The sequence below is a fragment of the Rana temporaria genome, chromosome 1 (assembly GCF_905171775.1).
Source record: "Rana temporaria chromosome 1, aRanTem1.1, whole genome shotgun sequence".
NCBI classification, from domain to species: Eukaryota; Metazoa; Chordata; class Amphibia; order Anura; family Ranidae; genus Rana; species Rana temporaria.
In genome coordinates this window covers 471,438,232-471,501,839 of record NC_053489.1, presented here as the reverse complement: position 1 = coordinate 471,501,839, position 63,608 = coordinate 471,438,232, and the positions used below count along the sequence as shown (strand labels likewise).

Here is a 63,608-nt window from a genome sequence, read left to right as displayed (position 1 = left end):
TTTTAAAAAAATGCAATATTTTTTACTTTTTGCTGTAATAAATATCCCCCAAAAACATATATTAAAAAAAATTTTCCTCAGTTTAGGCCGATACGTGTTCTTCTACCTATTTTTGGTAAAAAAAATCGCAATAAGCATTTATCGATTGGTTTGCGCAAAATTTATAGCGTTTACAAAATAGGGGATATTTTTATTGCATTTTTATTATTTTATTTTTTTTTACCACTAATGGCGGCGATCAGCAATTTTTTTCGTGACTGCAACATTATGGCGGACACTTCGGACAATTTTGACACATTTTTGGGACCATTGTCATTTTCACAGCAAAAAATGCATTTAAATTGCATTCTTTATTGTGAAAATGACAGTTGCAGTTTGGGAGTTAACCACAGGGGGCGCTGAACGTGTTAGGCTTCACCTAGTGTGTGTTTACAACAGTAGGGGGGTGTGGCTGTAGGTCTGACATCATCGATTGTGTCTCCCCTATAAAGGGGATGACACGAATGATGCGCCGCCACAGTGAAGCACGGGGAAGCCATGTTTACATACGGCTCTCCCCGTTCTTCAGCTCCGGGGAGCGATCGCGACGGAGCGGCTATAAACGAATAGCCGCGCCGTCGTCCCGGATCGCTCCCCGAGGGAATCCGCCCGCCGCACGCAGCGGGGGGGACCCGATCGGACCCCCGACCTGCGGAAAGGCAAGGACGTATATATACGTCCTTCTGCCTGTCCGTGCCATTGTGCGGACGAAAATAGTCGTGCGGCGGGCGTTAAGGGGTTAAAGATGGATATCACGGTAACGGCAGCAGCTACTGCCACCCACAACCGAGATATCCATCTTTTCAGAGGCCGATCCTGTAAATGATAATGGTGGTCTCTGCGGCGGATTCGCCGCAAGATCACCTTCGCTATCCCGCCGCTCTCCTGTGCCCTCCGCCGCTTACTGGAACCGTCTGTATCGGCGGAGGCGATCGGGATCTGTCAGTGGCTGGGTATGGATAAGAGTGAGGGCAAGATGGCCCCCAAACATTCTACATTTTTTCTCTAACACCCTACAGAATAAAATGGCGGTCATTGCAATACTTTTTGTCACACAGTATTTGCGCAGCGGTCTTACAAGCCCCACCTGTCTCCATACCATAGCAGGGCGGAAGCGACATCAAAACGTCACTTACGCCCATACGGGACATTTTTTGTTGTAATTTTTTCAAATTACAATTTTTTTTTTTATTGCATTTAAAGCGGGGGTTCGCCCTGTTAAAAAAAAAAAAAAAAGTTTTTTTTTATTAGACAATTAAATTCGGCATCGTAGCGCGAGCTACGGTATGCCGGTCTTAGATTTTTTATGCCCGTACTCACCGTGCTATCGTTGATTGAAGAATCCGGGGAATGGGCGTTCCTATGGTGAGAGAAGGTGATTGACGGCCGGCCCTGGCACGTCACGCTTCTCCGGAAATAGCCGAAATAGGCTTGGCTATTCACGGCGCCTGCGCATAGCCTGTGCGCAGGCGCTGTGAATAGCCGAGACCTACTCCGGCTGTCTTCGGGGAGCGTGACGTGCCAGAGCCGGCCGTCAATCATCCTCCCTCTCCATAGGCACGCCCATTCCCCGCGGGAGTCGGAATCTTCAATCAACAATAGCACAGTGAGTACGGGGATTAAAAATTTAAGACCGGCATACCGTAGCTCGCGCTACGATGCCGAAAGTAATGGAATAATGGGGTGAAGGAGGGTGAACTACCGCTTTAAGTCCAAATATGAGATCTGAGATCTTTTTGACCCCAGATCTCATATTTAAAAGGACTTGTCATGCTTTTTTCTATTACAAGGGATGTTTACATTCCTTGTAATAGGAATAAAAATTACCAAATGTATTTATTTATTTTAAAAACTGTTTTAAAATCAATAAAATAAAGTAAAATAAATAAGAATTTTTTTTTTTTTTTTAAAGTGCCCCGTTCCGACGAGCTCACGTGCAGAAGCGAACACATACATGAGCAGCGCCTGCATATGAAAATGCTGTTCAAACCACACATGTGAGGTATCACCGCGATCGTCAAAGCGAGAGCAATAATTCTAGCCCTGGACCTCCTCTGTAACTCAAAACATGCAACCTGTAGAATTTTTTAAACGTCGCCTATGGAGATTTTTAAGGGTAAAAGTTTGACGCCATTCCACGAGCGGGTGATTTTTGAAGTGTGACATGTTGGGTATCAATTTACTCGGCGTAACATTATCTTTCACAATATAAAAAAAATTGGCTAACTTTACTGTTGTCTTATTTTTTAATTAAAAAAAGTGATTTTTTTCAAAAAAAAGTGCGCTTGTAAAACCGCTGCGCAAATACGGTGTGACAAAAAGTATTGCAATGACCGCCATTTTATTCTGTAGGGTGTTAGAAAAAAAATGTATAATGTTTGGGAGTTCTAAGTAATTTTCTTGCAAAAAAACATGTTTTTAACTTGTAAACAAAGGGGTAGATCCACGTACATCGGCGTAAATATAGACCGGCGTAGAGCATCTCATTTCCGTTACGCCGGCTCAACTTAGAGAGGCAAGTACCGTATTCTCATAGTATTTGCGCCCGACGATGTGCCGGCGCAACGTAAATTCCGAGGCGTAAGCCGGCCTAATTGAAAGTGGGAAGGAAGTGGGCGTTTTCCATTGAAATGAGCCATGACCCTATGCAAATGAAGGGCCGGACGGACGGCGCATGCGCAATGACGCTGACTATGTTCAGCGCCTCTCTGCGCATGCTCACAACTCGGCCCGGCGTAATCAGCGAGATCCGAACTAGGCCCGGCGTAATTAGTGAGATACGCCCAGGCCATAAATACGCCCAAACATGCGCCTGTCCAGTGCAAAAGTACATCCTCTTGTTTCCCCCCCTAAAGCAAGGTGCTTTGGTTCTGTTGTTTGTTGGTGTTTGTTGGTTTTTGTCGGCGTGTTTTTTGGAGAGATGTCTGCAGCTCCCAAGAAGAGGAAGCTGAATTACTCCCCCCAGGAGAGAGCTATTATTGTCAGGGCCATGACCCTGGATGATAGGTACCTCCATGGGCCTGAGAGTGTGAATACCACCGCGGCCAGGAGGAGAGAGATCCTGCAACTGATAGCAGACGATGTTAATGCATTGGGGAGTGAGACCAGGACCCCCAATGAGATCTTGAAAAAGATCAATGATCTCAGGCGCGTCGTCCGAGGTAAGCTGGCTAAGATTGCCACTCATGCCAGGGGCACTGGAGGGGGACCAGCAACTACTGTCAGGCTCAATGCTGAGGAGCGGGTGGTTGCCCAGTGCCTCCACAGGCATCAAGTGGAGGGAGTGGCCCCAGCTCTCCTCAGGAGGAGGTTGAGGAGGAGGAGGTGCTGAGTGCCACTGAGGTCCTTCTCCATTTGGAGGAGTCTACCCCTAGGGCTGGGACCAGTCAGGCCTCCATCAGGGGTAGCCCCTCCCGCTCCTCCCCCAACAGGGCTTCCCCCCAAGGGTCTCCTCTTCTCCCAGGCCCCAAGCCACATCAGGAGCCCCTCGTGATGTCTGCATCATGGGGGCGGACAGACATGCCCGACACCCATGTCACTCACCAACCAGCCAGCTGTCCCTGTACACGTTCTGTTCAAATTCTGTTGGGATGGGGCTTTGACGGTATATGTAGCTGTCATGGCTGGACCCTGGGTGTTTGGCACGGACGTGCCATATGAGACATTGGGCATCGGCTATCACCAGTACGTTGATGGAATGCCAATGCTTCCAATTACGGTATAGGTGCTCTGTGTCATGGGGGGGCCATAGTGCCACATGTGTGCAATCAATGGCCCCCACGGTGCTTGGGAATTCTGCAATTCTGTAGAAATCACGCATTGCCTTCACCCGCAGGTCCTCCTGTGTGGGTCTGATGATTTGGTTGGCCATGCGTCTGAGGATTGCGGGGACAACCTGGTGCACACATCTGCTAATGGAGGATTGTGCCATCCCAGCCACGACTCCACTTTTACGCTGAAACGAGCCACTAGCAAGGAAATGGAGTGTTGCCAGTACCGTGACCAGTGGCTGCACTGCATGTGAGCGTTGTGTCTGGCTGGTGATGTCATCTTTCAGGGTTGTGGTTAATTCCAGGATGGCAGTAGGGGTGAATCTGAAGATGCGATACACCTCCGAATCACCCATGCCAAAGACGTTTATGCGCGGTCGGTATATCCTCTCCCGTGCCCTCCTCCTTCTACGCGCATCTAAAGCCAGTAGTATGGCTATGACCATGGATGCCCCTGGCATGTTGGCATACAGATTGTTGTCCTGCAAGTGTGGCTGCTCAGCTCGTCCCTAACGGTGCTGCTGAAGCTGACCTGCACACATCTGGTGCAAAGTTAAATCTGCTTTTATGAGGGGTAACTTTAGACCGGACGTACAGCTTACGCGCATAGCGCGTAGCCTGTGCCGGACAAACGTACTTTCATGGATCGCCGTATCTCCCTCATTTGCATATTTGTATAGCAAAACAATGGTGCGTCCAGCGTATTTTTGCGCCCACGATGCGCCGGTGTAGAAAAATTACGTCGGTCGGAAAGATCTATTTTTCAGGCGTATCTCGTTTTGGTGATACGGCGCATTGATACGACGGCGCATATTTACACTTACGCCGCGCATCTCGAGATACGCCGGCGTAAGTGCTTTGTGGACCTGCCCAAAGAGTCTGAAAAACAGGCTCGGTCCTTAAGTGTTTAAGGAATGAAATTTAAAACTGCCTCAATGTTGATAAGCTTATTGTGCCAGTTTGGACATTTTTGGTGTTTTTATTTTCTTTTAACTGTGGAAGTTAATAAGAGGTACTAATATAACCTTGTATTTATTGACCTAGGAGCGGGCTTCCAGATTCCACTTACACCCACCTCCTTTTTAGGGGACACAGAGGTGGGGGAAAGGCCCTTGTCCTGTAACAATCGAACAAGGGTACTTTTCAAAATGAGGTGGGGGGTAGGTTGGGGTGTTTATATTGTAGCAGGTCCCTGTGGGCAGCACTTGATCCCTCCTTGTATTTTTTTCCTGCTGCTGTGCAGGTTAGTTTGTAGATATGAATGACTGTGTATTTATAAGCTCTTCTATTCTATTCCTGCTAGCTTTTTGTGGTAACATTTTCTTCCTGTCCTGAGACATAGACCTGTCACTGCCACCTTGCACCAGTCTTTACCAAAAAGAAAAAGGATATCTTTCGGGTGAGGTTTTTTCTTTTCAGGTACAATGGAAAGCTGACTAATGGGCTCTTTGTCATTTAGCCCCACCAGATCACAATGCCAACATTCATTCAGAGAAAGAAAAGACCCCTCCAGACCATATAAGGTCAGGTCTTTATCAAGACCTAGACAGCATCAAGGCTCTTCCTTCAGATATTACTATCATTATTATTCTTACACTAGATCTGATGTTTGTTGGGCCTGTGGCACTTAAGCCTCCAAAACCTGCTTGATCAAGCAGACAGGGATAAGTATGATAGCAGCCAACAGGTAGTTACACTCATTAAGTAAATTGCTCAGGACACTTTGAGGGGGCTTGCTTCCAATCATTCTGTATAAGGACCATCTACTCACACAGTTTTCCTTCTAAGAGAATGGCAACCGGTCTCAGAGCCTCCTCAGGCCAGGCAACCCTCTTCAGAAAGTGAATAAGGATGATCTGTATGAAGATTTTGACTTCTCTCTTGTTCTTCCCTATTGTATTGTCTATTAAACATGCCGTAATCATGTAGAGAACCCTAAAAAGCAGTGGAAACATTACACCCACCCCAAAACAAAAAAAAAATCCTAATAATTACTGACCATTCTGGAAGAATCAAGTCATCTCTATTCAATATGTCAAAATGTTATCCCTGAATGCTGGGTTCACACATATGTGAATTGGATGCGGGTTTGCCTGCATTCAATTCACATGACAGATGAGTGTGGCTGGCTCTCAATGGAGCCGGTTCACACAGCTCTGGGTAGGTCGTGGTCCCGTTCAGGTGCGAATTCAGGCAAAAATTTGGACCCGAATCACACCTGAATCTGTGAACAGGGATGCACCAGACCCCATTCTGTGAATCGCGGCCACAGCATATGTGAACCCAGCCTTAAGGAAGAGGATGTCCAACAACTGGAGTCATCCCCTTTAGTCAATACAGATCTCATGAGGCACAAGCTTATAATTAGAGAAAACTGTGTACTGCAAAGATATACTTCATTGATTTAGGCATTAAGTAGGCATAACTTTCAGCAGGTGTGGCCAACACATTTTCCTTAGCTCTTGCCCCTCTATCTAAGGCAGTGGTAGTCTGGATGGAGAATATTGATTCGGCTCCAAAGAATAATTCCAACAAGCCAGAGATCCTTTGTGCTGTACGAGAGCTAAATATCCCTTTGTTTCCTACAAAAAGCTTCTGTTGACATAATCTGTTCTGTTTATAAGATTATGCTTTGGTCAATGACTGCAAAGCATGCTTTGTGGGTAAGGCCATGGCTGGCATATCCCATCTCTGAATAGGCTTCCAGTGCTTCAATAGACCAGATATAGGTGGGGGCAGTGGCCACTTGTTTGTATTTTGGTGTAAAATCCCTTTCATAGGAATCTTCACTTTTTGAAAAAAAGCTGGACAGGACAGTGACATAGACAAAGCCATGGGCAAATAATCTGACTTCCTGCCTCAGGACAGACATTCAATAAGACAAAGACGACCCCAGATTGACAGACTCATGTTTGGGGCTCTATGCATTCAGGGATGTAGTGTAGTTGCAACACAGAATGTCTTAACTTCCCCAAGCCACCCTTGTCTCCTTCCACCATCCCCCTTTTTGAGAATATGGAACCAGGTATCATGATATGTAATGCCCTGTACACACGATCGGTTCATCCGATGAAAAAGGTCTGATGGATTTTTTCATCAAATAATCAGATGAAGCTGACTTTCATCAGTCTTGCCTACACACCATCAGTTAAAAAAACGATCGTGTCAGAACGCGGTGACGTAAAACACAACGACGTTCTGAGAAAAATTAAGTTCAATGCTTCCGAGCATGCGTCGACTTGATTCTGAGCATGCGTTGATTTTTAACCGATGGAATTTCCCACAGACGATCGTTTTTTTCTATCGGTTTTTTAACCATCAAATAATTTTAAAACAGGTACTAAGTTTTTTCGCTGATGGGGAAAAAAACGATGGGGCCCACACACGATTGGTTCGTCTGATGAAAACGGTCCATCAGATCGTGTGTACGCGGCATAAGTGATTATAAGTAACCTTTATAGAAATGTTTTAATCATAAAAATAAATGAGGTCAAATGTACAAAACATAAGAAATATGCAGCACTTCCTGAATTAATCTCTATGTTATAGTCATATGCTTTATCTCTTCTTCTGTCGTTGCTGTTTATAGCAGTAGCTGCATGACAACCACAAAATAGCCATGATTCAACACAACTTAATCAATATGATGCAACTTAAAGTTAGGAGGGATGCCTATCAAGAATGCTTTTTAGCATGCCACCTGCCCAACACATGGAGGTGTGGCCAAAAAACTAAGTGTTGCTTTAAGATGTATGCCTTGTAGTGTGGGGGTAAATAAAGCCCAGCAATGGTCTTATTGGCAATGATAGTAACCACCCAGCATTGGTGTCATTGGTAGCAATAATAACCCCCAGCAGTGGTGTAAATGGCCACAATAATCCTGCTTTGATTGGTGGACAGTGGTAGTAATCTTAACCCTCCAGCATTGGTGGTCAATGGCAAGCTGTAAAAATAACTTCCCACGTACACCATAAACTTTCACCTCTTATGCCGCGTACACACGATCGGTTCGTCTCATGAAAACCGTCTGATGGACCGGTTTCATCAGACGAACCCATCGTGTGTGGGCCCCATCGGTTTTTTATCCATCGGTGAAAAAACTATGAACTTGTTTTAAAATTATTTGATGGTTAAAAAACCGATATAAAAAAACGATCGTCTGTGGGCACGTCCATCGGTTAAAAATCCATGCATGCTCAGAATCCAGTCGACGCAAGCTTGGAAGCATTGAACTTCATTTTTCTCAGCACGTCGTGGTGTTTTACGTCTCCACGTTCTGACATTATGTTTTTTTTAACTGATGGTGTGTAGGTACGACTGATGAAAGTCAGCTTCATTGGATATCTGATGAAAAAATCCATCAGACCATTTTCATCGGATGAACCGATCGTGTGTACAGGGCATAAGCAGAATAAGAGTAACAACACTTTTAAACATTTTCTGGTCCCACCCATCTCCAGTTCTTTATCTTAAGGCCATGTAACAAGTCACCCCCTCGGGACACCCTCTAAGCACCCCCCAGGTTAAGCCACTGGAAGACAAAACAGGACCAGGAGGTGCATTGCAGCACAAAAAGCCCTAATTATACTGACACGTGAACACCAGTGATTTATAGGGTTCTTCACCCTCCTGGAATATTTGAGCCATAAGACTGTGATTAATCCATTTCACAGACAGCCACCATGTTCCATGGGTTAGCATAGAAGTGTCAGTTCCCCAGACCTTACAGCTCAATTCACATGCTGTATCCTTGCTGTTTGTGTAGATGTAATAATTCATTGATGCCCTTTACCTACAGCATACCAGGAATAGTTTGTACTACATGTTCCCATAATGACTGGCTAACAAGTACCCCTGAAGTGTCTCCTAATCAGCAGCTGCCTTCTCAAGCTTTATGTTTTCCTACAGTAGTGTTTGGATAAGCATTAGAACAAATATAATTTAAGATATGTATTGTGCATGGTGAGCAATGTAAGAGTACTCCAGTTTTTGAAAATATTGCTTGGAAATATTACACAAAGGCCACATTTTCTATTATCACACAACACTACAATTTTTTCTTATCTATTTAAGCAGCTTTTTCTTTACTTCATAATTTTAATATGTTGATAAATGTGACTCAAGCATGTGTACCAGCATTAAAGTAAATAAGCTTAGCACTTCCAACATCTAAATTCAAGACACCATTTAATCTTGTGTTTAATCCATCACAGCCCAGCCCATAACCATGCCTGTACATCAGTAATACACTGCAAATTGTATGCCAACCCCATCCATGCAATGCTTCATAGCTATCAGAAAAAAAAGAGATATTTGTGAAGTGATAAACACTGCTTCAAATGTTTATTGCCATGTTTACAATGTGATTAGATAGTGAAGATGAAGATACAGACAACTGATTTGAAAGAGCTTTTGTAAGAATCAATATTGATCTATGATTCTAGTAGCCAAGGTTAGTGAAAGTTGATAAAGTCTTAAAGCAAGGGAGGCACTAGGCATATGGCCCACTTGACAGACTGTTTACCCCTAAAAGACCCATTAACATTGGTGCAATACAGTAAGGCATAGTTAAACGTGCGCCCTAAAACAAGCTACAGTGTGTATACATTGGTGCATTGTCTTTGCCAAACAGCAGTGGACAATGCACCCACATTGCAGTGCATATACCAGGGGATAGGTCCACAAAGATCTGCACCCGCGCAGCGTATGTGAGATACGCTACACCACCGTAACTTAATCGGGTTTGGTTTGAATCCAGAAAGAATTTGCGCCGTAAGTTACGGCGGCGTAGTCTATCTCTCGCGGCGTACGTAAGGGCGCGAAATTCAAATGCGGCGAGTAGGGGGCGTGTTTCATTTAAATGAAGCGCGTCCCCGCGCCGAACGAACTGCGCATGCCCCGTCCGTCAAAACTCCCAGGGTGCATTGCTCCAAATGACATCGCAAGGACGACAGTGTTTTCAACTAGAACGTAAATGGCGTCCAGCCCCAATCACGGACGACTTATGCAAACGACGTACAATATTTAAAATTATACGCGGGAACGTCGCCCATACTTAACATTGAGTACGCCACCAAATAGCAGCTTTAAAGGGGTTGTAAAGGAAAACATTTTTTTTTTCATAATAAGCATCCTTTACCTGCAGACATTCCTCTTTTCACTTCCTCATTGTTTGTTTTTGCTCAGAAGTTGCTCTATTTCTTCTCTGTTCTGTTCACTTCCTGCTTGTCTGATTGTTACTCACCACCGTGATGGGAGGCTTTACTGCGGTGGTGAGTAATGTGCTCAGCCCCTCCTGGGAACTACATCTGTGCGGCAGGACGCTCTCTACGCGTTAGAGACTTCAAGGAGGTGTGAATTACTGGGCGTGGCGCAATTCATACTGGGAAATGTAGTTCTTACATGAACAAACGATGCAAACCAGGAAGTGAATGAGAGAACAGAAACTAGAACGCCGGAGGTGATATAGATGAAAGAATTTAATAGGTATTTACTCGTTTTTTAACAGAATCATTACACTATTCTGTCTGTCTACCTTGCAGACATTAATTTTAGGCAAAAAATTTTTTTCCTTTAGTGACCCTTTAACTATATGCCGGAAAAAGCCGAATAAAAAAGACGTAACAAAATGCGACGGCCGCTCGTACGTTCGTGGATCGTCGAAAATAGCTAATTTGCATACTCAACGCGGAATACAATGGAAACGCTACCCAGCGGCCGCCGGAAAATTGCATCTTAGATCCGACGGCGTACAAAGGCGTACGCCTGTTGGATCTAACACAGATGCCGTCGTATCTGTTTGGTGGATACCAACCAAAAGATACAACGCGCAAAATTTGAAATTACGCAGTGTATCAACAGATACGCCGGCGTAATGTCTTTGAGGATCTGCCCCTATGTGTGTGCTTTAGATAACAGGCTTTGCTCACCACAGCCCTGGATAATTTGAATGAGTTCAGGGCACTTTTAAAGTGGTTGTAACCCTAAAAAAATATATATTATCCTGATCCTTTGCATGATAGACAGCACAGTGCTTGCGCTGTGTTATTTACATGGTGGAAAACAGCGGTGCTGTAAATAAGGTATTTTCCGCAAACAATTTACACAAAGACACACACTGCACATTATATAATCATGTAACACAGCGGACTACAGGATTTCTAATAATGACTTTACAACCACTTTAAGCTTAAGTTTAGTAAAAAAAAAAAAAATACGAAGGGACTGTACTTACAACCAATGTGAAGTATCCTCTGTGCTGCTGGCTGTGGTTTTAGACTGGGTTCACATTGATGCGGCCACAGGTCACAGCTGGGGGTCTAGTGGATCCCTGTTCACTGATTTAGGTGTGAATCGGATCCACATTTTTCCTGGAATTCGCACCTGAAACGGAGCCAAAGACGCACAGGACCCTTTTCCAACACGGACCGCAGACACCCCGGAGCTGTGTGAACCAGCTCCATAGAGAGCCGGTTACACTCTCCTGTCATGTGAATTGGATGCGGAGAAACCTGCATCCAATTCGCACCAGTGTGAACCCAGCCTTAGTTGAAATCCTCTGATTTCTCCTCCTCATCCCCATAGCTGTATTCTTCCGGGGCTGCAGGGATTAATATGAGATGAGGGTCCTGTCATTATGCACTTGTCAAGAGTACCTAATATTCCTGGCCTTTTCACCCACCTCCTTCATTCATAGAAGTTGCACTATAGCTATGAATTAAAAATGAATGTGTGTCTGAATGGATACACGGAACTCTGACTTGGTGCCCCCATAGCCAGCTGCTGGTCTATGGGCACACGTCAGGAGGGAGGGGCCAGAAGCTGTGAAGAGGGACCAGAGAAGAGGAGGATCAGGGCTGCTCTGTGCAAAACCACTGCAACAAAACAGGCAAGTATAACTTGTTTGTTATTTTTATTTTTTTAAACAATACGAGACTTTACCATCACTTTAATGTTTCCTTTAGTAGTTGCTGTATTCAGATAAATTAAACAAGAGTCACATTTTTTTACTATGAGTTAGGTCCCTTACACACGGGGCAGTGGAGGTGCGGTGGCGGTATAGCGGCGCTATACCGTCAGAATTGCCACGTGATTCGGCCGATAGCGGTGCGGTATTAACCCCCGCTAGCGGCCGATAAAGGGTTAATACCGCCCGCAATCTGCCTCTGCAGAGGCGCATTGTGGGTGGTATTACCACGGTTTCCCATTGTTTCCCATTGTTCACCGCTCCAAAAATCCCACTTGCAGGAGATTTTTTCCTCTCCTGCCAGCGCATCGCCTCAGTGTGAAAGCCCTCGGGGATGTGGGGATACTCCGAACTCAGGTCTTTAGGATGACGTCTTATTTGTAGAGATGTACCTCATAAGGGATGAATAGGATCAAAAGAGAGCCTCATTGCGCAGTGCCGTATAAAAACATGACGCGTCATGGCGGTACCTCCGCTCCAATTGAAACTACCAGGGAATCGTGCACCAGGACGCTGCTACAGGGGCTATTTTGTTCAGGGCCAATTACCCTTCTAATCAATCGCACAATGAGGCTCTTTCTCTTTTGATCCTATTCATCCCTTATGAGGTACATCTCTACCAATAAGATGTCATCCTAAAGACCTGAGTTCGGGGTATCCCCACATGCTTACTAGACCACACTAGCGATAGTTGGTCCATACTTTGCGTGCACATCTATGTGGGGCACCCAGTCTGAGCACCAGTCCACAGGAGATATCCATTGAGCACGAGCACCATATGGGATTATTACATGTTACCAGTCAATGTTATAAATATATATTTGTTTGCCAGTTTGCTCAATACCTTAGTGGATGATTTCTAGCACATTTTTCTTTCTTCTTAATCTCCCTAAAGTCAGGGGAATTTCCCTTTTAGGCAGTTACCATTAGAATATTTGTCCTCAATGGAAGATTCCCTCTCACCTCTTTTTCTCATGACAACTTTAAAATTTAAGATTTCTGCTTATTTTCTGCCTTAGGCCGCGTACACACGGTCGGTCCAAACCGATGAGAATGGTCCGACGGACCGTTTTCATCGGTTCACCGCTGAAGTGGCCTGATGGTCTGATGTGTGTACACACCATCAGTTCGAAATCTGATCGGGTCAGAACGCGGTGACGTAAAACACACGACGTGCTGAAAAAACAAAGTTCAATGCTTCTGAGCATGCGCGGGTTTTGAACCGATGCTTTTGTGTACTAACCATCGGTTTGGACCGATCGGTCAGCGGTCCATCGGTTCGATTTTGAAGCATGTTTTAAAATTTTGGACCGAAGGAAAACAGACCGATGGGCTATACACACGGTCGGTTTGGACCGATGAAACTGAACCTCGGTCCATTCTCGTCGGTTTTGTCCGACCGTGTGTACGCGGCCCCAGTGACAATGGTCACCAGGACAAGTACAGTGGTAAATCTCCCCAGCAGAGACACAAGGAGCATTAAAAAGTTGACAGAGTGTCTAATAACCATTCCTAACGCAATACAAAACTAAAACAAATTAAAAAAGGGGTGCCTTTCCATACATTTTAAGTATAACTAAGTTGATGTGAGTTCCTGTGAAATACTAGTAATATTAATGAAATTACTGACCACTTCTGAAAGCAACAAAGATCAAGCTAGAAAGATTTCCATCTTTATTACGAACTTTGAGAGAGATTTATTTCACATGATCAGAAGAGTGTTGAGATTGTAGTGGTGAAACTGCTAGAGCCTTGTACATCCTTGACGCCATGTTTCACTTTTTACCTCTTGTTGCTTACACATCGTTGTGAAGATATTTTACATCGAAAAAGAGCTGGGAACATCCTGTATGGATTATTATTAAAGAGTCCATATCAACAGAACTTTTCATATTGATTATGTGTTATGCTGTTAAAGGATTTTGGGAGACACTCATTGCAAACTGGTTATTAAGATTTACTTCTTGATGTGTCTTGCATCTCACCATGAAAAGTATTGCACGCCTGAACCTGTATTAAAATGTAAAAAGATCACTTATGTAGAAATACACTATATATACGCACAACAAGAGCAAACAAAATATTCTGTTATGTTGCAGATCAACATATGGGTCGAGTAGCTTTTATCAGCTTAACCAATGACTGCTTGCAATAAAGGACAAACAGTTCAGACTTTTCCTGGGCACAGGCTATAAAAGCAATGGCTAGTATTAATACAAACATTTAAAAATATATATTTTTAAGAGAATTTATAAAAAAAAAATAGCTTTGAGCAAAGCCTATAAAATAAATAGTGATGTGAAATTATTAAAGAAATTGCAATACTTACTTTTTATTTGCAATGACGTATATACATGGATTGTAGAAAGTGGAGGATTTAGCAAACAGTGGAGCTATGATAGCCATTGCTGGTGTAATTTGTTTAGGATCCCCAAAAGATGACCATAAGCACACAATAGAATAGGGAGACCAGGCCACCAGAAACATGACAATCATTACTACTGACATCTGCAAGACAGACAAATGGGGAAAACTGTTCTCTTTAAAGGCCAATTGCAATAAAAACATAGTGAGTTATGCCACGTACACACCATCACTTTATGTGATGAAAAAAAACAACGTTTTTAAAAACGTCAATTAAAATGACCGTGTGTGGGGGAAAACGTTGTTTTATGTCTTGTAAAAAACGACAAAAAATGCTTCAATTTTTTGTGTCGTTTTTTAAAACGTTGTTTTTTGTGTCACAAAAATTGACCGTGTGTAGCTAAAATGACGTTTAAAACAACGTTTTTATACCCGCGCATGCTCAGAAGCTAGTTATGAAGCGAGCTTCAATGGAAAAGAGTGGTGAACGTAACCTCGCTTTGCTAGAGCATTTTGAAAAAACGATGGTGTGTAGGCAACGTCGTTTTTGAAAATGAAGTTTCAAAAACGTCGTTTTTTTATTTCACAAAAAATGTCGTTTTTTTTTCATCACATAAAGTGATGGTGTGTACGCGGCATTACAGTTCTCTGTTGATACTAACCCACACGCTAACATCCTAAGCAAATAATCCTTATGCAAGCCAAAATTCTCCCCAAGCAAATCCCCCTTCCTAGCACAAATCCCCCCCCCCTCCCATTTCCCCAGGGGCGAAAATCCTCTCCTCAAGGACAAACACCCCCCCCCCCCCCCCACCCAATCATCCTTACTAGCAGAAACCCTGCCTAAAAAAAAACATTTCCCTTCGTAGCTCCCTACCTAAAATACCCCCACCCAGCACTCATTCTTCACCCCCAACCCCCATTTAGCACTAATGTTCTTCTCTATCCATCCTCCTAGCACAGTCTTATCCCCAATGGAGACAAGAGAAACACTGGCAGGTGAGTGGATCCAGGTGAGGAATAAATGGACTTTCGTTACTCCGGTGTGCAGCCATTTCTTTCTTCAGTCTTATCCTCAGCATGAATGTTTGTTACTTTGAACACCCACCCACCACATTGTCCCCAGTTCAGTTACCCCCCTCATACACACAGACCTCAGATGCAGCAGGATATCCTTCCTCCCAGGCTCCTCCTCATCTTGACACATACGAGTTTAGAAGGAGCCTTAGGTAAGCTTTTTCCAGGCAGCAGGGGAGGTGAGATGCTGCTGCGGCAGGAGTATGGGATCATGGCTAGGGGACACTATTGACCAAAAGAATGGGATTTTACAGAGTTTACTTACCTGTCTCCTACCCACATTCTTTGCTGGGAGGAGATGGGGCAGGGTAAGCAAACCCTGCACAGTCCCGATCTGATAGTGCCACTGTAGGAGCGCTGCAGTGGAAGGAGAAGGAGGTGGAGGAGAGAGAGAGCATAGCCCACACCTCCTCCCATCTCTCTCCTCCTCTCCAGATTCAGCTTGTCACTTCCTGAACATGAGTAGTGATACAGCTGTCACTACTCCTGTTAGCCACTATAAAGACATGCAGACAGGTTAATTGGCTCCTCTTTCAATTGACCCTAGTTTGTATGCATGTTAAATTATAAGCTGAATAAACAATTACATGGAAAAAATTATTCAATCCCACAATGCTGTTCCTGTAATGCAAAAAAAAAAAAATTGCAATTTCTTTTTTTCAACAAACACCTGTATGATATGTTGTATTTAATAGATTTGTATATACAAAGTATTGCACCGCACTGCCCATACACTAGCCGTTAAAGATACATTATTGCCCTGCCCATGACAGTGTCTCTGAAAAGGACATCCCGGTCCCTTTCACTTACCTAAACTCAATCGTAGCTCCTTGTTCCTCTGCAGCCAGCAAGAATACAAACCACAACTTTTCCGGGGGGCGTGTCCGACTTCCGGTATGTGAGGAGTGTTCCCTTGTGAGCTCCGGACCGCGCGGTGATCCTTACCTTATCCTGAGAAGCCCCAGGCGTGGATCTTGAAATTTGACCGGCGGGATTTGCTGCTGGGAGGTCCGGGCGCATGACGATGGTGAACAAATACGGTCCGAGGGTCGGTGGCACGCCCGCGGGCCGTCTTGCTAAACTCGCTCACGAGGCCAGCCAAGATGGCGCCCGGCCTGCAGCGGAGCGGTCTGGTTCTTCTCCGGCGGAGGCAGGTCTGTGGACTGTGGGGGACAAGGACTGTATGGTGCCGCCCGACCCGTTGGCGGATCCCCTGCCTTCTCCCTCGTCGGAATCGGGGGAGGGAGGCTCCGGTCCACAGCTGAAGGAGCCAACGCTGGCTCAGATCATGGACACTATTAAAGGCTGCCATGCGGCGCTGGCCACGCAGATAGACCGGATCAGAATAGATTTTGGCTTACTGAAGGAGGATGTCCATAAGATCAGGCACAGAGTTAACAACGCTGAACAGCGTCTTGGGGCAGTGGAAGATGATTTGAATCCACTCATGGTGCGTGTCAGAGACATGGCGGCGGACTACAAATCCCAGGAGGCCAAAATTGGAGACATGGAGGACAGACAAAGAAGAAACAACCTCCGCTTCCTAGGTTTCCCTGAAGGAGCTGAGGGTAAGCTTCCGGAGGATTTTCTTACATCGTGGCTGCGGCAAACCTTTGGAGCTGACAGCTTTTCCCATTTATTTGCTATTGAAAGGGCCCACAGGGTCCCCCTGCGGGCCCCGCAGCAGCCGGGCAGATACCCGAGACCTATGCTGGCCCGCTTCCTATACTTCAGGGATAAGGAAACTATACTTCGCAAGGCACGCACCATGCCAGATTTGATGTGCGACAATAACCGGGTCACCATTTTTCCAGATTTCTCGGCTGCAACACAGAAGCAGCGTGCGGCCTTTCAAAGCGTAAAGCTGCGCTTACGGGAGAGGAGTCTCCCCTACAGCATGCTATACCCTGCTAAGCTGAGAGTGGTGCACAACGGCAAGACCCAGTTTTTCACCTCACCTAAAGATGCCAATCACTGGCTGGAAACCCTCTGTGCTGCTTGACAGGCCCTTGCTGAGATCCTCAGGTAACTCTGTCGTTAGATCCGGAGGGGCTCCTCCGAGCTATTGTTGTGGAAATACTCCCCGTTGGAAGTAATCTACGTTGCCAACCCTTGTTGCTACCACGCCTATGGGGCCCAGATGGTTGAATTGAACTTCAGCGCGGTTCGTTGGTTGCTCTGCTGACTATCACATACCTACCCCTGCTCTTCCTGTCCGGCTGGACTGGGAGAAATATCCCCCGGGGGTGACTCTTTTTTCTTCTTGATGGTTACACTGTTTAGGGTGAAGGTCCGTGGGTTGTTCGGGGCTACGGGCAGGGTGGGGGGAGGGGGGGATGGATTTCCTTGCAGGAGAATGCAACTTCTCAGGAACGGGTTTTTGTTTTTTTCTTCTATTCTTTTTTTTTTCTGTTTTACTCACATGGTCATATTTGCTCTATGTCTGGTAATGTGATAAGCGTTCTATCTGGCATATATGTGTCACGTTCTCACATACACAAGTGTGCGGGGTGGTTACCTGTCTATTCACATATGTTTAGTACTCCTGTCTTACTGAATGTTCCCCTACCACAAAATGCTGGCCCTTAAGGTCATCTCCTGGAACGTGAGAGGTCTTAATTCTGGAATTAAACGTGCTCTGGTTTTCAAACATTTGCAAAGTCATAGGCCGAATATAGTATTCCTCCAGGAGACGCATCTGAATGGCTCTAAAACAATGGCCCTTCACAGAGCGTTTATTGACAAGGCATTTCATTCTGTGTACTCAAACTATGCAAGGGGGGTCTCGGTACTGGTATACTGTTAAGCTGGTTAAAACGGACCCATTTGGCAGATATGTCATTCTAATCCTTATTATTAATAATAGACCACACACCTTTGTGGCAATATATATACCACCCCCATTCACGGTGAAAGTATGGGAAACAATTATGTCAGCAGTACTTGGGGTGGCGGAGGGGCCCATAATGTTGGCGGGGGACTTGAATGTGGTTTTGACACCAGCACTGGACAGATATGGTATGGCCCCTATGGTCAGCTCCCCTCTGAGGGCATGTACGGAACCCTATGATTTAGTAGAGGCGTGGAGGTGGAAAAATCCCAATACTAAAGCGTATTCATGCTATTCTGCTACATGCAACACCTTGTCCAGGTTGGACATGTGTCTAGTTTCTAGAGAGCTCCTCCCAAGGATCCTGGATGTCCGATATCTCCCCCGGGCCGTTTCGGATCATTCTCCCCTGTTAATCACAATAGATATGGGGGGACCGAGGGGATTTGTGTTGTGGAGACTGAGCCCCCTGTGGCTCAAGGAGGAGATATTTGAGAGGTCCACTTTGACAGCTATCAATGCCTTTTGGAGGGAGAATAGTGGAGAAGTTCCTGTAGGTGTCACCTGGGATGCGTTCAAGGCCACGCTTAGAGGCTCTGTCTCGGGGGTCATTAAACAACTTAGGTCGGATAGGGAATTGAAGTTGAGGGAATCAGAACAGGCTGCCACGGTGGCCGAGGTGGAATATATCAGGAATCCTAATCCTGATACACACAAAACGTGGAGGGAGGGAGCTAAACAGCTTGATCTGGTTTTGGTGGAAAAGACTCAGAAAAAACTTTTGTATCAGTCCCAACGCATATTTGAATTTGGCAACAAGAATAGTAGATTACTGGCATACCTGGCTCACTCGCAGCAACCTGCTGCATCTATCCCACGCATCTATGACGGGCAGCGGAACCTTTGCACGTCACAGATGGATATTGCTGACGCCTTCTTTGGTTTCTATTCAGACCTATATTCTTCTAGAGTGGGCTATGGGGAGAAGGAGGTGCAGGATTACCTGGCCCCTGTTCAAGTTTCGGAACTGTCTGAGGAGGCAGCAAAGGAACTGGATCTCCCGATATCTGTGGAGGAAGTAGTATCCGCTATACATTCGCTTAACTCCAATAAAACACCAGGACTGGATGGCTATCCGGTCGAATGGTATGATACGTATGCTGAACAGCTGGCTCCTAAGCTGCTGGAGGTGTATGGTAAGTCCCTTGGGCTGGGAGAGCTCCCGGAGACCCTTAGAGAAGCCCTCATTGTACTGATCCCAAAGCCGCACAAGGACCATGAGCTATGTGAGTCATATAGACCTATTTCGCTGATCAATGTAGATGCCAAAATCCTTGCAAAACTCCTGGCTGCGCGTTTGAATAAGGTCATAGCTTCAGTTATACATCCTGATCAGACGGGCTTTATACCAGCTCGTTCTACTGCCACAAACCTGAGGAGGCTTTTCACTATCTTACAAACTGAAGGACCCACCCCTGATACTAGAATAGTGGTGTCATTGGACACTCATAAAGCCTTTGACTCAATCGAATGGCCATATCTGCTTGCGGTCCTTGGGCGGTTTGGATTTGGTCCCAAATTTATAGCGTGGGTGAAACTATTATATACTGCACCAATGGCTCGTTTGCGAGTGAATAACATTGTTACGGAGCCATTTAAAATAGCCAGAGGTACTAGACAGGGGTGCCCATTGTCGCCCCTGCTCTTTGCCCTGGCTATAGAGCCCCTGGCGGCTCTTTTGAGGTCGGACGTAGGGATCAAGGGCTGTCATATTAATGATAGGGAGGAGAAAGCCTCACTTTATGCAGACGATATGCTTTTGTACTTGGCTGACGCCGGGAACTCCCTGACGGCTGCCTTGGACAAGATATCTGGATTCGGGATGTACTCCGGATTCAGAGTAAACTGGAGTAAATCTGTGGTTTTCCCATTTTCTTCAGGCTTTGCACCTCTGCTGCCCCTGGGGGCACCGTTACAGGTGGTTCCCCGATTTCGCTACTTAGGAATTGAGATTCAGTTGCCACTGAATACATACACGAAAAATAACCTGCTCCCGATGGTGGAGCGCCTTAAAGAGAGCCTGCGGTGCTGGATCACGCTGCCTCTGAACCTTCTGGGTAGAGTGAATATATATAAAATGATCTATCTCCCTAGGTTTCTATACGTACTTTGGCATGCACCGATTTACTTACCTAAGAAATTGTTTACGGATATCAATACACTGCTCCTTCCCTTTTTGTGGGGAGCTAAACCGGCGCGGGTGTCCTTGGACACTCTGTTCTTACCAATTCGAGCGGGTGGTTTGGCGTTGCCAAATTTGCAGTGTTATTATCTTGCGGCTCAGCTGTCACATGTGCATTGGTGGGTACTCAGGCTACTCAGGCAGCGCAGATGCATTCATATGAGGCTCTGATCAATGTTCTATATCGTAATGGCCCATACCCGGATCGGGGGGCGGGAATACTGAAATTGTCCCATAAAATATTTCATATGTGTAACGCCAGGATGGGGGGTACCAGCTTATCTGAATCTCCAAATGCCCCATTGTGGCACAACCCTCAACTGAAGGAAATATATAAAATTCCAGATGGTGATTGTTGGGCCACATACGGGATCAAATATGCACATCAGCTTTATAGGGATGGAAGATTTAGATCCTTTCTGGACCTACGGTCTGAATATAAAATGCCTGCCACTTTTCACTTCCGGTACCTGCAGCTGCGTCATGCAGCGCGGGCTCAGTATGGGGGGGGGGAGGTGTTACTTCTCCCTTCTTGCACAGAGAAAATGATTGCTGAAGAGGACCACACAAAGCTTGTTTCTAGATACTATTTTTCGTTGTTGACGACGTCCTCAGCCAGAATGGAGAGGGTGGCGTCGCAATGGAAGTCTGACGTTCCATCCATGTCAGATGAGGCCTGGGCTGCGGCCCTGGACTCACTGCTGCCATCAATGCTGTCAGCAAAAGACAAACTAATACAATTCAATTACTTGCACAGGATCTATTATACTCCGCAGCGTTTGCACAGGATGGGAAGGGCGGATACCCCGAACTGTCCCAGGTGTGGGGGGGCAGTAGGCGACTTCTTCCACATGGTGTGGCTATGCCCCCATGTGGCAGGATTCTGGAAGGCAATTCTTCGATTCATGGAGGAAGTCTTAGCCCTCCCGAATATATACTCCCCTGCCAGGTGCCTGCTGGGAGATCTGGACGAGGAGGAGCTGTCGGAGTCGAGAAGGGTGCTAGTTAGAATACTGTTCTGCTATGCAAAGAAGGCGATAGCCCTTAGATGGAGAGACCCGGTTCCTCCGTCGCTGCAATGCTGGGTGGATCTGGTGAGCCGGGCGGTGCCAATGTACAAATTGACTTACATAGCCAGGGGTTGCCCTAAAAAATTTGATAAAATTTGGACTGCGTGGCTGAAATACACCTCCGGAAATGGGGAGGCGGGTTAAGTGAATATATGTTATGATCGTCTTTATGACTGGAAACTGTTTTTACCGACATATGCTTGTGACTCTATGGTTAAACATGGTTACTACGCACATTATCGGGAGTCATGTTTTACTGAACTGATATATTTTTTACTGTGTATTGCAAAAGCCATGTGATGTAAAAAAAAAATTTCTGTCTCATTTTTTTGTTTGTGTTTATTTTTGTGAAATCTCAATAAAATTTACCCTTTAAAAAAAAAAAGAATACAAACCACTTTCAGGTATGAATAAGTATGAGACCTGCTCACCTGTGAGTGTAACAGGATCTAGCAGCTAAATGCTAGGCCCAAGCACATGACTGAGGGAAGACATCTTCACTGGGTCACTAACGCAGCCAATTTCAGTGTCAGCTGCGAGGAGTTTATGTAAGGTTAGTATATATGGGTTGGGGATGTCCTTGCCAGGGACATTGTCATTTTGCATGTGCGTTAAAAAAAAAGAGCATGAATATTAATTTAAAAAATAAATACATTTTAAAATAATGCACAGGAATAAAAAATATAAAAAGTATGCACAGGCTTTTTTTAATTGACACTCGGAGCTCTAGTGGTGAGATATCCACTCTTGGTAGTGCAATCTGCTTTATATCTCTTAATGACTGATTTAACTTTACTTCACTGAATATAATGACTTGAATATAATGATTTAATTGTACTCCCAATGATATATAATATAGTGACTTGAAAATGTTCTTGTACCTATCCCCTGACTTTTTTTTTCGTCTTCACGGTGTAGGATAGGCCACGATGCTGACTGAAGCCGGACCTTCCAGATACATGTGTATTGATAATACCATCACTTGGAACCCCTTTACTATATACAGGTCATCTCCTATTTCACTAATTATGTGACTTTCAGAAAGGGGTGGTATATGCTTGTGCAATCCGTTATTTTGTACTTTGTTGTTGTAATTATTCTACTTTAATAAATTAATTTGCAAATTTTTTTTTTTTACTTTGACATGAAAAAGTCTATTGTTGTTGGACAGTGTAATAAAAAACTAAATTGAAGGGAATGAGTACTTTTTCTAGGATCTGTATACTGTAATACTCAGTGATATAGGCATACCTTCGTGACATCGGCTTGATCAGACCAGTCTACATTTCCGCCCCCAAGGCTGTTGCTGCTGCCGTATCCCTTCATGGTGATGGACACATTATAATAGCAGTAAAACATTACCATCAGAGGTACCACAAAGTTTACTGCAATCACAGTCATTGTGTATGAAACAAATGACCTGTAAGGGAAGCAGTTCAAAAATGAGTGGAAACAATCATTCTGCACAATAACAGCTATACGTGATAATCGTCTAATACACATAAACAGACAGATAAGGGTAAATATTGTATACCGTTTAAATTCAGATAAAGTTAAAGTAAAGGAAAAGGCACAGCACAATAACAAATTTTAACATTGAGAATAGCAGCCAACTAAATACTGCATTAGCCCTGGTTTACACTGGGCTGCGGGAGTGAAGCCGTGCGAGTTCGGCTGAACTCGCACGATTTCACTCCCGCCGGCAGTCCCGATTTCGGCCGCGATTTAAGAGACATCTGTGCAGGTTTCTGCACAGATGTCTATGTAAATCGCGGCCCGAAATCGCAAAAAGTAGTACAGGAACTACTTTTTGAAATCAGTGCAGCACTGCAGATGCGGCATCGCACCGATTAGGACGGTGTCATTGCCGGCAAATGCCGCCGATTTGAGATGCGATTTCACATGTGAAATCGCATCTCAAATCAAAGGAAATTGTACCCAGTGTGAACCTGGGCTTAAGTTGCTTTTTAAAACCTCGAAAGAAAAATGACAGCTGGAATTTAATTGGGTCAAATAGTCAGTTCACTCAATGCTGTTATTTCATTCACCTGTCAGATTTTGAAACCCCTATAGTACTCTATAGGTGAGATATCAGTGTTTGAGTTCATGGATCCGCACGCCTGCCTATGCCATTATGAGGAGTTTCACTTTAACTGTTATTTTATATTATGCAGAATGGAACAGGAGATACTGTTCCCCAAAACTGAGAGATTTCACTGTTTGAGCAGAGGCCGATGTAGCCCCCAAGTTTCCACTTACAACTGAAATCTCATATTTGGATGGACCGATCCTTTTAATCTCAGAAAATCCTCAACAATAACAGCAACAATAATTAATTTCTTTATTACAGGTACTTGTATAGCGGAGTCAATTTACGCAGCGCTTTACACATTTATTTTACATTCACATCATTCCTGTCCCTCAAGGAGCTTACAATCTAAGGTCCCTAACTCACATTCACCTGCTGTATATACATACTAGGTCCAATTTAGACAGAAGCCAATAAACCTACCAGCATGTCTTTGGAGTGTGGGAGGAACCCATGTAGGCACAGGGAGAACATTAAAACTCCAGGCAGGTACTGCTGTGATTGGGATCTGAACCGAGACCCGAGACCCTAGTGCTGCTAGGCAGAAGTGCTAACCACTCTGATACTGTGCTGCCCAGTATCCTGAACAGTTACAATAGATGCATACATGTTACCAAAACTGTGGTAAAAGTCACTTGACCATTCTTAAAGTGGTAGTAAACTCTGAACTACCACTTGTACCTACAGGTAAGCCTATATTAAGCCTTACCTGTAGGTACTGTGAATAGCTCCTAAACTTGCACAGTTTAGGAGATATTCAGAGTGCATGCAGCCAATGACATCATCGACGCATGGACTCTGAAAGTCCGGCTTACAGTGCTGGATCTTCAGAGCCTGTCCCGGAAATGCCATGCTCAGGAGGGACGTCATTGTGGCTCCGGCCAATGACATAGCCGGAGCTCCCGAACCTGGAAGACAGACAGGGGGAACATGTCAGCCCTCTCAGCGGTGACTTTATAGTGCTGGAGGTCTTTGTTCCAAGGTGAGTATTTCATAATGTTTTTGTTTTTGAACATCGGAAGTTTACGACCACTTTAATGCTTAGGAAATGTAATCAATGTAATGTATTGTGTCAATGACAATCAATGTATTGTAATTATATTGTATCATTGTAATAATTGTAATGTAATCATTCTTACACATCATTCTTCCTCCAGTTAATTGTGCATGTGGCTCCAGTAGGGTCTGGAGCATAGCTTGACCATCCAACAACAGGCATGACAGACCAGAAAACTGCATTTAACCATGCAGCTATAATCATGGCTGCATAATGATAGCTCGTTATTCTTCTTCCTGCATAAAAAATATATTTATAGTTAACAATGTATTTTATAGCATTAGTAACCATTCTCTGTTCTTTCTTACACATTGTGGGCTAGATTCAGGTAGCCGGGCGCATTGTTATGGCGGCTTAGCGTATCGTATTTACGCTACTCCGCCGTAAATCAGAGAGGCAAGTGCTGTATTCACAAAGCACTTGCCTCCTAAGTTACAGCGGTGTAGCATAAATGGGGCTGGCGTAAGTGCCAGCGCCTAATTCAAATGAGTATGAGGGGGCGTGTTTTATGTAAATGGATGATGACCCGACATGATTGAAGTTTTTTACGTTTTTTAAGCATGCGCCGTCCGTGTACATATCCCAGTGTGCATTGCTCCAAAGTATGGCGCAAGGACGTATTGGTTTTGACGTGAACGTAAATTACGTCCAGCCCTATTCGGGAACGACTTACGCAAACGACGTAAAAAATTCAAAATTCGACGCGGGAACGATGTCCATACTTAACATTGCGTACGCCTCATAGAAGCAGGAGCAACGTTACACCGGAAAAGCCTTACGTAAACTACGTAAAAAAATTCCGCCGGGCGCACGTACTTTTGTGAATCTGCGTATCTAGGTCATTTGCATATTCTACGCCAAAAACTACAGAAGCGCCACCTAGCGGCCAGCGCAAATATGCACACAATTATACGCCGGCGTATTCAAGTTACGTCGGCGGAGGAAACCTATTTTTTCAACATACCTGCCTTTGAGAATCGGCATAAAGATACGACGGCGCAGATTTGAAATTACGGTGGCGTATCTGGAGATACGCCGCCGTATGTTGTTGCTGAATCTTGCCCTAAGATTATATACTGTTGCTAGACTCTGCATCACATTGTGACATTAAAAAAAAAAAGCAAATCATTTTTTGTGAATCTATTGCAAAGTTTCTTGATTGGAGATTCTGCCAGTAACAGCAATTCCTGTTTTCATTAGCAGCAGTGTTGTCAGGCTTGGCATATACACTCATTCAGTTCCCACTGGACTGCCTATCAGACCTGTGCATTCCTCCTGTGGGCCAATGACAAAACTGAAAGAAAGGCACATGGAAGGCAGTACAATGGCAAACTGTAATGCCGCGTACACACCATCACTTTATGTGATCAAAAAAAATGACGTTTTTAAAAACGTCACTTAAATTGACCGTGTGTGGGGGAAAACGTCGTTTTATGTCTTCTAAAAAACGACCAAAAAAAATTGAAGCATGCTTCAATTTTATGTGTCGTTTTTCAAAACGTCAACTTTTACTTCACAGAAATTGACCGTGTGTAGTAAAAAACGTCGTTTAAAACGACGTTTTTTCACCCGCGCATGCCCAGAAGCTACTTATGAAGCAAGCTTCAATGGAAAAAGTGGTGAGAACGTAACCTCGTTTTGCTAGAACATTGTGAGAAAAACGATGGTGTGTAGGCTACTTCGTCTTTGAAAATTGAAGTTTCAAAAACGTCATTTTTTACTTCACAGAAAATTTCGTTTTTTTTCATCACATAAAGTGATGGTGTGTACGGGGCATAAGAGTGAATATGGAGGGGAAAAAAAGCATGAAGCTTAACATTGATTTTGGGTTTACATACAAATTAAATGTTTATTTGTAAAATAACAATTCTAAATAAATAGTTTTTAATGATATAAAACAGCTTTTGTACATTTGTAAACTGAAAGTGATTGATTGTAAAGTCAGAAAGTTTTTTTATGCATTCTATGCATTGAGGTAAAAAACCTTCTGTGTGCAGCAGCCCCCCTTGGCCCCCCTAATACTAACCCGAGCCCCATTCTATTCAGCAATGTCCATGAGTGTCTGGGCCATCTGGGACCCTCCCTCCTGATTGGCGGAGACACAGCAGCAGTGCCATTGGCTCCCGCAGCTGTCAAAGTCTGTTAGCCAGTGAGGAGAGCGAGAGGGCGGGGCCGAATCACAGCTCTGTGTCTAAATGGACACACAAAACTGTAGCTCAAATTGGGTGCCCTCAGAGCAAGCTTTTGACCTATAAAATTAATTTGCAATGCAAAAAAAGTACATGATATTCTAGTGATTGGGTTTAGATCTACTTTAACCACTTCCCAACTGCTCCATAGCAGATTTATTGCTACAGGACGGCCGTTCTGTGCAGAATCTATATGTGATTCTGCACTTTTGCCTAGGGGACACACGCCGCCTCTGCTGTAATTAGTCACAGGCACAGCAGATGCCGATCAGCGAGTGCTGGCCAATGGATGTATGCCGACACACGCTGATCGGCGAGGAGAAGCACAGGACAGAGCTCTGTCCTGTCAGCGGGGATGTGATGGATTTTCTTAATCTGCAAAGCAAGGAATAAAATCCATCACATCCCTTAGTAAAAACAGCACACATACTGTATTGGCCCAAATTTATGAAAACATTTTTTACTACTTGCCGCCATCCCAGAACGGGCGCGAAGCACGATAATCACGGCCATGGCGTGTTGCTAGGACACAGCACATCCCTGATCTCTGTAAAGAGCCACGGCCTCGGCTCTTAAACCATGTGATCAGCTGTGTCCAACCACAGCCGGTCACATGTAAACACAGAGTAGCATGTAATCGGCGCTCCTCGCCTGACACTGACAGAGTGTGTGGCGAGGAGAGCCGATCAGCGGCATCTCCTCACAGAGGACATCTAGATATGTGATCAGGGCACTGATCATTGCCATACAATAAAGCCTCCACCAGTGCCAGCAATCAGTGCCCACCAGTGCCAACAATCAGTGCCCATAAGTGCCACAAGTGCCCATTAGTGATGCCAGTCAGTATCAGTGCTGCCCATCAATGCCCATCACTGCTGCTCATCAGTGCCACCCATCAATGCCCATCAGTGCTACCTCATCAGTGCCCATCAGTGCAGCCTATCAGTGCCCATCAGTGAAGGAGAAAAATTACTTATTTACAAAACTTTCTGACAGAAACTAAGAAAACTTTTTTTTTTCTAAATTTTCTGTCTTTTTTTAGGAAAAAGTAAATACCCAGAAGTGATTAAATATCACCAAAAGAAATCTCTATTTGTGTGAAGAAAATGTTAAAAAATGTCACATGGTTACAGTGTAGCATGACGATGTAATTGTCATTCAAAGTGTAACAGTGCTGAAAGCTGAAAAATGGCCTGAGCAGGAAGGGGGTGAAAGTGCCCAGTATTGAGGTGCTTAAAAAAAAAAAAAATGTAATATGACTTATAGCAGAAAGTAAGAAATATTGTGTTTTTTCAAAATTGTTGGTCTTTTTTTGTTTACAGTGCAAAACATTTAAAATACAGTAGTGATCAAATACCACCAAAAGAAAGCTCTATTTGTGGGGATAAAAAATAACATACCGTACATTTTATTTGGGTACAGCGTTGCATGACTGTGCAATTGTCAGGTAAAATAACAAATTGCCTTATCCCAAAAAATGGCCTGGTCATGAAGGGAGGTAAATCTTCAGAAGGTCAAGTGGTTAAATACTGCTTATGTTGCTTGCTGTAGTAGGAGACACAGTCTTGTCTCCGGCCTATTTACGCTACGCCGCCGCAACTTTCGTTTGAGAATACGGCACTTGCCTGTAAAAGTTGCGGAGGCGTAACGTAAATAGGATACGTTGCACCCGCACAAAGATACGCCATTCTACGTGAATCCGGCCCATTGTGTTTACTTGTACTACAAATCTGAGAACTGTTAATTAAATCGCTACTCTCATATTCAGAATTTAATCTTAATCAGTACCTATGTCAGGTCTACAGATAGTCAGGTATCGATCAATGGCAACCACAGTCAGCAGTCCAATGCTTGCCATGCCGAAAAAAATATTCAAGCCAGCATAGATCTGCAAATAAACACAAAGCATAAAATTGCCAGACAGGTTTTATATAGCATACAAAACAAAAACATTATCTAATTCTCATTTTGGTTTTAGTAAACCTACAAATGCAGGATAAATACATTATAGACTGGAAAATACTAATTTATGATAATTCCTGGAAACAAAGAATAATAAATGCCAGTCGTTAAAAGGAAAATGCTTACAAACTTGCATGCTTGCTTTAAAGCCATCTAGTGACAAAGGCCCACAAAGCATAAAATGTGGACCTAGAATTTTGCACTTATTTTTTGTCTTTTTGTTTGTGCATGTACAAGGGGTGTAGGGTATCATTTATCCTTTATTAATTTAATGATTTATTATGTTAACCTGCCTGGCGGTCTTCCCGAGTCTGACTCGGGGTTAGATTTTCCTGCTGCGAGCGGAAACCCCGAGTCAGACTCGGGCTTGCCTCGCTAGATCCACAGGCACAAGTTACTTACCTTGTCCCTGGATCCAGCGATGCCACCGCGCTGTGTGAGCGAGCAGGACCTCGCTCGATTCACACAGTGCCTCCGTGTGACGCCGATCTCCGTTCCCTGCGACGTTACGACGCACGGGGACGGAGAACGGCGCCAAATTCAAAAAAGTAAACAAACACATTACATACAGTATACTGTAATCTTATAGATTACAGTACTGTATGTAAAAAAAACACACCCCCCCTGTCCCTAGTGGTCTGTCCTGTGTCATGCATGTCATTTTATATAATAAAAACGTTTCTTTCTGCCTGCAAACTGTAGATTGTCCATAGCAACCAAAAGTGTCCCTTTATGTCAAAAATAGTTTTAGATCAGCTAAAAAACAGCGATAATAAATTATAATCACTTGCAGAATTGTACGATAGCGATTTGTGGGGAAATTCGTCATAAAAAAAAAAAAATAATGACAGCAACAATTCTGCAACTGAGCAAATTTCAGTGATTTTGATTTGATTACATTATTGAATAATTTTTATTATAATTATATTATTATTTGTTATAATTATTTATAATTATTTATTATATTATAATTTATAATTTTGTTTTTAAAAAAATGTCATACCTGGGATGCCTATTAGAATCTTGTTTGGTCAGATTTAAGTGAGTTATTTCTAAAAATTACAGACCTACAATATAAAACGCCAAATTTCCTTGCAAATAATGGTACCGCTTTTAGCATGTTTTTTCTGACAGAATCATACCGCCAGGGAGGTTAAGGAACAATAAAATATATATATATATATATATATATATATATATATATATATATATATATATATATATTTTGTTTGCCAGGTAAATAATAATGCTCTATGATTGCATAAATAATTCATGTAAACCATTTAGAACCACCTAATAACAAGATTGACTTATTACTGTATGTAGATTTTGTTACTGTGAAAAGGCGCAGGTATTGAAGTTGCATATTTGTATACAGCTGAATGGGTCAGAGTAGTGATGAGCCCTCCCTCTCTTCCAGATCACATAGGATTCATCTAAATGATTATCTTTCAGGAAATATACTGGATTTTATTGCTAGAGTACACAGAAGTTCCCTGAATTAAATAAATATTTGCAAAAAAAAAGTCTTAAAATGTATAACAATTTTATTTTTTGCTCACCATAAAACATTTTGTTGGTGTCCATTGAGGGACACATGTAGTCTTAAACATAGAATTTTACTGCTGCATCCTAGAAAAATTTAAAATGGCCACGACAAAAACTGTTAGCCAGCACAGAATAAACAAGCTCACAATCAGTATGCCTCGATTTTGGACCAAAGTAAGAACAAGAGCAGACCATAAACACAGGGATTGGACCTGTATCTCTCAATAGACTCCAAGAAAAGGATTTAATGGTGGCTAAAAAATCCTCTCTCTAGTTTATTGAAGGACACAGCGATACTTAAACCTTTAGAACAGGGATATGCAAATAGCAGACCTCTAGCTGTTGCAAAACTACAAGTCCCATCATGCTTCTGACTCTGGTGTCATGCTTGTGGCTGTCAGAGTCTTGCTATGCCTCATGGGAATTGTAGTTCTGCAACAGCTGGAGGTTCGCTAATTGCATATACCCACTTTAGAATGTCCAAAAACAGTCAATCTGGAGAGTGAGTAGCATAATACAAGTTAAGAGTAAAAAAAAAATGAAAATTGGAGACTTCTTGCAGCTCAAAGAGCACCCAAAGCTGGTATCATATGAAACTTGAACATCCACCAGGTAGAACAGAAGACCAGGTGGTAGCCTTGCAAATCTGGGAAAATCTGCTTGATGCCAAAAAAAGTCCTGCGAACAGATCTAGTAGTGCGCATTGACAGGAAATGCTAAATAAAATGTCCTAGGAGCCGAGTTGCCACAGGAACTGGGTCAATGATACCTAGGGACAGAAGACCTGAGGACACTCAATTGAGACTTGCTAAAATTTCAGTTTGTAGCCCTCGGAATGTATTTACTGAGGTGTGTAAACAGCCAAAAAGGGTTAATGAATACCCCCCACACACACACACACCACGGAAAGTGGGAGCGCATTTTCATGCAAGGCTTGTCTAATCATTTTTCAGAGAGTGCCAAGGCTTATGATCTGACAGAGAACAAAGCTAATGAGAACGTCAAGGGAGTGGACAAAAGGAACATTTCCTAACAATCAGAAAATGGGACAACTGCGCAATGTGCAGAATAGGCATCTTTCCTGGGAAAAGAGCACTTTTGCCGTCGGCAGTGTCCTAGAATAATAATATATAGAATGTATCCGAAGAAACACTGTCCTCCAAAGATCATGCAAAAGAAATGCTTTATATACAATATTTTCACAGCCCAGCACCTTAACTAAAGGTATCCATTCACCCTGCAAAATACCAGCAAGTATTTAACACAGCATCACAGTTGAAATTAAAGAAGTTTGGGGTATGTAGAAAAAAATAAACATATTGTACAGTACTGTCAGCTGATTCTGGGTCACAGGAGAGCACTAGTAAGAGCACTTCTGTGACACACAAAAGAAGTATGACCAAAAAGCTTTGCCCATACTTCTCTTTTGAAAGAATAAAAGCACAGAGGAAACATCAACCCAGCACAAGACTGCTGGGTACTCACAACAGTTACTTACAGTGACAGGGAGAGGAGAACAGCCTTAGCACTGGCCCAATAAGGAATCCCCAGACATACTGGCCTGAGCTGAGTAGTTCAAAGGAAAATGGAGGCAGTAATACCTAAAGCCACACATCCGTACCGCTCAGCAGTAGTAGCATGGCCACGCTCCAAACCCGTTTCGCTCTGCCCCCGAAGCTTAGTCATCCCCATGCCATTTTAGTTTTAGTCATCTGAAGTGCTTCAGCAGTATTTTAGTCAACTAAAATCCCCAGTACATTTTAGTAAACTATGGCCCGGATTCACAAAGCACTTACGCCGACGTATCTCGAGATACGCCACGTAAGTGTAACTATGCGCTGTCGTATCTATGCGCCGTGCCCACAATCTGAGATACGCCTAAAAATAGGCTTCCTACGACCGATGTAACTTGCCTACGCAGTCGTATCGTGGGCGCATATTTACGCTGGGCGCATTTGCCGCTCCCATTGATTTTCTATGCACAGATGCAAATGACGGAGATACGCCGATTCACGAACGTACTTGCGCCTGGCGCATAATATACGCGGTTTGCGTAAGTCGTACGTCCGGCGTAAAGTTATTCCCCAAAAAGGAGGCGCAACCCATGCAAAGGTATGGACCAGGGAACACAAGCTGTCGTATTTTACGTTGTTTACGTAGTACGTGAATAGGGCTGGGCGTTGGTTACGTTCACATCGTAGGCAGTGATTCAACGTATCTTAGCCAGTTGTTTCGACGTGATTCTGAGCATGCGCACTGGGATGCTTCCATGGGACGGCGCATGCGCTGTTCGTTTTAAGTACTTCTATGGCGCTTGGCCCATCATTTGCATGGGGTCACGCCTCATTAGCATGGCTCACGCCCACTTGCATCTATGCCGGCTTACGCCGAGGAAACCCAGCGCAGTTTGGGAGGCAAGTGCTTTGTGAATTCTGTGCTTGCCTCTCTGCGCTGCGTCGGCGTAGCGTATATTAAAGACGCTACGGCGGCATAAATATGCGCCGATGTATGTGAATCCGGGCCTATGGGTTTAGTTAATTTGTAATGCATTATTTAGGCATTTCTCTAGAATTTACAAACTCCTTATCTACTACTGGAGTAAAAATCTAATAACATGTTTGTATGGTATTAAGGTTTGAACATGAACTACAGACGCAGATTTAGACTTTGGGATATATAACCAGTGTTGATTTTGACCTCAAATTTTGATTTAGTTTTAGTCAGTCTTTTGACTAAAATGGCATTTTACTTTTAGTTGTATTTTAGTCATCTGAATTGTTTTAGTCTACTAAAATAGTGTTAATTTACCGAAAATATTTTTGACGATGAAATTAACACTGCTGAAGAAAGCACAGCCACTCTTCTGAAGACACAAACAACTAACATAGGTAAGCTGATTGTGATCATGTTTTTCCTGTTAAAGCGGTGGTTCACCCTCCTTAACATCATTATAGCATTACATTTGGCATCGTAGCGCGAGCTACAGTATGCCGGTCTTACATTTTTTATCCCCGTACTCACTGTGCTATTGATCATTGAAGATTCCGACTCCCGCGGGGAATGGGCGTGCCTATGGAGAGGGAGGATGATTGACGGCCGGCTCTGGCACGTCACGCTCCCCGAAGACAGCCGGAGTAGGTCTCGGCTCTTCACGGCGCCTGCGCACAGGCTATGCGCAGGCGCCGTGAAGAGCCAAGCCTATTTCGGCTATTTCCGGAGAAGCGTGACGTGCCAGGGCCGGCCGTCAATCACCTTCTCTCACCATAGGAACGCCCATTCCCCGGAATCTTCAATGTGGAATAGCACAGTGAGTACGGGGATAAAAAATGTAAGACCGGCATACTGTAGCTCGCGCTACGATGCCGAATGTAATGCTAGAATAAAATTTTTTTTTTTTTTTAATAGGGTGAACCCCCGCTTTAAGTCCTTTTTGGAGTTTAGTGCTTTTGGTACTACTTTGATACAAAATTGAGGCATGCTAGTTGTGTATATGTTTATCTATTGGTGGGTAACAGTTTTTTTGTTGCCAGTGTCGATTTCTTCTGTAGGCATTAGTATAACTAGAAGATTTAAGACTTCCTGTTTCTTTCAATAGATGAAAAAGGAATACCAGTTAATAAACTTGTGATATTAAAAAAGCTATTTAAACTGAGCAAAACAATTAAAGTTTGCCTTTAGGATAATTTAATAGTCATATACGTATCAATTACTGGCATGTATCAGTCCAATAATTTCTGGGACCCTCTCAAATAGTTTATAAACATACAGGGGTAAATTTATCAATGATTTACTGGGCACTACATCAAGGTAATATTCCACCAAAAGATACATTTCAAGATCCAACAGGATTTACTTGTTGGTTTCTACCAAAATTCACTCTATGTATTATGCAGCTGACAAGCAAATCTTACATAATTGACTGTTGCCAAATTAAGTCATTTGAATGTTGAAAGTGCAGTACAGTTTGATTTCTTATATCTTGGAGATAATGTTTTGGTCAGTCTTGTTTGATGCAATTTTTGACAGGTAAATCTTGTTTAAAATTGTATGAAAACCATTGTGATAAAAAACAAAAAAATAGGAATGTGAAAATCTTGGTAAAAATGGCAAATGCTGGGCAGATTTTGTATTGAATCAAAGAAAAAATCTGGCAATAGAATGTTTTTAGTGTGGAAAGCACTTTCTTTTTCTTGTGGGTAACATTAATTTGCCTCATTATATTCAGGCTAGAATCCTCTTGGATAAAGTGGCTGTGATCATATGCATATAAAACTTGACAAAATCAAGATAGTTATTTGTGCAAGTGCAAGGAAACAAATAAAGAAAAGTGTGCCTAAGATACATAATTAATTGTCCAAAATGTTCAATACCTGGCATCCTACATTTCCAAATTTCCAACTTCCATGAAGGTCGGAAGCAGCAGACATAGGATAACCAATCCCACTGACACCAATATCAGTAAATGCCAGATTGATGATGATGGCATTGGTCGCTGTTCGAAGCTCCTTGTATTTTACAAAAATTCCCAGAACCACAATGTTGCTTAAAAGGCTTATTACCCCTGTGTGAACAAAAGTGAGATATGTGGCACTGGCTCAAAGGAAATAAACTTGAAACTTGAAATCATGGCAACATACCCAAAATTCAACAGTCTTTTTCATTTATTTGCAACTCTAGAGATTAAAAAAAAAAAAGTTTTTGGGGAAATGTTGTGTTCTATAGTATATATAAGTAAGCTGTTCATGCCTAGTGGAAGTTCAGCCTGGCTTAGTGAATGTGAATTTATAAAGCATTCACAAAATGCTGTTTACTGATCTGTTCATAGCAAACCAAGGCTTGAAATAGCAAATTTATGTTAAAAATTCAGTATCCTTTACGGCCAGTTCACACCAGACGCAGTTCCTTGCGCATTTTTTCTGCACTAAAAATGCATGCACAGGGGAAGATCCACAAAGAAAGTACGCTGGCGTATCTACTGATACGCCGGTGTAATTTCAAAATTCCTGCGTCGTATCATTGTTTTGAATCCTCAAAACAAGATACGACGGCATCTGGGTTAGATCCGACAGATGTACGTCTTCGTACGCCTTCGGATCTTAGATGCAATTTTTCGGTGTCCGCTAGGTGGCGTTCCCGTCGTAATACGCGTTGAGTATGCAAATTAGCTATTTCCGACGATCCACGAACGTACGAGCGGCCGTCGCATTTTGTTACGTCGTTTATGTTCGGCTTTTTCCGGCGTATAGTTAAAGCTGCTATCTGGTGGCGTACTCAATGTTAAGTATGGCCGTCGTTCCCGCGTATAATTTTGAATATTCTACGTCATTTGCGTAAGTCGTCCGTGAATGGGGCTGGACGCCATTTACGTTCACGTCGAAAACACTGACGTCCTTGCGACGTCATTTGGAGCAATGCACCCCGGGAGTTTTGACGGACGGGGCATGCGCAGTTCGTTCGGCACGGAGACACGCTTCATTTAAATGAAACACGCCCCCCTACTCGCCCCATTTGAATTCCGCGCCCTTACGCCGCGAGAGATACACTACGCCGCCGTAACTTACGGCGCAAATTCTTTCAGGATTCAAACCAAAGCCAGGTAAGTTACGGCGGCGTAGCGTATCTCAGATACGCTGCGCCGGTGCAGATCTTTGTGGATCTGCCCCACAGTGTTTTCCATGTATTCCAATGGCTCTAGTTCACACCATGCAGTCAGTTTCCGGTGCAGAAACTGACCGGCACTGACTGTATTGGTGCAGAAAAAAACAAACTGCATTGAACTGCATCTGGTGTGAGCTGGCCCTTAAAGTAAACCTATAGTTTACAAGGTTGAAAAAAAACACAGGTCCATCAAGTTCAACCTAAAATGACAGTGTTGTTATTGCTGACCTCTTGAAAACTCTTTGTTTCCCTGGCTGCTATATTGACCCTATGTCTACAATCAGGAAAGCTGGACAAGAGTCAGCGGTCTATATATCTGCATGTTCTGGCTAAGTGACTCAAAAAATTGGTGCAATATTAACAGTTAATATTAACAGTTTAATTAACAATATTAACAGTAATATTAACAGTTAAATGGTGCAGTTAACAAGCATTTTAAGGAGAGGTTAGTATTGGCAGATTCCATGTCTCCTCTGATAGGTTTCCATTATTCAAATTATAAATATCGTACGTACCATACGAACAAATATGAAAATTACCTAAATCTACAAAGTCTTAAAGAACAAGATCATACCTGCTGTTATTAGATAGGCTGCAACAATATTATGTTCATGCTGGGAAAACACAGAATGAACTTCAGTGGGAGCAGTAGAACCATTCACCGTCCCAGCCCAGGAGGATGTTGATGTTTTGTCCATTGCAAGTTTTTTTTGTTCTCATGGATGTGTCTCAGTGTACTGATCGTCCACTAGTATTCCCGGGCATTATTTCATGGGCTGCTTGAGCATTAAACTGCTTGAAAAACTGACAGGATTCGTACCACAGGCTTGTGTTGAGCAAATCTTGTTAACTAAACAAAGACCAGCACAGAACTTGGCGTATTCACAATGAACTGCTTAGTTTTCATTCAGAGCCTCTTTTCTAGAGAGCTTAATTCCATCACATGCCCCTATTCTCAAACAGCTTGGAATGTGAAACACAACTTACTCCTTCATAACATAATAATCTATTCCTGGGATCATCTTTTAATGGCACCTAAATAGAATTTTTTTTTTTTTTTTAATCATCGCTAAAAACACAGTAATACAGTATAGTATGGGGGGGGGAAGGTTTACAACCACTTTTTGCTGCATAACACCTTGGCTTCTTTTATCCCTTTGGGCTTCCAGGAGAAAGAAGTCACCATTAGAATTCTCAGTTCTGCACTTACACAGCCATTGGCCCAATAGTGCTCTTTATTTTCTTTTTGAAGGAGTTGAGCACGGCCTTAAATCGGTGTTCCGCCCCCCCCCAAAAAAATCGATGTCAGCACCCGCAGCTGATGTTTCCATCAGCTGTCCGGTGCTGCCACCGCCATTGTGGGTAAGGCAGTATAGCCTTTTGCAAGGCCCACTCCTCTCTCCTACTGGCCGGTCTCTGGGGGGAGAAGGAGGGAGCCCCGCGGCAAAGTCACAGGCCGCGGTCCAGACTGCCAAGACAGATACCCTGCCCCCCCCCTCAAAAGGTGCCAATTGTGGCAACGGAGGGGGGGGGGAATAAGATGAGCGGAAGTTCTACTTTTGGGTGGAACTTCGCCTTAAAGAAGTCTTGCGAGTCCTTAGTCTCCATTTTGTTAATGCATTTTTGGCATAGTGTCTTTTTTCACTTTTTTTCCAGTGACCGCAAAAGGGTCATGCCTTGCTTTGGTCTTCACCCTTATTTCCTTTGGGGCTTTTGCCTGCAAGTAAGCACAAATGGATTGGCGGTGTACAATGCAATTGTACAGTTTGTAGTGAGGTAAAGACAGAGGTGACTCCAGAGTGCTCTGGCTTACCTTGGAGCTGTCCTGACATGCAGGATCTGCAGGGCAGGGTGAAGAAGCGTCCGACCTGGCCAGCCACTGGGATCCTCTGCTTAGAGAGACCTTTTATCTGCTCCTTGCTCCAGCCCTGCCCCCAGCTGACCCCATGCGGGTTGGTGGACACACCTGCACCTGCCACGTCCTCCGTCCTGGGTTTCCATTAGGGAGGGGAGCATTAAAGGCCCTTTGTAATTTTTTTAAATATGCTCTGCAGCTGACCGGAAGTGATGTCACCAAAAGTGACTCGCTTTAGGGCTTGCCCTGGAGGCCTCCACCAAGATGGCCGTTGATCGGAAACTGCGTCACCGGAAATGACGCGTTTGCTGTCTCTGCAACATCTTGCTACACCTTCCAGGACTGCAAAAAAGGAGATTTTGCAGAGATGTCTGTGAGATGTGAGCGTTATACGATTGGCGGGCAGGGTGGTTGGCGGATGGGTCGCCCGCCCAGCAAGTAAACATTTAAAGCACCTGGAGTGATGGCCCTCCACCAGTGAGGAGCAGTAACTGTGGGGGGAAAATGCAGACAGCATTTAGTGCAGCTGGGGGGATAGTTGCATACCCCTCTGTAGGGGCGAAACTTCAGGCAAAGCCTTAAAGCTGCCCCTGCTCGCCCTCCCAAGGAGGGTCAGGGAGTCCCCTACAGAAACCACAGGGACTGGATAAAATAACAAACGTTTGCAGCTCCTATGGGTCCGGAGGAAACAAAACAACTGAGGCACACATGTGAGACTAACAAATTTCTAATGGTGGACTAATGCGTTTCCTGTTGCAGGGAGGAGGAGCCTATCTATTGGATGCTGCCCTGGAAGACGATTGGAGAAAAAATACCAATAACCATCTATGGATTGGTTTGCGCAAAGTTGTAGTATCTACAAACTAGGGTATATGTATATGTGTGTACACTGCAATTTTTATTTTGTTTTTATACTAGTAATGGACAGCGATCAGCAACTTACAGCGTGACTGCGATATTGCGGCAGACAAATCGGTCAAGGACACTTTTTGGGAACCAGTGACACCAATAGTAATCAGTGCTAAAAATATACATGGTCACTCTACTAATTAAACTGGCTGGGAATGGGTTATACATCAAATGTGTGCCTAACAAGTGTTTTTGTGTTTACTATGTGGTGCTTTTGCTAATGTGCTGGTTTTCATTCCCTTTGCATGGAAACAAAATCCAGGACATTCCTGACAGGACAGAGCTCTGCCTTGTTTACATAGGCAAAGCTCTGTCCTGTCTTCATCTGAGCAGCGTGCCCCCTACCGGGAAGAGAAGAATCACGCATATACCGCTGTGCTCATAAGTTTACATACCCTGACAGAATTTATGATTTTCTTTGGCCATTTTTCTGAGAATATAAATAACGAAAACGTTTCTTTCACTCGTGGTTAGTGCTTGGTTAAGCCATTTATTATAAATCAACTGTGTTTACTTTTTAAATCATAATGACAGGAGAAACTACCCAAATGACCCTGATCAAAAGGTTACATACCCCAGTTCTTAATACAGTGTATTGCCCCCTTTAACATCAACAATAGCTTGAAGTCTTTTGTGGTATTTGTGGATGAGGCTCTTTATCTTCTCAAATGGTACAAGTTGCCCATTTCTCTTGGCAAAAAGCCTCCAGTTCCTGTAATTCTTGGTTGTTCTTGCATGAACTGCATGTTTGAGATCTCCCCATAGGGGCTCAATGATATTGAGGTCAGGAGACTGAGATGGCCTCGCCAGAACCTTTACTTTATTCTGCTGTAGCCAATGACAGGTCGTCTTGGCCTTGTGTTTTGGATCATTGTCATGTTGGAATGTCCAAGTACGTCCCATGCGCAGCTTCCTGGCTGATAAACACAAATGTTCCTCCAGTATTTTTTGATAACATACTGCATTCATCTTGCAAACAATTTTGACCACATTTCCTGTGCCTTTGTAGCTCACATATCCCCAAAACATCAGCGATCCACCTCTGAAGCCTTTCATCATAGGCCTTGTTGACTCCTCTCCAAATGTAGTGTTTATGGTTGTGGCCAAAAAGCTAAATTTTGGTCTCATCACTCCAAATGACTTTATGCCACAAGGTTTGAGGCTTGTCTCTGTGCCGTTTGGCGTATTGTAAGCAAGATACTTACTGGCATTTGCTTAGTAATGTCTTTCTTCTGGCGACTCAACCATGCAGCCCATCTTTCTTCAAGTGCCTCCTTATTTTGCATCTTGAAACAGACACACCACATGTTTCCAGAGAGTCCTGTATTTCACCTGAAGTTATTTGTGGGTTTTTCTTTGCATCCCAAACAATTTTCCTGGCAGCGGTGGCTGAAATTTTAGTTGGTCTACCTGACCGTGGTTTGGTTTCAACAGAACCCCTCATTTTCCACTTCTTGATTAGAGTTTGAAAACTGCTGATTGGCATTCTCAATTCCTTGGATATCTTTGTATATCCCTTTCCTGTTTTATACAGTTCAATTACCTTTTCCCACAGATCGTTTGACAATTCTTTTGCTTTCCCCATGACTCATCCAGAAACGTCAGTGCAGCACTGGATGTCCTTTTATATATATATATATATATATATATATATATATATATATATATATATATATATATATATACACACTAATTACAAGCAAACAGATCATAGGTGAGGATGGTTACCTTTAAAGTGGTTGTAAACCTGGATAATAAAAAAAAAAACACCTGCAAGGCAAAGCCATAATGAGCTAGTATGACTAGCATACTAGCTCATTATGCATTACTTACCTCAGATTGAAGCCCCGAAGCCGTCCTAATCTCCCCCTCCGGCAGCAGACATCGCTCCACAGATAACCGAAAGGTTACTTCCGGGTATCGCCGCTCCGGGCTGTGATTGTCCGGAATGGCGATGACGCGCGGGAGTCGGCAAATACGGCATTGACGTTTTTTATTAATGGTATTCTCACTGCGGCTGCGCCGTAGACCAGTGTTTCTCAACTCCAGTCCTCGAGGCGCCCCAACAGGTCATGTTTTCAGTCTTTCCATTATTTTGCACAGGTGATTTCATCAGTTTCACTGCCTTAATAAACTACCACAGCCGTTTCAACTGAGGGAAATCCTGAAAACATGACCTGTTGGTCCGCCTTGAGGACTGGAGTTGAGAAACACCGCCGTAGACAACCGTGTATACCTTTTGGCAAATATCTCCTAAACGGTGTAGGTTTAGGAGATATTGCAAACACCTACAGGTAAGCCTTAAACTAGGCTTACCTGTAGGTGTAACTTCCTGGGGGGGGGGGAGGGTTACAACCACTTGTGTGCATGTTATCAGGTCAAAATCACCAGGGTATGTACATTTTTGATTAGGGTCATTTGAGTATGTTCTGTTGTCACTATGATTTAAAAAGAGTAAACACAATTGATTGTTAATAAATGGCTTCAGCCAAACACTAACCATGTTAGAATGCAGGCAAGATTGAATTTGGGCTTTATTATACTATTTTGGATTTAGTGAATTTATTTATACTGCGTTTCCAGTTTATGAATTTGTAAACTGACACCAACCCCCCATGGAGAAGGGGAACCACAAGGAAGGCTGTGCGGTCACATGACAAAACTACCAAGGTATAATTTGTTTATATTTAAAAAAAAAAATGTGATCACGGTCGGCAAATACTATTTCCTGCATAAAGACACAAATAACGCAGACCGCCATCAGACGCAAGGACCTATACTGCTGCCTGCAGCATACTGCGCCAAAAAGTGGCATCCTCTTGCCGTCTTATATTCACCTGATAGGAATTAGTGAACGTAAGCACCGACGACCAAGTTGCAGCCTTGCAAATCTGAATTTATAAAAGGCTTGGTAATGCACCCCGCATGAAGCGCTTACTATCCTGGTAGAGTGCACACCAAAAGAAACAGGGGGAAACCACTCCTTAAACCACAAGCCTGAATAATAACCTTATGAACCAACATTGGAAACAGTTGATTTAGATGCTGCCTGCCCTTTCCTGGGGCCTCCTGGTAGTGCAACAACATCAGCTTTCCGTATCCGAACAGCCGCTTCAGATAGGCCTTGACTTTTCTTACTCTAACTAGAGAGAGTGTAACCATTTTAATAGCTGATCTGAACACTGCCTGCCCATTTCTAGGGTCTTCTGGCAGCACAACAAAATGTCAGTTTCCTATATCCGAAACCTTCAGATAGATTTTTAACTGCCCTCATCTATATTGAGAGAAAAGCAATAACTTTTCCTTCCGTGGAACAAGGTTCTGGAAAAAGGAAGGCAAGAATATCTTGATTCAAATGAAAACTAGATCCTTCTAGGAAATAAGGCTGGGTGAGGATTTAACATCACCCTACTTGTAAGAATAATTAAGTATGGCTCTATACAAAGAAAGTTGCCAATACTGAAACTCTCTTGCGGAGGCTGCCGCAACCAAGAACACCAATTCCCTTGTTAGAAGGATGAAGGGAAATATGGTGCTCGGCCCAAAGTGCTAACCCTGTACGCTGACAAAAACTAGACCGAATCCTCCAAGCACAAGGGCGACCTAACTGGCAAACTTATACCCGTTGTATAACGGCCCGGATCAAAGAGTGCGAAGCAAGCGACCTTTGAAAATACTGACAAGGCCGAGATCGAATCCTTGATGGAACTTAAAGCGGGGGTTCACCCTTAGAGGGCACTTTTCCCCCTTAGATTCCTGCTCGTTATTACTAGGGGAATCGGCTATTTATTTTAAAATATGTGCAGTACTTACCCGTTTACGAGACGCATCCTCTCCGTCGCTTCCGGGTATGGGCTTCGGGAATGGGCGTTCCTTCTTGATTGACAGGTTTCCGAGAGGCTTCCGACGGTCGCATCCATCGCGTCACGATTTTCCGAAAGAAGCCGAACGTCGGTGCGCAGGCGCAGTATAGAGCCGCACCGACGTTCGGCTTCTTTCGGCTACGAGTGACGCGATGGATGCGACCGTCGGAAGCCTCTCGGAAGAATGTCAATCAAGAAGGAACGCCCGCTCCCGAAGACCCATACCCGGAAGCGACGGAAGAAGATGCAGCTCGAAAACGGGTAAGTACTGCACATATTTTAATATAAATAGCCGATTCCCCTAGACCGAACGAGCAGGAAGCTAAGGGGAGATTTTTTTTTTTTTTTTAAATGGGTGAACTCCCGCTTTAAGGCTAACTCCATCTCCTTTCCTAATGTAGGAAGGCAAGAATTTTACCTATGACATACTTCCAAGGATGCCACCCCTTGGTTTCACACCAGGAACATGGGCCTTCCAGATCCTATGATACATGGTCCTGGAGGCCAGCTCTCCTGTATGAATCAAGGTAATTGTCGCCAATTCTGAAAGCCCCGATCCTCAAGAATGTGGGCTATAACAGCCAGACCATTAATTCCCATGTTTGCAAGACAGGATGTAATACCCCTTGCGAAGTAGGCCTGGACAAGATGTAAGGGACCCTGGGTCTTCTACTACCACCCTTACTATTCCTGCACAGTAAGGTCGTCTGGGTTATGCCGCCTTCCGTTCTCCTCCTGTTGCATATGCATAGAAGCCACGATAGTCGCGGCACTGGGGGGAGAGAACGCATAAAGCAGTGACAACTGGTCCCACAGGATCACAAACGCATCTGTCCCGCATGCGAGTGGATCCTTTGCCCTTGACACAAAGCCGTTTAATTTCTTGTTGAACCTGGACGGCAATACATTTTATGTACAGGGTACCCTTTCTCAGGTGTAGAGGTCATTCTCCCGGAAACAATTGTTGACGGCTCCAGAGAATCGTCTGCCAATTCTGCATTCCATGAAATGACGATTGTCAATAGGCAAGGCATAAGCTCCTCTGCCTAAGCCAGAAACTGGCTTACTTCCCTCTGGCTGTGTGACTTCTAGTCCCTCTTTGGTAAACTTAGTAAATCACTAGTGTGGCATTGTCGGATTGTACTCTGACAGAACAATCCTAAACGTCCAGGCCCTTAAGCCAGATACTCCATCAGTAGCTCTAGAATGCTGACGGATAAGGCTCACTTGGAGCTTGACCACTTCCCCTGGGCAGTGGTCTCTTCCAGGTCTGGCCTTCATCCCTAGAGGCCAGCCTTCATAGCCGCCACCTCCCAGGTAACGGGCATGAAGGATCTTCCTTTCTGCCAATCTTTTGGTTAAGAACCACCAACTGAAATTCCAGCATATCCCTGGGATCAGACTCTTTGGATAATGCTAAGTTAGGATCCACTCGTTCCAGGCCGACATAATAATGTTTATATCAGCCTTGAATGAAACTGAGCATAGGGAACTGCTTTGAATGAAGCCACCATCTTCCCTAGCACCTTAAGCAAAAGGCAAATGTAAAGAACTGTTCCTTGCCTTGACCACATAGACCAGCTTTCTCATAGCGATGATCTTGTCTGAGGCCAAAAAACTCTCCTATTTGGGCTGTGTCCCAAACATTCCAAGCTCCTTACCAAACGAAAAAAAATGTACCTTTAGACTAGGATCCTAACCCAGGAGTTCTAGATACTTGACCATGCTGGACACCCTTAGGTCCAGCCATGCTACTGACTGATCCATTAGCAGAAGTTTTCTTCGGTACGCCATTACTGCTATACCCTGGGCCTTTAGACCTGCTAGAGGCAGGCCCTAGCACCCTGTCAACCCGGGCACGGTGGCTAACCCAAGGGGCAAGACCACCAACTGGAGACAGTGCTGTTCCCTTGCAAAATGCAGACAACCTCTGCAGTCCCATGTAAATAAACATATGCAAATGGCTCTCCATATGCGTATGTGGCAAGTGTTAAAGACATATGCCTCTATGGAAGCGTGTGTTCATGGAAGCATGAATTCATATTAATATGTCTTAGGCAAAACATTAAAAAGGGCGCGCTGTATACATGCATACATATAGCATGTGTGCGATGGAACGAGCATCTTGCAAGCAAGCATGCGTTATGAATGTGTTATGCAACATTGCGCAACATGTACCCATACAGACACATATTCCTATGCAAACACAAGGAATCCTGTATAATTAAAGAAACTTAAATTATCATGCCTCATTAAGCAACAATGCAAAATCTAGGCAAACATGCAACTTTAACCACTTGCCGCCCGCCAATGACAGATTGACGGCGGCAAAGTGGTTGTAGAATCCTGACCGGACGTCATATGACGTCCTCAGGATTCCGAGCCGCTGCGCATCCCCGGGGGCGCGCATCACGGCGATCGTTGTTGCGGGGTGTCAGTCTGACACCCCGCAACACCGATCTCGGTAAAGAGTCTCTCACGGAGACTCTTTACCACGTGATCAGCCGTGTCGAATCACGGCTGATCACGATGTAAACAGGAAGAGCCGTTGACAGCTCTTCCTCACTCGCGTCTGACAGACGCAAAAAGAGGAGAGCCGAACGACTGCTCTCCTGACAGGGGGGGTTCGCGCTGATTGTTTATCAGCGCAGCCCCCCCTCGGATCGCCACATGGACCACCAGGGAAGCCCACCCTGGACCACCAGGGAAGGGCAGATCAAAAAAAAAAAAGGCTAAAAAAAAAAAAAAAAAGGGCAGATCAAAAAAAAAAAGGCTAGAAAAAAAAAAAGGCTGTAAAAAAAAAGCATTAAAAAAAAAATGATGCCAATCAGTGCCCACAAATGGGCACTGACTGGCAACATAGGTTAATCAGTGCCGCCCCAGTGTCCATCAGTGCCACCCTACAGTGTCCATCAGTGCCACCCCACAGTGCCCATCCATGCCCAGTGCCCACCTATCAGTGCCCATCTGTGCCACCCATAAGTAGCCATCAGTGCCACCCATAAGTGCCGCCCATGAGTGCCCATCTGTGCCGCCTATGAGTGCCCAGTGCCGCCTGTGTGCCCATCAGTGCCGCCTATGTGTGCCCATCAGTGCCGCCTATGTGTGCCCATCATTGCCGCCTATGTGTGCCCATCAGTGCCGCATACAAGCGCCGCCAATCAGTGCCACCTCATTTGTGCCCGTCAGTACTACCTCATTGATGTCCATCAGTGCCATCTCATCGGTGCCCATCAGTGCCGCCATATCAGTGCCCGTAATTGAAAGAGAAAACGTACTTATTTACAAAAAATTTAACAGAAAAAAATAAAAACTTATTTTTTTTTAAAAATTTTCAGTCTTTTTTTAGTTGTTGCGCAAAAAAAAAAATCGCAGAGGTGATCAAATACCACCAGAAAGAAAGCTCTATTTGTGGGGAAAAAAAGGACGCCAATTTTGTTTGGGTACAGTGTAGCATGACCACGCAATTGCCATTCAAAGTGCGACAGTGCTGAAAAGTGAAAATTGGCTTGGGCGGGAAGGTGTATACGTGCCCTGTATGGAAGTGGTTAAGCAATCATGCATCCTTATGCGATTCAGCATTTTTCATGCGATCAAACATCTTATGCATTTTAAGCACTACTGTGCGGACAAGTACCCTTGTGTGACCAAGGACTCTTGTGTGATGAAGCACCCCTGTGCGATCCAGCATCTTTATGCAATCAAGCATTTTAATGCGACTTTAGGCATTTCTGTGAAAACAAGCCTCTCTATGTGATCAAGTATCCTTGGGTAATCAAGGACTCGAGTGATCAGGCAACCATGTGTGATCCAGCATCTTTATGCAATCAAGCATCTTTATGCGATTTTAGGCATTTCTGTGAAAACAAACCTCTCCGTGTGACTTAAGCACTTTAACGAGACCAAGCATCCTTATGCTACTATGTAAAAAACATGTAAAGCCATACAGACAGAAACATGTATCTTTATGTGATCAACAATAAAACATGTTCTGTTACTTGTTTTTACCCCACATGCATTTTGAACATTCCAAACTCATGTAGCAGCTCTGACAGGGGTTAACGATGAGCTGCTGAGTGTGCCACGAGTTCTGTGTCTCCCTGCGGCAGGCAGATTGAAATGGATTGAGCAGATTGAGCAGACTGAAATGGACGTATAAACTCTTAACAGACAGACGGATAGCCTCTATGGAGTCTCCACGGAGCGTTCACTATCCTCGGTCGATTCTCCTGAAACACCGCTGAAGCACCTCGTGAAGCCCTCTCTGAACCTTCTGGGGTCTACCCCCCTGAAGCTGGTCCTTACTTTTTGGAGCACCCACCTGAAGTTCCACCGTAAGCTGCTCACCGTTGCTCACCGCTTACCACTCACTGCTCATCACTCACCGCTGCCTCTGTGCTGTTGGGCTGACGTGACTGCCGTGGCTGATGCCCCCACGCTGTCGGACTCCTCACCGCACACTGGTGACTGTTGACCTAGACCGGAGCTGCTGGCTGTGTTCCACCGACTTTGGTTGCCACCTGACCCAATAGCTGTACCCGCACCATTCGTTGGCGGGTGTTCTGGCGCCCGTCTCGATATACCCTTCACTCCATGAAGCTGTGCTGAGCCTTGCTGTGGTCTTGGACTGGAGGGGTCTGCAGGCGGCGTATGGATACGATAAGGAAGCTTCACCTCTTCATCTCTGCATCGGAAGGTCAGTGTTGGTGTCAGCTAAACTAGCCAGCGCTGTCTGGATGCAGGCGGGTGTAATAGGGTGAAACCTACAAACCCCCAAAAAAAAACAAAAAAAAAACTGCTGACTCTTCCTGGCTGACTAGTTGACGCTGAGTTGCTGTTGAATTGCTGCTTGGGGTGGTGAGGGGGGACTATACATGGGAAACCCCATAGAGTCTTTGGAGGGGTTGCCGGTTACAATACCAATACAATATTAATTTACTAAGTTATGAATTAATTAATATATGACAACCACTAAGGACTAAAAACTTAAATCTACCATTAAGAAACCTTTTCGTGCATTTATTGACTATACACTAGTTATATACTGTAGTGGTTGGTTGGTCTACTGTGTTGTCCATACCGCGTTATTCTGTTTTGTACCTCCGTACAAATTTGAAGACTCAGCTAATTCCAGCGATATAGATAAGATGGCTTCAGGCAAGACAAGATTTTCTCTATCTACTAGGGCAGCGGCGGCCGCGGCAGCAGTTGCTGCCTTTCAGTCTCTTCCACCGTTCCAGTTGGATAAAGAAAGCATGTTATCGATGGAAAAAACTGTTGATAAAACTGAAGATAAAATTAAAGCTGATAAATCCAACAAGTCTAATAAAAAGGATAAAATTGATAAAAATTAAGAACCTGTAGGGGAGGAGGCTGTAATGGCAGACAAGGTAACAGGTATGGCAACATTGATAGATGGAGCAGTTGGAACAGATGTAGTATACACGGACAATGTCAATCAGGCTAGGCCTACAGACATGGCGTTAGCCCCCTCTTCTGTATATATCGGGAAGGGTCTAGCCACAATACAGCAAGGCACGCCAAGGGACTCCTCAGGTTCGGGCTCTGAAACAGCTGCTTTAATCTCTGCATTTAGGGCAGATTTTGAATCATGGGCAATAAAAATTGAATCATCTATCCATTCTGAATTAAGCACACTTAGAGAACAAGTAGTGGTCACCAATAATGCAGTATCTGGGATTGCCCATATACAAGAAGATCATGCCGTATGCATCACTGCTCTGGAGACCGCATCCCATGTAAGCCTACATCGTCTACGTCAACACCAACTACGCATTGAAGATAGCGACAATCGCAACAGGAGAAATAATATCCGATTAAAAGGGATCCCAGAGGATATTTCAGGCGCCAATTTAAATCCTAAAGTGGTTGCTATTCTCAATCAGGTTTTGGGAAGGGAGACCAATTCTAATATCGAATTAGACAGAGTACACAGAGTGGGGAGAGGGATGAGGGATCAAGCCAGCCGCCCAAGAGATGTGGTATGTCGTGTGCACTACTACACCCTAAAGGAGGAAATCATGCGTAAGGCGTGGAGTCATGGCCCGGTCATCAACGAAAACTCCACTGTTCACTTATACCCAGACTTATCCAGGAATACATTGCATATGAGAAGGATGGTTCGTCCTCTATTAGACTTAATTCGCCAATCAGGTGCTACGTATACTTGGGGTCATCCTTTTAGTATACAAGTAACAAAGGGTCATGAGACGTTTGTCCTTAATGAACCAGAATTCCTTCCAACATTTTTTGATTTTCTTGGACAAAATCATATTTCTGTTCCAAATTGGCTTGATCCACCAGAGGAACAACGCCAGCCAGGAAGACTATCTGTCCCCCAAACTCAGCAACAGGGAAGTGTTAGATCTCGATCTGGGATTCAAGATGTTAATCAAGGGTCCATTTAGTTAGAATAAAGTTGGATTTTTTGTTTTGCCCCTTGACGTGATCTGATATGTTTAAGTGTTCCAAGTCCCTCCCCCCTTTCTTCTTTTTTCTCCATGCCCCCCCCCCCCCCAGATATTCTTATTCATGACCAGATGTGGCTGGATTTTTGTTTGATTTTTACCTATTGGACAGATACCGACCCATGGTGGGACTAATACGGTGAAACGGTCAGATTTGATGGTTTTCGGGTGGGGGAGGAGAGGGAGGAACAACGTATCATCTAAATTAGGTGGGGACTTATAAAAAAGAAAGGAAGGGAAGGGAAATTTCTTATATTTTTTTTTTTCCTTTCCTGCTCTTATATGCCCTCAGGTGTGCGTGAGATATGTGGGTATATATATATGCCAGTGTATATGAATTTTTTTTGGGGGGGGAGAGCGATGGGGGAGGGAAAGGGTAAGGTGGACGGAAATTTGAATATTTAATGATTTTTGTTTAGTTGTGAGTAGAAATATATATGATGCGATAGGTACCCTAATCCACCTTAACACAAGGGGATATGATCTCGGTGTTTCAGGCTAACTAGCTATTCAGAAAAATTAGAGAATTGACCAGGTATATATTTTTCTTAATTTCAGTAATGATTTAATGTCTGCGATGGCGCAGGGAGCGCATCTCGTGGCTTTGTCTGAATTGTGTTTTTTATTTTTTTTTGTATTCTGTATTGTTGCTTGTCCCCTATTTAGGCTAGGCACAGTGTGTGCCTACTGTGTGAAATATCACACAAGTGTACTGCACATGTTGGTACATTAGGGTCTCATTTTTTTTGTTTTTTTTATTCTATATATTTATTTATTTTTATTTTTTTATCTTCTTTTTTGTTTTTCCGTTCTCTCCACCATGGCTACTACAATGGTGTCTCAACCAGTGTTAAATATATGCTCTTATAATGTTAAAGGCTTAAACATAGCTTCTAAGAGAGGGCAAATTTTATACCAAATGCATAAATATAAAGTCAATTTGCTGCTTCTTCAAGAAACTCATTTTCAGACTGAGTTCCTTCCCACCTGTCCCAGTGGACAATTCAATAGGTGGATCCATAGTACAAATCCAGGACAGAAGTCTAAAGGAGTCTCTATCGCGTTCCATAAGACCCTGCCTATCGAATTAATCGACGAGATGGTAGACCCTCAGGGAAGGTACGTTTTTGTCAAGTTTTCCCTGTGGGGAATTAAATTTACAGTAGCAAACATATATCTGCCAAATACCAATCAAAGCCAAACAGCAATGAGATATCTGGAAATATTGTCTGGCTTCATGGAGGGGACACTTATTCTGGGGGGAGATTTTAATCTTCCTATGGATCCGCAATTAGATACCTCCTCATTAAGAACGGCGGTTTCAGTTTCTAGGCTGAAGACATTGAAGCGCACCCTTTATGATTATCATTTGATAGATGTTTGGAGGATATTACATCCTAAATCAAGAGACTACACGTACTTTTCAATGGTCCACCAATCATACAGTCGAATTGACTATTTTTTTGTGGACCATATTTGTCTGGATTGGTCACCAATATGTGATATTGGTACAATGGTTTGGTCAGATCATGCACCTCTTTTTTTGAAGCTTAAAATCCCTTCGGTCCCACCTAGAGAATGGACGTGGCGTTTAAATGATTCATTACTAGAGAATACAGAGTGCTCTAATCATATAGCGGAAACTATCTCAAATTTTTTGTCAGACCACGCCCTAGACTCCACGACACTCACCACTCAATGGGAAGCTATGAAAGCAGTTTTGAGAGGGTCTTTTATTCAACTAGGTGCCCGAATGAAAAAGAAGCGCTCAGCAGAGATTACAAAGGCGTTTCAAAAGCTTAGAACCCTAGAAACAGAGCATAAGAGATTAAATACGACAGAAACTTTACTGGAGGTTGCCTCAGCACGCACATGTTTGCGCAAACTATATGAATCTTCAGCCCGCACATATTCAAGCAAGGTGGCGCTATACCAATATAAATTTAGTGATAAGTGTGGAAAGTTGTTGGCTAGTTCTCTAAATCCATATCAGACATCTACTTTTATTTCAAAGCTTCAGGGTACAAAGGGTGAAATAATATCCTCACCTTCTTTAATTAGGCAAACATTTAGTGATTTCTACCAGTCCTTATATAATATACCCCCAAACCAATCTTCAAACCAACTTGACAATGAAGAGGATAAGGTAACATCCTATATAGCTGACACTTCGATACCTACTTTGGCGGAAAATATAGTAGAAGAACTGGAAACCGTAATCACTGAAGAAGAGGTTGCTAAGGCTATTCTTAATACCCCGGGAGGTAAACGTCCAGGTCCCGATGGCTTTACGCCAAAATTCTATAAACACTTTTCTCCTCTTATTACTCCCTTTCTAACTAGGGTATTTAATTCTATAGCGAATGGATCTACGTTTTCGAAACAAACGCTGGAAGCACATATTTCACTCATCCCGAAACCAGATAGAGATCTCTCGTTGTGCGCGAATTACAGACCTATATCTCCAATTGGGGTAGATGTAAAAATATTTTCAAAAATGTTATCAGGCCGTCTACAACCACTGCTGCCTCAATTAATCCATTTAGATCAGGTTGGCTTGGTCAGTGGTCGAGAGGCAAGAGACAATACGCTTAAAGCCCTCCTACTGACGGACTATGCCCGCACCCAAGAGATTCCTCTATGTTTATTAACAGTCGATGCCGAAAAGGCGTTTGACCGGGTTAGTTGGAAGTTTTTACGAGCGTCCCTTTTACAGATTGGCATGGGTCCCTGTATGATAGCAAGGATTATGTCTCTATATCAATCGCCATCGGCTAGAGTTATGGTGAATGGATCGTTGTCCCCCGCTTTTCATATCTCCAATGGAACACGTCAGGGATGCCCTCTTTCGCCATTATTATACGTTATAATAATGGAGCACCTTGCAAATGCACTGCGACAAAACGAAAATATAACGGGCATTCAAGTAGGCCCCTTACATGAAAAATTGGCCTTATTTGCAGACGATTTATTATTATTTGTAACAAAACCAGACATCTCTATTCCATCTATACTTTTAGAATTCCAGAGATTTAGCAATTTTAAAGTTAACTGTAACAAATCAGAACTTCTTAATATATCTGTCCCGCAAGCAAAAATGAAGCGAATATCGAAGAACTTTTCATTTAGGATTTGTACGGAGTCGATTCGGTACTTAGGGATCAGTATTTCAGCGACACCAGTACAACTATACTCCCTAAATTTTCTCCCGATGCTCAATAAAATACAAATGACCCTGACATCTTATGCACTTAAACGCCTTTCTTGGTTTGGTAGAATTAATACCCTTAAGATGGATATACTTCCTCGCCTTCTATACCTGTTCCAAACAATCCCAATTCATCTTCCGGTGGTGTTTTTTCGTAAAATACACCGGCTATTTTCTAAGTTTATTTGGAACTCAGTCCAGTCAAGAATTAGTTTTGGTACACTATCCCTTCCAAGGAATGAGTGGGGGTACCGGATGTTTCGATATACCACAAGGCAGCTATACTAGCAGGTATTACTGACTGGTTTCACCACTCCGCCTCGAAGCAATGGGTCCAATTGGAAGGTCACATGAATCCCATAGATTTATGTGCCCTTCCATGGACCTCGCCTATTCTTCGAAAGGGCCACTCAATACCAGTAGATCTTACTAGACAAACATTGTATATTTGGGACCAAGTGCTACCCATATATAAAATATCAAAACAATTGAGCCCTATGACCCCTTTTTTTGGAACGCCAGATTTTTTTCCTGCCCTACACTCAACCAAGTTCGGGCCGTGGTATAAACAAGACCATAGAAGAATTGTCCAAGTTCTTCAGTCAGACTCACTAACATTGGTAGATTTTCCATCGACCAAGATCCCCCAGAACCCTGCGCAGTGGTTACAGAGACATCAAGCCCTATGCTATATACCAGGGGTATTGAATTAAAATTCATGGAGGTCCGATTAGTAAAATTTTCTTCCAGCCGAGGTCCGCATCGCAGTTTTGTGCGATTACCCCGATACTTTACATCGCAGCCCAGGGGTGCAGGCACGACACACCATTCAATTGAATGGGCTGCTGCGCCTGTGTTTCTGCTGGGAAAAGGTCCTGGCATCTTTTTAAAAAGGCAGCCACATGGAAACTGCATGATGCGTTTGTGCCATGCAATTTCCATGTGCAGAAAATTGCACTTTGCATTTTAGTGCATTCACGTTTTCTGTGCAGCACCTCATTTTGTGCGCAGCTGCTTGTTCCCTTCACATCTTCCCCACCACAGCCCTGTCCCCCTTCACATATCACCCCACACAGTATTACCCCCCTTCACATATCCCCCCACACACAGTATTGCCCCATCACATATGCCCCCCACACAGTATTGCCCCATCACATATGCCCCCCACACAGTATTACCCCCCTTCACATATCCCCCCACACAGTATTGCCCCTTCACATATCCCCCCACACAGTATTGCCCCATCACATATCCCCCCACACAGTATTGCCCCATCACATATCCCCCCACACAGTATTGCCCCATCACATATCCCCCCACACAGTATTACCCCATCACATATCCCCCCACACAGTATTACCCCATCACATATCCCCCCACACAGTATTACCCCATCACATATCCCCCCACACAGTATTGCCCCATCACATATCCCCCCACACAGTATTGCCCCATCACATATCCCCCACACAGCATTGCCCCATCACATATCCCCCACACAGCATTACCCCATCACATATCCCCCCACACAGTATTACCCCCTTTACATGACCCCATCACATATCCCCCCTCACAGTATTGCCCCTTTACATGACCCCATCACAGTTCCCCCCCATACAGTATTGCCCCATCACATATCCCCCCACACAGTATTGCCCCATCACATATCCCCCCACACAGTATTGCCCCATCACATATCCCCCCCCCCACACACAGTACTGCCCCCATCACATACCCCCCCACACAGTACTGCCCCCATCACATACCCCCACACACAGTACTGCCCCCTTTACATGACCCCCCCTCCACACACACAGCACTGCCCCGCTCCCCATCCTTAACATTTTCCTCCCTTCCCTCTCCACTCCTACCTTTCACAGAGCGGAGGGTGGGAGGCGGGACAGTCGTGGACTGAAGGCGCGGGAGCTGTCGGGTTGACTTTCCGGCGAACTGGTGATTGGCTGCTAGGACTGCCTCCTAGCAACCAATCACCTCCATCTAACATGACAGGCAGCTACCTCTCTGGTCCCACCCACGGTCCGGGATTGTCCCGCCTCCCGCCGTCTGCTCCTCTTCTCTGCTAACAAATAGCGGAGAAGGCTGGGGACAAAAGCGGCAGCTAAATGGCGCGATCGCCGCGGTCCGGGAGCAGCAGCTCGGGCCGGACACGGACCGCGGGCCGCCATTTAGTGATGCCTGCTATATACGATCGATTCCTTCAAAACAAGATTTCTATGCTGAACCAACTGCATTTGAAGCTTTGCTGCTGCAAGAAGAACCATTATCACACCCAATTTCTATATTATATTCCATCCTTTTGCTCTCAATCCATCCAGACCTCCCCCCGTTCACGCGGAAGTGGGAGAAAGAACTTCAAGAGAATATTGCTATATCCGACTGGCAAAAAAGTTTTATTTTAACTCATAAAACCTCAATAGATACAAGATCACAAGAAAAGGCGTATAAGCTGGTGAGTAGATGGTATAGGTGCCCTTCTGTAATGCATCAAATCAATCAAGATATACCTGATATCTGTTGGCGTTGCCTGGAGGCAAAAGGTAGCATGTTACATGTCTGGTGGGAGTGCCCCCCGGTGAGATGGTTCTGGGAACAAATTTTTGATTTATATGGAAAATTGGAGGATACAGTAATTTGTGCATCACCCAGAGTGGCTCTCTTAAACATGAACCCAGGTCCCATAAAAAAAGGCAAGAGAGGAGGTGTTGGGACATTTTATAGCAGCAGCTAGAGTAGTTATTCCTCGATATTGGAAGACAAGGTCAGTACCTTCCTGGGGGGAATGGGCAAAGGAACTGGATCATTCTAGAGACTTGGAATGCCTACTGGCACGGGAAATGGGAAGGGAAGAGCAGTCCTCTCATATCTGGTCTGTATGGACCGAGTTTCGAAAATCAGATGAATTCCCAATATGGGTTAAACGGAATCACACCGACGAGTAGCTATGGTGGGGAGATCAATACTGATTGGTTACTATTTCCTTCTTCTTTTACCGCTATGTTCTTCGTTTATTATTTATATTTTCTTTAATTTTTTTTTTCTTCTTATTTCTCTTTATTTTTTTAATTTTTTTAATTTTTTTAATTTTTGTCTTCCTATGTTTGTTTGAGGCTCCAGTTAAGACAGTATATACTATGTATCTGTATGTTTTGTCGATACGACTATAGTACAATTGTATGTATATCTGGGCATGGGAAAAAATTCAATAAAACTCAGATTGATAACAAACTCATGTATTTTATTCAAACATGCGGACTGGTAAAGAGGAAGTTATCCTCTGCAGACATGCGTTTCCGCAATCATACAATATAGCTGTTGTGCGTTAACAATGTGCACCAGCAACTGTGCATCCCACAGTTTTACATTTGGTTAGCCTGAAGCCAACACCAGGATGAGGACCCTGTGGAGGTTGGTCTAGCAACCTATAGGAATTTTTTTAAACCCCAAAGGAGGAGACAGAGGCTCTGGCCGTCAAGGCTGAGGGTTAGTTCTATGCAATATGAATCTGTAAAAGACTGCAGCTGCAACTCCAGAACTTGTGAGGCTTCTAATAGCTCCTCCTCGTTAGGCTGCACCTGTTCCCTGTCCTCTGACAGTGAACCTTCATCCTCAGGTCTTTTAATCCTTTTGTTTGAGGATTTAGAGCAGGGAAAGGGGCTTCATGTGAGGATGCTGCGAATATAGCAGTTAACCTCTTATAGACCAACAAATGCAATGCAAAAAACGTCCAAACAGACATATGCAATGTTGGGGGAGGCTGCAATGCCTGACAGGGCTGATGGCTCAATCTGTGGGCTGCCTCAAGTCTCTACAGGGGAGGATAGTATCATGCAAGCATGATAAGGGCCACCAGATTCAGATGGCGATACCTTGGTTCCCTTTTATATTCCTACCCCTGAACCTTTTCTACAGGGAGACAAAAGTCCTAAGCTAAAAGCAGAGGAACTTAACACAGGTGCATCAACAGCTGAACTTAGTCTAGCAAAAAACAATGCCTGCTAATCTGCACAGCTAGATGCCGAGTAGGCGTCTTAGGCAAGTGTGTATCCAACACACACAAGGTGCTTACGTGCCCCAAGCTGCTATGTCCCTCTGGCTTTACAGAGCTCTGACGACTGGGCTTTTTTGAAGGGCCCGCCCTGCGTCTTCACCATGAGCCGGCGAGCACGTGGGGAGAGAGAGATCCCCCCAAGGAGCGCCGTGGACCCATACTACGAGGGACTCCCCCACACAACTGTGGCAGAGCGTGAAGCGGAGGAAGTGAGCCGCACAATAGACTGGCTAACACGGAGATTTTGTTCCTGGAGAGCATGGTAAGCGAAACAGCAGGTATGTCTCTTTACTGCCTCTAGTGGCGGAAAACAGATAAGACAGGCAGCTACTCATGGAAGACAATCCTTAAAGGGGTTGTAAAGGTAAATGTTTTTTCACCTTAATGCATCCTATGCATTAAGGTGAAAAAAGATCCGACGGTACCGTCCCCCCCGTTTTACTTACCTCACCCCTCGAAATTCCCGCACGCGTCCTCTTCCGTTCCCAGCCTGGCCGTTGATTGGCTAGGCTGGACGGATTTGATTACAGCGCAGCCATTGGCTGGCGCTGCTGTCAATCACATCCGATGACACGGCGCGCCGGCGGCGGGGAAGAGTGATACAGTCGGCGGCTATGCCCGCCGCTGTATCACGGGAGTGCGCCCGCAAAAGCTTTCCACCATGCAAGCTCGCATGAATGTGGAAAGCATTTGCGAGGAGGAGCCGAGACAGCCGCCGAGGGACCCCAGAAGACAGGATTTGGGGACACTGTGCAAAACGAGCTGCACAGTGGAGGTAAGTATAACATGTTTGTTATTTAAAAAAATAAAAAAAAAATGTTGCCTTTAGTGTTCCTTTAAGGTATTTACCTAGGATTGTCTTCTCTTACCTTATCCCCGCTGCAGGATACTGCTGAGCACAGACAGACCCAATCTTCACCCATCACCGCGGGCTAAGTCAACAGACCTTCAGGGATCGGGGTCCATGGTTAGGATTCACCACTCCCCTGGACCTGTATCGCACCCTGCCAGATAACTTTTGGTATTGGGTCTGACCAAAGCACTGGAACCCAGGATCCAGCCCTCCGAAGAGGCATTACAGGCAAAAAACCTTGTGCTTCGGATACAAGGCCCAGGTACCATCCACTTTGGCCCAAGGCAATTTGGATGGATCTGGTTTTTAAAGGAGGTTATTTAAATTCAGCATGGATCCCTCCAGTGGAGCACCTCAGAGCACATGTTCACTCGTGACCAACACCTTAGACAATGGCGAAAAAACTGAGGTGCTTGCAGTATGGGAGGGGTTATATAGGGAGGAAACTTCCTGTCTGATTACACCAGTGTCCAGCACCTGAAGGTGGAATATAACCCACTTAGTAATTACTAGGCTCTGTGTCCCATGATGTACGATAAAGAAAACTCTACGGTGGTTTTGGCTCGTTTATGAACTCAAGTCTGGAAGCTAGGGACAATTGGATTCCAGTGAGCTGTCCGCATGAGTTGCAGTTTGCGATACCTCCAGAGTGATATTCACCTATGTTTTAAGGCGTATTTGCTGCTGTAACGGCAGCCATTCATTCTGGCAGCAATTCAGTTGATGGTGGAGGCTCTATCACCTGGACAGTATTTGACCCCATTTCTTCCCTGGAGTGGTGGCTATACATCCATATTCCCCACCTGGACAATATTATAGTACCATTTGTTCCCATTTTAGGACCGTCTGTATATTTGAATATCACTTCTATTCAGTTAATGCACAAATTAGGTCTATTCCATTTTTTATGCATTCGTCTTTAGCTGATCTAGGATTATACATATTGCTATTCTGATTTGCATAACATTTTCAGTGCTACACTTTGATTTACATGCTTTTGAGGTTTTTATACTGACTTTTTTTATTATTACCTATAACACAGCGCAGAAATCTGCACCTTAATATTATGCAAATCAACTTTTTGAAAAAGTGTTAATTAGGTGCTTGTCTGTCATGCTGACTTTCCAGCACCAAAACATAACATATGCCTAGGGGGTGCTTTAATATTTTTGATTAAAAGTGTACGCCATGAACATGCACAGCAACAAGAGCTGCAGAGAGCATTGTGGTGCCTTTTTAGAATGTCACCCAATGCACTCACAGAAAGAGGAATGGGAATTACAGCATGTGTGGTGTTAGAGGGAAAAAAATAAAATAATGGATTGCCTGTTTAAAACCATTTGTGTAATACAAAACCAAATGCAAAGTAGTAGAAACATTTTATTGGCTTAGCAACTTTGAGCAATGCAATGTTCCCATATTTACATATACTGTTTAGCGTACGGCAAAAACATGAATAATGATAAAATCAGTTCTATAAAAACCAAAAAAATAAATTCAGCGGAATCATCAATTCAAGAACGAACCCTGGGTTAAAGAATGACATTACTGATTTAGGTCCACAATGTCCCTCTATGTACACACACTGAGATAACAGTCATTGAGATAATGACACCATGGTTCTCATCTTTACGATGTGTGGTTAAGATTTTACCATGAATATAAAAAACACAAACAGAGGCTGCATTTTCAAAGATATTTTCACAAATGAGGCTTCGAAAAGGCACCAACCATCTCCGGATTTCAAAGCACATTCTACCGACCTCCTGTAGAGAAAAAAAAAAAAAATGTTTTACACTGTGTGAGTAATTATACATCTAAAATTAGATAATTATATACATGCACTCATGTTTAGATTTCATTTAGAAAACATCCAGTAAGATTAAGACCACTCTTAGGCCTCATGCACATGGGATGTTATAAAAACGGCAGTAGCTTTGCAGTGAGCTTTTAAAAAAAAAAAAAAAAAAAACTCAATAGCAGTTTTTCGTGTTTTTCCATGTTCAACATTTTTGATCCCATTAAAAAAAAAAAAAAAAAAAGCTAAACGCAAGTCAGCTGCATTTCTGGACGTTAGAGCATTTTTACAGCCGAAAACTCCTCTCAGAACACACTAGTTTATTTTTTTTACAGCCAAAAACAGTTATTAACAGCCTATGTGTGCATGGACACATAAGATAACATGCTGGTGAGTTATATCGACTGTAGAAAAAAATAAAAGTCATCTGAAGCCAAAAACAGTAGCTGTAAAAACGTCCAGTGTGCATGAGGCCTTAAAGTGGAATTGGAAACCAACTCTAAACCTACTCTCAGCCACATTCTAAGCTTATTCTATCTAGCCCTGTATAACAAAAAAATTGCAGTACTTCTCTTTTCCCGCAACAACTTTATTCTGGTCCAAGACTCAGCTGTCAGCAGCGGCTTCAGTGTGTGGGAGTGTGCAGGAGAGGTAGTGGAATTTTATTTTTACAGGGTTAGATAGATTAGGCTTAGATTGTGGCAGAGAGTAGGTTTAGTGTTAGTTAAGGTTTGACTTTTTTAGTACCAACTGCCAAGGGTGGGATTCTGAACAATTAAGGGAGATTTCCCCTTATTTCCTGTATAACTAGGCCAGGAACTGAGGGGAAACTTCCCCACTGTGACACGGGGAACAATAATCTGATAGGTGTGTTAATATTTACCTTTGATAGCCAAAACAAAAAAAAAATGCAAAAAGTTTTGGTTATACATACACCAACGATTGAGATAAGGTCAGTGCATTGCTATTTTCAACCAGGTGGTTGCCTCAGACTTGCATGGTGGCATGTAGCAGTAAAGCACTAATTTCTTAAAGGGGAACCTAAAAGGCAATTTTCTTCCTGTATTACTCCTTTAAAATAAGACCCCTTTCACACTGGGGCGGGAGGTGCAGTAAAGCTAATTTTGCAGCGCAATTTGGCCGCTAGTGGCAGAGAAAAAGTTAAAACCGCCCGCAATGCGCCTCTGCAGAGGCGCATTGCCGGCGGTATAGCCATGGTGTCCCATTGATTTCAATGGGCAGGAGCAGTATACCCACCACACCATCAATGCGGCTAGCAGGACGTTTTTTTACCGTCCTGCTAGCGCACTGCTTCAGTGTGAACGCCCTCGGGCTTTCACACTGGAGGGACGGTTTGCAGGGACGGTTTGCAGGCGCTAGTTTTAGCACAATAGCGCCTGCAAACCGCTCCAGTGTGAAAGGGGTCTAACTGAAGGCTGTACTTTTGGCAGATAAAACCGCTCACATATGTGTATTTAGCGATTTGCCTGGAGTTCAGATTTAATGTACATAATTATAAAAAAAAAAAAAAAAATAATGAGTTGTGCTTTACTGCTACATGCCACAATGCAAGTCTGAGGCAACCACCTGGTTGAACATTGATATTATGTACATAAAATCTGAACTCCAGGCAAACTGCTAAATACACATACGAGATCGGTTTTATCTGCCAAAAGTACGTCCTACAGTCTTTACAGTAATAAAGTAAGAAAATTGCCTTTTAGGATCCCTTTTAGTTTCAGGGTGAAATAGGGGGGAAGGTCTTTATTACTGTGCCTGTACACTTTCACCACTGCTCTCAAAACCATGTCTGCATCAACCCCCATCTACATGCCTTACCTACCAACATGGCTGTACACAACCCCACGTATCACTGCAGCAATGCACACAACCCCACTATTTCAATGCTCACTTCACCAGCACTGGTGTGCAGTCATGTTGGAACAGGAAGGGGCCATCCCCAAACTGTTTCCACAAAGTTGGGAGCATGAAATTGTCCAAAACGTCTTGGTATGCGGACACCTTAAGAATTCCCTTCACTGGAACTAAGGGCCCAAGTCCAACCCCTGAAAAACAACCCCTCACCATAATCCCCAAAAAGACGAACGTAGTGACGTACTACGTGTTTTTTCAGCTCTTTAGTGCCACCCTTTGGACACCTTCTGCTAATGCTGTGTTTGGTGAGCATTGCTTCCGAGCATGCGTGTTTGTACTTTTGTACAGACAGACCGTTGTCCGTGGAAAATTTATAAGCCTGCCATCCAACATTTGTCTGCGAAAAATCGGACAATTGTCTGATGGAGCATACAAATGGTCAGATTTTCAGCCAACAGGCTGTCATCGGACAAATCCAGTCAGAAAATGCGATTGTGTGTACGAAGCTTTAAACTGGGATGTCATTAAAGTTTATTTGCGTGTAATGGCAGATGTTCCAATACTTTTGGCAATATAGTGCAAGTGCACACCTGTGACCCACATAAGTAGTATGGCCAAAAATGTTTGGGTCATACTTTTGTACATTTTATTTTTTTTTTTCAAAAGAAAACAGCTTGCTTGGGAAAAAAGTAAAAAAGGTTTTCCATTTATAATCTTATTACTTTTGTATTTTTTTTTTTTTTTTTTAACAAGCCCAAATTTCCCATTATTACATGACAAAAACTTGGTTTATATGACCAATCTAAATTACCTCTGAAGCCACGTCCTCCTCCGCCGCCTCTTCCTCTGAAGCCTCCACCACCACCTCCACCAAATCCGCCTCGTCCACCTCTGAATCCTCCTTAAAGAAAACATTATACCACATAATTATTCTAAACTGGCCAATACAAAATGAAAGAGGTGTGGTATGTGTTTTTTCCATTGAGCCTTTGTCACATTGTAATAAATGCCAATCAGGGAACATAAAGCTGATCACACTTGGCATACAGAGCTCACTGAAAGCAGAGACTAAATAATTTAAGGGATTACACTTTTTGTGATAGTCTTTAATTCGCTCCCTTTTGACCCATTAAATACATAATTTAAAGCATTTTGTTATAACCGATATATGTAAAAACACCTGTTGTTCCTGCCACAAATCTATTGCTTTCCTGTGCATCTCAATAAATCCAATTGGCCCTCCCAGTGAACTACAGAACCCCCCTTCCCTAAATCTTATATTAGAGAGATAAAAAAAGAGGGGTCGTATTTTGTAGTTTAGCAAAACAGAGCTGGGAAGGGCAGTAAAAATTCGATGCAATTTCAGTGCAGCAATGCCAATGTGTTATCTGCCCCCAACGAAAAATAGGAGACAAGTGCATTTATGGTAGGATCAACAAGATTTTTCTATACTTGTAGTGTCTTTTCAAGGGATAAAAAAAAAAAAAAAGGGAAAGTGCAAACTTTTGCCCAGACATACATTTTGAGTGCAATGACTTGTTCAGGTCTTGGATGGATTTGGCAAGCACATACCAGTGAATGCACAAGTGCTTAAAAAGCGATAGGCTCATTTTGATAAACATTTTTTCTTGTAAATGGAAAATGTCCATTCCCCAAAACAGGGAAACAAAGGGGCCTAGCTTAGTTCTATTTTTAAGGAGGACCTTTGGTTTAAAATGTACATTTTGGTGTTCTGGTAGCAGCTAGCAAACACGAGACAGTGCCTCTGTACAATCAGGTATTCTAGCCTCACAGGACTCTATCCAGAGTTTTGTCATTGTAGACATTTTTCCTCCTGATTGCTGGATTATAATCATCAGTTGGGTCTAGGAACTGAAAGAACTACCTGGTGATAGCTTGCACCTCCATTAATATAGCATCTGCATCACCACCTAATAGATGATTTGACTAAAACTTTACATTGAACTATCAATATAAAAAAGGGATGAGTGACCGTTGTGATAAATCATTAACTACTTTTCATCCAATGTACTATGTATTATATAAATGTCCTGTTGGGAATTGGTTAATACCAAGATCACGGCTGCAGCTACGATCCTGGAACCATCAGGAGGCTTTACGGCAACCTGATCACTTTTACAGCGCTCAGAAGGACCCCTCCTCCTGCGGTGGTTCTTGTGTACTCATGTTCCTCCAGGACCGTGAAAGTGGTCGGGATGACTGCCCACAAAAGAGGGAGGGAGAAGAAGAAAAAAAAAAAACAACATTCCCAGATTTTTTCTGTGGCTAAAGATCTGAAAGCAATGAGGATTTAGACACTTACGGTTTTAGAGACATTATTTCCTGGCTATTACAGCCAGGGAAGAATCTAACCTAACACGATCTTTGCTCCTGCCAAAAAATGTACTAAATTGTAGGTAGTTTGTCACCATTTCAAATCTCGACATGTTAGGCATCAACCAAAGCAATGCCATCTTATATTTTACCAAAATATTGGATAATATAATTTTGTTTGTCTGCACTAAAATTCCTTTAAGAGTAATTTTATCCTGAAAATCTACATTCGATATACAGCTGCACAAATAGTCTGACCAAAAATTGCAACCACTATCATTTTATTGCAAAAGGCAGAAAATGTAATGAATTGACTCCCAATGGGTCCAATACAGTCCTGCAGCAGCGCTGCAAACTCTACGTTTGCTGTGATCCTATACAGTGTAGAGGTAGAGAAGATGTGCTCCAATCACCATTGTTGTTCACCACGTGGGGGATAGGAAACCCCCTTCAGGGGATACACTTACCAGATGGTAGATAAGAAACAGCATGTAA

General features: G+C 43.7%; 2 protein-coding genes across 2 annotated transcripts in view; both read right to left on the bottom strand.

Annotated features, from left to right (window-relative positions):
* Window positions 1–13,426: 13,426 nt before the first annotated feature.
* On the bottom strand, window positions 13,427–36,770 carry RRH (retinal pigment epithelium-derived rhodopsin homolog). The gene is made up of 7 exons (XM_040329200.1): window positions 36,436–36,770; window positions 34,574–34,764; window positions 28,482–28,581; window positions 24,587–24,740; window positions 22,610–22,778; window positions 14,105–14,283; window positions 13,427–13,785 (listed from the first exon to the last, which is right to left on the bottom strand). Exons 1-7 carry the CDS (start codon window positions 36,557–36,559, stop codon window positions 13,680–13,682), a joined length of 1,023 nt encoding a protein of 340 aa, XP_040185134.1. The 5' UTR covers window positions 36,560–36,770; the 3' UTR covers window positions 13,427–13,679.
* A 21,703-nt stretch (window positions 36,771–58,473) lies between these two features.
* Window positions 58,474–63,608, bottom strand: part of GAR1 (GAR1 ribonucleoprotein) — a 19,878-nt gene continuing 14,743 nt past the window's right edge. Inside the window, exons 6-7 of the mRNA XM_040329189.1 lie at window positions 61,591–61,680; window positions 58,474–58,872 (exon numbers count right to left, since the gene is read on the bottom strand). Coding sequence (XP_040185123.1) covers window positions 58,862–58,872; window positions 61,591–61,680 — 101 coding nt within the window. The 3' untranslated portion in view covers window positions 58,474–58,861. The remainder of the gene's footprint in view (window positions 58,873–61,590; window positions 61,681–63,608) is intronic.

Excerpts from the sequence above, each read along its gene's own strand:
- RRH (XM_040329200.1), bottom strand. The coding sequence starts at position 36,559 with ATGGACAAAACATCAACATCCTCCTGGGCTGGGACGGTGAATGGTTCT. Across the intron at positions 34,765-36,435 it reads AGCCTATCTAATAACAGCAG|GGGTAATAAGCCTTTTAAGC; the intron begins GTATGATCTTGT and ends TTGTTCACACAG. Across the intron at positions 22,779-24,586 it reads AACTGGAGGAAGAATGATGT|GTCATTTGTTTCATACACAA; the intron begins GTAAGAATGATT and ends CTTCCCTTACAG.